Raw genomic sequence first — 70811 nt, 5'->3', positions numbered from 1 at the left:
TGCCATACTGCCCTCGACTCATCCTTCATCTCTGACCCCTTTCACCACATGGGAAGATGCCGGCTTTGCCTACATCTCTGGACTGCTGGAAGGGTCTGGAGGACCAGTGGGCTAAAAGATGAATGTAAACAGCCTGTGGCTCCCTCTGCATAGCCCAGAGAGGACGATGAGTCTCAGGCCTCTTGGCAGGGCAGGATTTTTTTTTGCGGGGGGAGGTGCGGGGGGGGGGAGAGGGTCTCTCCATCCAGGCTCCAGGGTCCCTAGCCCTGGCTGGCTGCTCCAATTAAGATGCAGAACACAGGCACAGGCATGCCCGTTTCATCTCTGTCAGTCACAAGACAGCGCCTTCCCCAGGGGTGCAGCCGTCTTCCCTGTATCTTTAAACTTCCTCAATTCAGTTCTCTGGTAAAGATGTGAATCAGAGGTCTGGATTGACCACCCCCACCCCCACCCAATTCCCCCAGCTGCCTCTTCTCTCCAACGTAACTTTGACGCAAGAACATTAACCCTGAGGCTCGCAGAGGTGGCTGCAGTACATGCCTGGCCAGCCTTCTGCTCTGGAGCCAGAGCCATTGATAGATCATAAGGAAAATCTCCAAGGAGGGTCAAGAGAGCCAAACAGGCCTGTATGCCATTCCCAGATGAGACACCCGAGACCAAACTGGCTCCTTATTCTCACTGACCAAGCCAAAGATGAGCAAACCATCTCTGAAACAGGCCATGATACAGAGTGCTTAGTAATCCCTGTATGGGACCACACTGCCCAGGGGATAAAGTGCTTTGACTCCATCCTTTGGGGGACAGTCCACTGAGTGGTGGAACATGCACAATGTCCCTCTTCATAAAAAACGTGACTACTGAAACTCGAAGTGGTTAAATGGTTTGCCTGGACTTACCAAGCTCTATGTATTTTGGTGCTATCCATTTGATGGTAGTAGCATTTGAATGCTGGTCTTATGATAAATACAGGGAGCTTTTTTTCTGGTGGTATAGATAGTTCTTGTGTTGAGTCAGAATACTCCTTTGAAAGAGAACATTTTGCGGGGGGGAAGTCTGAGAATCTAGTTAAAAGGTTAAGTAGAGCTGTGAGAATCTTGGGCAATGTAGACATGGATGATATCCTGGTCTCGATACTGAGGTACTTGAGTATTTTCCAGAGACAAAGCCTTTTCTCAGATCATCGTGTGTGTGTGTGTGTGTGTGTGTGTGTGTGTGTGTGTGTGTGTGTGTGTGCGTGCGCACACGCGCGCGCGCACATCCACTGGGAGGGAGGCCAGTCAAGTGTTGGGATGCATGATAAATAAATGGAAATTAGTGGCTCACTTCTTAGGAATTTCTTCCAGGAAAGAGGCAACAGGTTAGATGATAGGGTGACTGGTTATTGAAGGTGCTGGAATTCCCAGCCTGCTTGATCACTTGCTATCAGTTTGATTTGGCCTTTTTTCCCCACTGAACGTTTCCAGCCATCAGTATTTCTCAGTGATTAAAGGCTGTTGCTTTGGAAGGTAGCAATGAAGCATTAAATAGGTCCATGAAAACCAAATGCCTAGACCTGTGTGCCATGTGGTACCCGGCCCATCAACCACTTTGACTATAAGACCTAAGGACAAGTCAGGCTGAATATTTCAGACAAGCATTCACATCTGAAAGGAGAATGCCTCCCTCGTTTGCTCCCTCTCCCCCATACACACGCACACCCAGGCCAGAAATAAATTGCCACATGGAGTGCGTGCGAGTGACAGAGCCCAGCCGCAGCCTGCCAGAGCCAGCGGCTAGTGAATGAGCTGCAGCATGAATGAGAGGAGGAGCGAGTGGCTGAGGCTGTAGACAGGCTGCGTGGTGCCTAATGCTACCATGGCAGGCAACAGTCTCAGCCTTGATCAACAGCAAGAGTGACTGCAGGCCAGAAGACAAGCCTGTGGGGGGATCAGGTTTCCTGAGCATCCAACCTGTGTCACAGGAAGGAAGGGTGGTAACTGAGCTTCTCAGTGTCTGGTCCCAATTTGGCCTGGCTGCCCTCTCTGCATCCTCGGCATTGTCTTGCCCACTGCAAGATCTTCACTCTTCCCTTCAGCAGAATGCCAGGCTTGGATGGTTAATAGTAAGGCACCACAGACCTGTTCAGAAGAGCCAACCTTTGTGTGACAATCCCACCTAACAGAAGTGGCTTGCAGTGTTACTCCTAACAGCTCCTTAGAAAAGCAGCCACATGGAGAAGCCCACACAGGCATTTTCTCCTGGGTTTGTGAGAGTCACTCCCTGAGGATGGGGTGACATGATTGGCTTGCACTTGGGGCCACGTGTATGGAAAGAATACCTCTTTCTCTCAAGACATTAGAATCTCAGTGGGATGAAGAGGGAGAGGGGCTGAGGCCAGCTGAGGAATCACAGATTCATCTCTCTGGTTGTACGGGCTCCTGTTTACATCATTCTCATGGGGTAATCTCAGCTACTTGGGAGGAGAATGGAGAGTTCAAGGTTAGCCCAGGCAAAGTTAGCACAGTGCTATCTCTAAAAAAAAAAAAGAGAGAGATGAAGATGTAGCTCAAGAAGCAGAGCACGTGCCTAGCAACCATGAGGCACTGGACCCAATTCCCTGTATAGAAATAACCCACTGAATCAATCACCCAATACATCATTATCTTCTTCCCTCATTCTTTCTGCAGTGCTTGGTGATTAGTTCGTGTAGAACCAAGGAAATGCTTCCTCGTGTTTCCATGCCTCAGAGCTTAAAGGGGAATAGAGCAGGCAGTATTATCCCCATCTGGCAGATGAAGAAACCGAGGTCTGATATGGCTAAGAATAAGTAGCCCTCTCCCTGCCTCTCCATTCTCTCCTACACATCCATCCTCCTCTCAACCATCAGAGAAGCTCCTAGTCTGCTTCTCAATTTGAAAGGATGAAGCAAAAATCCAAGATAGGCCAGAGTTTTGAAAATGATGTGGCCTGGGCAAGGAAATTTCCTGGCGTTAGCCTTTTATCCCTTGGTAAGCCAATAATATATATATATATATATAATAGGGAATTTATATAATATATATTTATATGGTTTTTTGTGCCCCCACTGGGAGGCAAAGAGCACAGTCTTATTAAAGATGATCCAGCTGATAACCTCGCTTACAGAGTCCACAGGCCTGACAGAGTCATGCTTCCAAAGAAGCATGGGCGAGTATAAAGACACAGCCTTCTCCAAGTCCACGACGCTGGCTCACTATGCTCGATTGAGTCAGATCTCCTTTGCTCAGTGGCAGCAAGTGAGAGAGCCAGAAAAAGATGTGGGGACTCCCAGGGGAAGAAATGAGAGTCATTATCTGTGATTTAGGGACTGCAGAGATGCGACTCAAAGGTTCCCTGCTCTGAGCTCCACTGATTGGATCAGGCCCAGTTTAGATATGCCACCATTCTTCCCACATTGTACATTCATATTAGATTAGACTCTGGGACATCTTAGTGGGAGGTTAGCGATGATTCCTTTAATAAGCACCTCAGAACAGGGACCTAAATGGCTGTGACTCAAAAATAGGGAAGTTTTAGAAGAGAATGCACCGAGCAAGAGAGACAGGAATGGAGGTTGAGTTAGAGGGTCCAGGAAATGGGAGGTGAGGAGGTAGAACCTGAGATTTGAAGGTTGTGTGCAGTTCACTGCGGACACTACTCAGTCTGGGACCACCGCTGCCGTAGGACCAAATGGAGTCTGGGAAGGAGGTAAGAGTAAAGTCATGTGAGGGCTGCCTGCCTCTTAGACTCTGGATCCAAACATCCCTCACCAGCGCCTCATTAGTAGCCAGGCTAGCTGCCACCAAAGATCGGAAAGCCTGCCTCTGCACAGAAAGGGCTGTACCCAGAGGTGGCATCTACTCCAAAGCCATACTGCCTGGCCCTGAGGGACACCCCCCCCCCGCCACTCTCCTCCCTTCAAAAGGCCAAGAAGACAGTGTAAAAAAAAAAAGACAGAATCTCCATCCATATGAGTTATTTTCGAGTAAGAATGTCACTAGACGTTAGCCTCCCTCAGAGTGATCTCAGTTGGCCAAGTGCATGACAGAGAAGTGGAAGAGTTTATCTCCGGAGAGAATAGCCAGACTTAGAATAGTCAGGCAGGGGTGTCCTACAGAAGTTCTGCTGACCAAGAGCTGAAGTTAGACCCCCACTCCAGGTCCTACATAGTCGATTCCCGGTGTGATGGCAACGGCAGGAAGCCAGAAGGACAACTTTACCTCCTCTAGCTACCCTCCCTCTCTGCTGCTCTACCAGGGACAGAACCTTACAATGGGGTTTCAGAGGAGCACACCAGAGCTCCATTCTTCTGCCTCCAGATTCACCTCCAGAGCAATTTTTTAAAATGTCCTCACCCACATTTCCATTCCCATCTTAAGTCCGGCTCTCTCGCAAAGCTATCCTCAACCATCTCCAGCTCCATCTTCCTCACTCACTGACTGGACTGTTAGTACATGCCGAGCAAGTAACAAGCAATAGAGACTCAAACCAAGTAGCACACAGTCTCTGCCCTTCAGGTGGATTTCCTGTAGTTTTATCTTAGGCGTTTCTTTCTTTCTACACTTACACTTGGATTTTCCAACTTGATGGACTGAAAAAACTTTTAGAGCCTGGCTTAGATATCACAGAAAAACCTATACTGAATTCATTGGATTTACAGGAAGTCCTTAATAAATGCTCATGGGTGGAGGGTTGCTACATCAGCAACTCAAAGATGGTCCCATATAGAGAGCCATTTTCTTTGCCATTGTTGCTAAGCTTCCTCAGGCATCCTGCTCCGTCCAGGAGGGAGGGCCCTGAGCAAGTCACAAATGAATACCAGGCTCTATGGTGTCTCCTGAGCCACCATGTCCAGTCAACCCTAAATCTCAGAGACTTCTTTAGTGGTGGCTGCCTGCTCCTGGGCTCTGAAACCCAATGGAAGTTGTCACCGGAAATAGAGGGAGGCAGGGAGTGCTTTGAAAGCAGATGAGAGCAGTATTGGAGCTTGTAGCTTCTCAGAATTTGTTTTTCTTTTCCTCTGAAAGGATCTAGATTGCGAGATCCAAACAAGTTGGGTGGGGTGGGGTGGGGGCTATAAAAGAAAGCAGTGGGATACAATGACTGAACATTGGGCATCTCCTTTCTGAGCTGGCACACTTGCCCACCCTTGAGCAGCAGTGGGGCAGGGAGTGGGGGGGCTTAAGGAGGGGGAAGACTCTCTGAGGTCTAGGACAAGTAGGAATAAAGAGTCACTGGAAGGTGTGGTGGACTTCCCAGTCTCTCACATTGCACTGCGGATGAAACTAAATTGTTAGGATTCAGTGTATGGGAGGAAAGGTGGGCGGGAAAGATGTTTTCTATGGCCTTGCCTGGGCTAAGAATACTATGTTTTCTTTTTTAAAAACCTATTTAAGAGAGATGGGAAAGAAGGAACAGTGAGTTCTGATCTGCTAATGAGGTGGTGGTGCCGCCCCCAGAAGAGCAGACACAAGGGGGAGTGAGGAGCTTGGCTGGAGGCCTTTGGGCTGGGTAGGCTCTTGACTGGCAGGGTGGCAACCAGTCCTGTTCTGTAGAGCAGAGACAGGGAGACACACAAACCCAACTCTGTCCATCTCCACTTCCCTCAATGGCTAACCCTTTGCCTCCATCCCTGCATTCAAGACTGAAGAGCAGCCATTAGACATGAGTTCCTACATGTGGGGGGTAGGATTCAAACTGGGGCTTGAACTCAGGGCGTAGGCACTCTCCCTGGGCTTTTTTACTTAAGACTGGTGCTCTACTGCTTGAGTCACAGCTCCTTTGTCAGTATTTTCTGCTTACGTGAAGATAAAAGTCTCACAGACCTGTTTTTGTGGCTCAAGCTGTCTCTGAACTGTGATCCTCAGATCTCAACCCCCTGAGTAGCTAGCATTACAGGTGTGAGACACAGACTCAGGTTCAAGGAGTGTGGAGGAGAAGGTGGTGGAAGACACTGTCTCACCCATCATTCCTGATACCCACTACGTTTTGCTGTCATAGCTGGCAACTAGAGCAGAGAACCCAAAGGATGGAAATCGCCCCCACCCAGCCCACTGACAAGCATATTTCCCTCCAGTCTCCCTGACTTTAATAATGACCTCTCATCCCACACACCCATGCCACAAAACGTGGCGATCATTCCAATCCCCTTCTCTTCCCCCACACAGTGGCCTAGATGGCTAGACTCCCAGAACACACCCCAGATCCACCCATTTTCCCCTCCAGAAACTCAGTGGCTAGGCCTCCATCACCTGTCTTTTACAGTTCCACCCTTCACACAGTTTCCACGCAGCAATTCTTGGCCCTCCACCTCTTTTCCACAGAGCAGTCACAGGAAGCTCTTTCCAACATGAATGGTACAATTCAACTCCCCTGCGACATGTCCTCCACGTCCTCCTGTTCAGAAGAAAATAAAGATCTCTCGCATAATCTACAGCCTTGTGTGGTTGGCACTGCCACCTTCTGCTTTCCCGCTTAACATACCTACAGAATGCAGAGTTGTGACTGCTCCAGCCCCACTGTGCCTCTGTGTCTGAAGCAGTCTGTGCTCTTCCTCGTTCTATTACTTCTGCTCTGGCTTTGTGTACTGTGCTGGATTGTTGCTTCCACAAACTTCCAGTCTCATCCTCAATAGAACCTTCTCAGGATGCCTTCCCAGACTTTATGTAAAGGCATCCCTTGTTTGCTTCTGTTGCATACCCCAGTTCTCTCTCTCACCCACCCCCACACTTTGTAACTGTGCCCATGGGGGTTGGTGGCCCAAGGAAAGAAGGCAAGAGCCTTATCTATGTTGTCTCTAATTACATAGCCAGACCCTGGCACATCACAGGTGCTAAGTAAAAACATTTAGTGACAACTAACAGTTGGATACAATGCAATTCAGGTGTAAGTATTTTCCTAACACCAGGATAACAGTTGTGAGTGTATCAGGGAAAATGCACTGCTCCTTCATGAAAGCCATACAGGTAGGAGTAAAAATTGACAGAGGAGGTTACCAGGCTATGAGGGGGGAAAGGAGCCAGGCAGGCTTTAGTGGCTGAATAAACATCTTGGAGATCATTTGAGTAACTCAGGAAGTGCCGCAGCTCTGCTCTCTTCACCTCTTAAGGATTTCCACGTGAATCCACAAACATGTTCATCGTGGCATAATCAGTTCCTATTCTGATTCTAAACTCTTGGAGTATGAAGAAAGCATGGTGCACCTGTAGCAAATATCCAATGAATTTGTTATGCTGAGTTTAGTGACCATTCCTGTCATTCTAGCTATCTGGGAGGCAGAGTTGGGGAGGAATGGTGTTCTAGACTAGCCCAGGTGAAAAGGTTCTTTGGGCCAGGTAGGTGGCTCACGCCTATAATCCTAGCTACTCAGGAGACTGAGATCTGAAGATCAAGGTTCAAAGCCAGCCCTGGCACAAAAGGGCCTGAGGCCCTTATCTCCAATTAGCCCCTAGAAAATGGGAGGTGAGACTTGGCTCAAGGGTAGGGTGGTAGCCTTGTGCTGAAAAGCTCAGGGGTAGGGCAGTGGCCTTGAGCTGAAGAGCTCAGGGATAGCAGTAAGACCCTATTTGAAAAATAACAAAAGCAGAAGGGTTAAGGGCATGGCTCAAGTAGCAGAATGCCTGCCTGCCTATCATGAGCAGCATCTTGAGATCAAACCTCAATACCTCCAAAAATGAATGAATGAATGAATGAATGAACACACCTGTTTTTATCTATATCTGGTTTCACTCTTCTTTCTTTTGCAACCTGTTTTCATCTTCGCTGAGCAATTTATCGAATCATACCCGTCCTTCTCCTCTTCCTCCTTCATCTCTTCCCTCCAACAAAGCGTCCCCAGAAGCTTCAACTCTGGAGGAGATGGGTCGAAAGGAGGAAGAGGATGATTGTAGTTCTTGGAAGAAGCAGACCACCAACATCCGGAAAACCTTCATCTTCATGGAAGTGCTGGGATCGTAAGTCCTGGGCCTGGGGGTTGTAGTTATGGCTGCCTGCTCTACTGGGGCTGAGACTTACTCTAAAGAACCTGGGGGAGAATATTATGAGGAGAGATATGGGGAGAAAGTAGCCTTGGGTAAGACTGGGGATGATTTAATGTGCTGAAGCCCTCAGGGAATCCAATTCCCTCCCCCCAGGTTCCAGGTAGTGGAACGTACCATACTTTTAAATCAAACAGGGAGTGCATCTAGACATTCAGTGATGCTAACACTTTCCTGGGCTTCCTCATCTGACTCCCCCCCCCAAAAAAAATCCTCATTGTCTGCTGTAAGTGGAAAAGAAGGGATTTCTGAGGCTCAGAGCAAGAGTGGGCTATACCCTAATTGGCTCTACCCACAATGCCTTCTTTGCTCCATATTTCAGTGCTCTGTGCTATGGTCTAGACTCTCACCAGCCTGCAGTGTGTGAGTATGTGTGTGTGTCTTCCCCCTTAGCAGTGATTACACGGCTGGCAGACCTGAGACAGGCTGTCTGGAGCTGAGTCTCCACTTAGTCCTGTCTCTCCCCCAGGACGCCACTGTGGATGACGCAGGCCAACAAGAGCTCCCCGCCACCCTCCCATCAGAGCCCCAGCTGGCAAGGCTAATTAGTTGGGGCTAATTGTTCTTGGGCAGTGAGAAGTGGACAGTAGGCTGGACACTCCAGCATGCTCTCCCTCTGGCGAAGTATTGCTCCCCTCCGCTCTGGCCAGGAAGAGCAGTAACCTTAAGCAACAACAGATGTGTACACTCTTGGTGTATACGGAAAGGCTCCAGGTGTGGCTGAGAGGAGACTTCAGGCCCCTCCTGGCACAGGCAGGTTCTGAAGCTCTGAGCCCACAAGAGAAGCAGAGAAGCAGTGTTTGGTCATCAGAGCACTGGCATTCCATCAAGGGCTTTTGCCAACATGGAGGTGGCTAGATAAAGGACATTTGGAAGGAGAGAAACAAGGCTCATGAGTGAATCAGAAATGACTTTGTAAGCATTCCTAACAAGAGAAGTGGGGGGAAGAAAACCCAGGTTGACAGTGTCTGCTAGACGGGAGTATAGCCAGAAGGAAGTCTACTGCAGAGGCAACTTAATCTGAGAGGGACATCAGAGCCGCCAAGAGCTTACTCTTCCAGCTGTTGACTGTGGGGATTTTCAAACACAAGAAAAAGTTAAACCAATAGTCTAATGAACCCAGTTCACCCACCACTTGGATCTAACAATTGCTAACGCTTTACCCCACCACTGCAGATACAACCAGTGGAGGCTCAAAACACTGGAGGACATTGTGTCTGTACTGAGCATGTGAAAACTGTTTCTGGTCCTTATACTCTAAACAACACGTGGCAACAACTGACTTTGTAGTAGGAATTAGAAATGATCTGGAGATGACTTAAACAAGCAACAGGATATATGTAGATTATAGACCAAAATTGCATCATTTTATTGACAGAGCTTAAGCGCTCACCAATTTTTATAACCAGTGGAATCTTGGAACCCTTTCTCCCATGGATGTCTAGGGACAAGTAAATTTGTTTTACACACACACACACACACACACACACACACACACACCATTCCCACTGAACTATTTATAAACAAGTTATAAACACTGTGAGCCATCCCCCTACCCCACATAAACCTTTTACAGTAAAGGGATTTTAAAAGTTAACCACAAACTCTCATTGTGATAGTCAAGAAAATGAGGAACTAGTATGGTGGTCCTTACCTTTAACCCAGCATATAGGAGGCTGGGGAGGAAGGATTGCAAGCTCCTGGGCTACATACTGAAGCCCTGACAAGGAAGGGAGGGAGGGAGGAGGGAAGGAAGGCATCACTAGTTCTAGTCTAAAATTCCCATCCATCCAGTCATCCCTTAAACAATTATTCATATAGCACTTTCCATAGGTACCCAGGCTTAGGACCCAGTTTCCATACACACTTATTTCCTGCTATGCCTAATCTCACCCTGACTGGGCCATACCTACCTGCTGACCCATTCCTGTTTCTCACACTTTCTCCCAACTCCCACCTAACCTAAAATGTGTCCATTTCATTTGCTCCTTAGAGCTGAGATGATGGTGTTCTGAAGTCAAGGCACCACCTGTTATGGTCTCCTCAACGATCCAAAGTCATCTCTTAGTTCAGATTAGGACAACGTTTCCCTTTTCTCTAGCATTCTGTCTGCCATTAGGGTAATAGTTACAGGATGGACATGTATACTGACTCCAAGGTAAATGTCACCTGTTGAAATTATACAGTGCACAATTTCCCCAATAGCCCCAGTGGACATTATAGTAAGTGTCCATTTTATTTATTTTTATTGTCGGGATAATGTATAGAGGGGTTACAGTTACATTCGTCAGGTAGTAGGTGCATTACTTCTCACACATTGATACCTTCTCATGTTTTTATTCCCATTTCCCTTCCCTCCCAATCATCTTGTTTCCCCCCTTCCCTTTCCTATTTCAAATAAACAAATAAACATATATACAATATACTAGTATCCATTTTATATGCCCATTCTTATCTGTATGTCTGTCTTCACACTAGAGGCTTGGCTAGGTGAACACAGCCCACTGCCTGAACAAAGAGGTTCCGCCAGTTCAGCAAGTATTCATTAAAATTCCTGACCGCCTTTTCCAAAGCTGATACGACTTGCTTCTTTTCTTCAACCCTCACTAATCTGCAGGCTTTTTCAGAACAGAAAGTTTTCCTCACCTGCTCATCTCCAGTGTTTAAGACTAGGGGAGGCTCTCAAATTGCTCCTGGTGGAAGGGATGAGTGGATGAATGGATGAATGGAGGAAGCTCTGTGGCTCTGATTAGTTCAGTTCCAAGTACACAGCTGGGGAAACAGGAAACGCCGAGTATTTTTTAATGCATATTTTTTTAAAGCCCATTATAAAAGTGTGACGGCATCAGCCTTCCTTCGAGAATACACAGATGGCAGAGGAGCGGATGGCTCAGCTGTTTCTTCCTTTCGTTTCTGTTTCCTCTGTGTAACCAGGTATTCTCTCTGGTGCTTTTCAATCATGCTAATAACCATAACTAGTATACATGGTTTAAATGGAAGGCAAAAAACCCTTTCAGTAGCAGCTGACAAATGTCAATTCATTTAATCTTCTATAAAATAAAACAAATTGTAAACATTATTGCTGTTCCCAGGTTTCGATGGGAAAGCTAGGTATACACAAGTCAAGTAAATCATTACCTAGAAAACAGAGCTTCTTCAGGTGCCATCCATCCCTAGCTTACCTGCTGTTTTGATGGCCTGATCTCCGGCAGACACCTGCAAAAGAGAACACTATTATTTGAGATTGTGCCCTGTTTTCCCATTGGGTTCCATCTATTCTGTCACAGCAAACCTGCTTCCAAAGCTTCTCCCTTTCACCCTTGCAAAAGCTCCCAGAATGAATGAGAAGATGGCCAGCCCCTCTTGTGCTCTGAAAATTACTTGAGCTGATTATCATCAAAGTGATAATGGCACATCTGTGATCCGGCCAGTTTGGAGATTGAGGCAGGAGGATTCCAGAGGTTTGAGAAACATGCCAACGCTCTGTGCTTAAATAAAAAACAAACTTAAAACTGATACACAAGACTTTTCTCTCCTGATCCTGCTGGATCTGAGTCTGATTCCCAGAACTAGAGCCACTGCCACACCAGTGGACCATTCTGCACCATACTAGATGGGGGAAAATTGGCTCTATAGAGAGGCCTTTCTTCAATGGGTTTGCTAAGTAAAGAAATCTTCAGCTGGAAGCAGTGGCTCAGGCCTGTAATCCTAGCTACTCAGGAGGCTGAGATCTAAGGATCACGGTTCAAAGCCAGCCCAGGCATTAAAGTCCGTGAGACTCTTACTTCCAATTAACCACCAGAAAACCAGAAGTGGTGCTGTGGCTCAAGGGGTAGGACAATAGCCTTGAGCTGAAGAGCTCAGGGATAATGCCGGGCCCAGAGTTCAAATCCCACAATCAACAAAAGATAAAAAGAAATCTCCATAGCTGATGCATAGTCTCTGGAAGTTGTTCCAAATTATAGAAGCAAGAAATGTACCGGCCTGGTGTCCAAGGTCTTTTCCACCCTATATGATCTATGAAGGAGAGAACGTGCTTGCATGTCTTATAGGCCCTGTCATCAATACAATGCATGTGGCAATAGAACTGTATTATCTGCACCCCTCCTTCCTTATACTTTCACTTGCCACCAGAATGTTCTCTAGAGAGCCAGAACTAAATTTCGTGTTTTTCCATCTTCCCTGCAGAGGAGCCTTTTCAGAAGTGTTCCTTGTGAAACAGAGGGTGACCGGGAAGCTCTTTGCTCTGAAGTGCATCAAGAAGTCACCTGCCTTCCGGGACAGCAGCCTGGAGAATGAGATCGCTGTGTTAAAAAGGTCAGTGCAGCTGTGGAATCACTTGTCCTTCACAAATGACCTTCAAGAAAAACAATAATTAGGATTTCCACTTCTTTTGAATGAATGATGGGTTAGCCAGTCACCGAAGTTTAGTCAGACAGACACTTAACTGAACTTTCTTTCCCAGAATATTGACTAGTGAACCCACTGGTGGCAGAACTGATTTGTACACGTAAACCAGAGAGCAGTTAGCTGAAAGGAGCAGATGTCAATTGATGGCCAACCTCAAGAAGAATCAATGATTAAGGAAATAGCACCAGACTTGGAAATTAGCCTAAGTTGACCCAAAGCTTTCGTATGTTCAACACCAATGATGGGGACTACATTAACAAACCATAAAATGTTTACTGTGACATCTCCTATGATGAACCACAAGAATTTTAGGCACACTAACACAGAATTAGGATCATAAACCTAAGGCAAAATTCCTTACCCTCTTGAGCAACCATAGCAAACTCTAATCCCCTCAGACATAAGATACAGTAGCTAAAGGTACAGTTCGGAGGCAACCGGGATTCATTTCATCTATGTGTATCTCATGAATATGGATTATCTGACACATTTTTCAGAGAAGAAAAACCTTAACGAATGAGTAGAATTTTATGGAGGAAAGAAGGACAACCCAGAGAGAGAATTCAGACCATAAATAACAAACTATCATGTAGAACCATGGAAGAACACGGAAGGACAAAGAGAGGAGTATTAGAAATTCCTGCACTTGAAGTGAGAAGCTTCAAGAGTCAGCATCTTCCATGCCACACTAAAGAATATTGGCTTTATTGGGTAGGCAAAGAGAAGCCATCCATGTTAAATAAGGAGTCATGTGATCAGAGGAGCATTTTAAGTATGGTGAAGTATGGGTGCAAGCTTTTCATAATATAGGCATGGGTGAGGAAGCAGATCTTATGGGGACTAGAAGACTGTATACAAAAGGGAGAAAAATCATTAAGCTTTGTATTAACTAACCAGAGTATAGAAAATATCACTGGACACAAACCTGAGAATGAACAAATAAATGTCCATTAAGTACAAAAACAGTCTTGATGTTGGACGTAGCTCAATGATAGAGCACTTGCCTAGTATATGCAAGAGCCTAGGTTCAATCTCCAATGAGAGAGGAGAGAGAGAGAGAGAGAGAGAGAGAGAGAGAGAGAGAGAGAGAGAGAGAGAGAGAGAACCAAATAATGCCATCACTTGAGATAGAAACTTGGATGATTAGATTATACAGAATGTAGGCTATTTTTATGTAGAGTTATCTAGTAGGATGATGGGGAAAATAAATCTAGGCACCAGGAAGGTTAGGGCAGAGGAAGGGGCTAAACTGATGGAGTGCAAAGACTCGAGTTGTTTTTGTTATCTTCATCTGTATCAACAGCATAGTTACTCAGCAAGGATTTGTTCAATGAGTGTTCAACAAGTTAACATTAATTGGTATTGTCAGCTGATGAGTACAGTTCATCAAGCAACCATTGCAACAGATCTTTATTTTTTAATATTTCTAGACTTGATAGACAGTAGTCTAATCATATACAAGAATGATTCAGTGTTTGCTATCCCTCCAGGTACTATACCACGTACTTTCTCTTTCAATCCTGCTATAACCCTGTGTGAGAGCAAAGTCTTTTCTGGACAAGGCAAGTGAGGCTTAGAAGATTTGAGAAAGCCAGCTAAAGATAGTAAACACCTGAGCCAGATCTAAACTCAGGCCCAACTGACTCAGAATCTAAGGTCTTTTGTTCCACAGCATGCGTACAAGAGATCTCCTCTGCAGGCATGTGAGAACTGCTGCCCGGAAAACCAAGCCCTTTGCCTAATCTTCTGCCTGACTCAGTCTCTAGTGATCACAGACAAAGGAAACCTAGGGCAAAGTTTCTCGACCACAAAACACTACTGACATTTTGGACCAGAAAAATAAGCAAAACAAAACAACAAAAACAAATGTCTCTAGCAGCAATTTTTGAGTAAGTCTACATCCTGGACTGGACCACAGAGCCCTAACTATGTCTCTTACCTTTTCTCCCAGGATCAAACATGAAAACATCGTGACCCTGGAAGACATTTACGAGAGTACCACTCACTATTACCTGGTCATGCAGCTGTAAGTGAAGGAGGACCTACCTCTTCCACTCAGGTTTGAGGAGGGGAGGCCTGAGGGGCTCAGAGGCTTAGAGAACATTGGTTAGTGGCAAGGAAAGGGTGGTGATTTAAAGCTGGAGACAGTGGCTTAGACCGGTCGTCCTTTCCTTGCAAATTGGGAGGCTGAGATAGAGAGGACTGAACAACCACAATGTAAAGTTCACAAAGACTCATTTCAACTAATAAAAAGCTCCAGCACAATGGCACATGCCTGTCATTCCAGGCTTGAGATCCAGGCCAGCTCAAAAAATAACCAAAGACAAAAATGGCTGAGGACATGGATGACATGATAGAGTGCCTATCTAGCAAGCATAAAGTCCTAAGTTTAATCTCCAATGCTTTTCCACCCCTCAATGAGAATTAATTTGGGCTAGGAGCATAGCCTAGTGACAGAGTGCTGGCCTAGCATGCACAAAACCCTAGGTTCAATTCCTCAGTACCACATACAGAGAAAAAACTGGAAGTAGTGCTGTGGCTCAAGTGACAGAGCGCTAGCCTTGAACAAAGTGTCCAAGGACAGTGCCCAGGCTCTGGGTTCAAGTCTGACTGGCAAAAAAAAAAAAGTTTGGGGTGGATAACCACTGGCACCTGGCACATCCATTCTTTTATTAGGATTTCCTGTGTCCTAGGCCAGAAAGAAAAACAGCTTTATTAAAAAAAAAAAAAAAAGCTGGGCACCAATGGCTCACATCTATAATCCTAGCTACTCATGAGGCTGAGATCCAAAGATCGTGGTTCAAAGCCAGGAAAGTAGGTGAGCCTCTTATCTCCAGTCAAACACCAAAAGTGGTGCTGTGATTTAAAATAGTCAAGCCCTAGGACTGTACCCAGGCTCTGAGTTCAAGCCCCACAACCAACGACAACAGCAACAAAAGTGTCCACAGTAAAGGATTATTGATTCCTTGGGTAAACCCAGCCAGAGATATTTGCATTTTAAAGTAATTGACTTCTAGAGAGAAGTCAATGCTTTGCTCAAGGAAACATCATTACCATGATGATATCATTTCAGGCACCCAAAGGAAGTGTTCTAAGTCAGAAATTGGTCTCCCTGCACCCTTTGAAGTTTATGGGCATCTGTCTGTTCCAGTACACCCGTATTTCACATGGCTACAAAGGCAGACACATTTGTATTCCTTTGACCTGAAAGAAGAGCTGGATTCTTATTCTTGCCCCTGTGCCCACAGCGTTTCTGGCGGGGAGCTCTTTGACCGGATCCTGGAACGAGGTGTCTACACAGAGAAGGATGCTAGCCTGGTGATCCAGCAGGTCTTGTCAGCAGTGAAATACCTTCATGAGAATGGCATCGTCCACAGAGACCTAAAGGTGCCAGGCTGGGAGTGCTCAGTGGGAATCAAAGACTCTTTAGGAAGCTAAGTGGGTCACAGGAAATTCAACTTCTACAAAACAAGAAGACTTGGAGAGTTGGACTTCCAAGTCCTCTTCATCTCTTAATTTCTTAAATAAACCATAGGCGGTGAAATAATAACTGTTGACTTAAACTTCAGTCTTTTCCTGAACCTTTCACTATCAATGCGATATCACAATACACATTACTCCAAGTATACATTAGCCAAAATCAAGTTCAACAGATATTTATCAAGGATCTGTAGGGTCCCCTGCCTTACAGTAGGCTTTGGTGAGATCAAAGACAATTGGCCCATAGCTGATTCCACTAAATCCCCTAGGGAAGTTGAGAAGGAAGGGATAAGAGGTTATATGATGGAGCAAAGTCCATAAACAAGATGGAGTTTCTGAGGTGATGGAGTAAAGGCACAGAAAAGAGCAAGAAGGAAAGGAAAGAGGGAGGGAAGGAGAGAGGGAGGATGGGATGCAAAAGATGAACTTGGACTTGGAGTTAGTAGCCTAGGACTCAGCTTCCTAAGAAATTATACATCAATAGAAAAAGTTCTGTGTTTCAGGCGTTCAAGTCTTTTACTCTATTTTCCTTCTCCAACAGCCTGAGAATCTTCTGTACCTCACCCCGGAAGAGAATTCAAAGATCATGATCACAGACTTTGGCCTGTCAAAGATGGAGCAGAGTGGTGTCATGTCCACAGCTTGTGGGACTCCTGGCTATGTGGGTAAGTCTGGGAGTGATGGGGAGGTTGACCGGTAGACTGTGTTCAATTCCATGGTTGGAATTCAAGAGAGGGGTGATTGTATAGAGATAAGGTTCAATTTCAGGAGCTATGCAAAAGTGAAGCATTTATTTAGAAGATCACAGCAGCTAATTCATCTATCACTGGAACTATCCCTACTGCTCTGAAATCTTCCTATATCTTAAAAACAAGCTACTCCTTGTCTCCAGACATTCTTTCGCTATCATTTCTGAAGACTTACTTCCTGCCAGAGACAAGATCACACCGCCAGAAATCAGTAGAGAGCAAAAAGGTTGAACACTAGCTCCCTCTCCTTCATCCTACTGTAGAAGAAACCTTTTAGGCAAGTACATGTACAAGGTGTTGAGTTTATGCCTAAGAAACCCAGATGCGGGCCCCAAATATATACCTAGGAAGCAATCTGGGAACTGGCAAAGATGGAGTATCCTGCCTGAACAGCCCTATGGCCTTCCAGGATTCCTAAAAAAGTGAGACAAGAGAGGAGACTAGTGAAAGCAACCCAAGGATTTATGTGAAAGGCAGTTGTCCTCCACATAATCACCTATTTGGAGTCAGGAAGTAGGAAGCAGAGCCCTAACTTAGAAAGGGACTCTACACTTTCTAGACAGGAAAAGACAATCGCTCTCCAGAAGACACATTGTACCACTGGATAAAAAGCCATGTATCTGGCATCAACAACAGGTCATTCCCAGGAGTCCCAGTCAGAGGATGACATGGTACCTGGCCTCATACAGCTCTCACTCCAATAGGTGCAGACTAAGCATCTGCCTTCACCAAGGACCCATAGTCTGATGGCAAAGTTACTGCCTACTCTCTGGAGAAAGAGATAATGAGAGCCCACCTTGCAGCTTGTTCTTGTGAAGGAACATGAAGCTTTTATCCTACCCTCCCCACTGGAGTGAAGGAGATACAAGCTCTGTTTTCAGAGAGTATTAAGTCTGATGGGGAAATTTCCAGTCTAATGCAGAAGCAATATAGACCTTGACATAGCAGTTTGATGGAGAAATCATCTCTCCACACAAAAAGACATAGTCATACAGGTGTAACTCAGTCCATCTTGAGGGTTTCAGTCTCACAGAAACTCCACCATCCCCTGGGCTACCTTTGTCCATCTCTCTAAACTTCTTATTGGCCTTCAGCCCCACCCCATAGCCCTCTTCTCTTGCCCCCAGCCTTGACTCTGCCATTGGTTTGCTGCAGCTCCGGAAGTGCTGGCCCAGAAACCCTACAGTAAGGCTGTGGATTGCTGGTCCATTGGCGTCATCACCTACATATTGTGAGTAAAAACTACCATCAGCTCAGTCCCTGAGAAGTCTCAGGGCCTGCTTGCCCTTTCTTTTTCTCTGTCCTGTGTCAAATACTCCTAACTGGCACAAATGCAGGCATGCATGCACATACATGAGCTTTTTCAGACCAACAACTCCAACAAGTGCTAAATATATATATATACATGTATACATGTATATATATATATATATATATATATAAACACACACACACAACCCAGCATGTACCAACCAACTGATTTGGCACCTACTTTCCCACCTCTGCACCATATGTAAATGTACCAAGTCCCATTGAATGAGACCAGCAGGAAAAAGAAAGAGGACAAGCTATGCTTGGACCACAGGTAGATCCAGTTCTCCTCAACTGCAGCCTTCTCCTGTGGCACCCAACTATGGCCTGCAGGAAACTGGTCAGTTCCTCTCCTTTTTACTCTCCCATACTTTCTTGAACTCTGCCTTTCCTCACCTGTTTATCACCTCTTCTCTACTGTCCTTCCTCACCTGCAAATAACTTTACTACTAGATATTAATATTAGATATTACTTGAATATTAGATATGAATCCTTCAGTGTAGATTCAATTCTCTTCCATTTCTGCTAAATAATTACTCTCATTCATTCCTTTACTCAACAATCCTTGGGCTAGTAGAGCACTGAGCAAAAGAACAGAGCCAAAATATATCTCTTGTAAACTTTACATTCAGGTAGACATTTACTGCACATTCTGAAAGGCATTTTGTACACAGCATGGAAGAGTCTGAGGAAGGACAGAGAGAAGTGACAAGGGCTTGGGGGGGAAAATAAACAAGAGCCCTCTGGGAATGCTGTTCAGGCCTTGGCTCCTGCACATACTCTTGGAAGTTTTTGTATTGTTCTTGTAATTTTTTAAGTTTAATTTGTATTATCTTTAAGTAGTTATACAAAGGGGTTTCAATTCGATATGTCAGTTTAGACGTACAATGCATCTTGGTCCGTGTCACCTCTTCCATCGTGCTCCCTTATCTCTCCCAACACCATCTCTTCCTGTTACTTGGTTCCATTTTCACATACATGCACTGAATATTGTGACCATTTTCACCCACCTTCCTCCCTCCTCTCGTCTTCCCCCTTTCCCTTGCACCCCTCTCCCAACAAAACATGCTTTGGTTTCCTGGTATTCATTTTACTAAATTATAAGTTAGTTGTTCACAGGAGCTACACTATTAGAATTCTCCCCTAAATATAGCATATCTCAGCTAGTTTCTTCATGCATGTATTTAGATCACCCTGTGTATTTTGTTCACGTACATATTCATGAACTAAATCTAACTTCCACACGAGAGAAGACCTGGGCCATTTGTCTCTCTGACCATGACTTATTTTACCTAACATAATTTCTTCCAGGTCCATCCATTTCCCTGAAAATGACATAATGTTATTCTTCCTGTTAGATGAGTAAAATTCACCACATAGAGATCACCTTTTCTTTACTCACTCATCCATGAATCCATTGTAGGGCATCTGGGCTGCTTCCACAACTTAGCTATGGTCAATAGTGCAGTGATGAATGTGCGTGTCCTGCTCATACTCGTTATGGGACCTCAACCATTCCTGAATCAGATCCAATGCCCTGGTCACATTGTGCGTTCACTGTTCTGTGTTTGCATTGGGATGCTGTGGGAAGAAAAGAAACCTTCCCAGCAGCATGCCTCCTCTGTCCTCCTGCAGGCTATGTGGGTACCCTCCTTTCTATGAAGAAACCGAGTCTAAACTCTTTGAGAAGATCAAAGAAGGCTACTATGAGTTTGAGTCTCCATTCTGGGATGACATTTCTGAGTCAGGTAAGGCCAATGGATGTGAAGGTCAAGGTCACAGGTTCAAAGCAGAGGCTGCCAAGAGAAAAATTTTCATAGTGAAGGATCACAGTCTTGACTCTTTGAAGTCCCTGGGAATTTTAACAGGGCAAGCTGCCAGAAGTAGAGAAATATTCATCTAGTTCAAAAGCCAGGGAAAATATTTGGATGCTTTTGTTTTTCTAGAGGCAGAACCACGCTAGGACTGGGGACAGAGGAGAGAAATGGGGAGTAGCTTAGATGAGAGTTCACGTAAGCAGAGTTTGGTGGAAAGGAGGGTTCCAGGCAGGGTGGCAAAACCAGGGGCTTAGCTGACAGGACAGCACAATGTCAGTGTGAAGGAAATCATACTTGCTTCCTAGGCTTTCCACCTAGAGATTAAGGCCAACACTCACATGCGAGCACACATGCCAATACTGGCCCATATATCCACACAAATACACACATAAGGGTGTGTAGGCATACTGGTGCCTCGTGACTCCTGCGATTTCCACAGCGCTGTGTGGGTGAGGCTGTGCACAGCCTCTCTTCTTGGGTGGCTCATGGTGGGTTGCTGTAAGGTGGTTTGGCGTTCTTTTTTCTCTCTTTCTCTAAGACTCTTAAAATTACCTCCTTGGAAGATTAGCTAAAGATGTATTCACAGCCACCCCCCAGCCCGGAAGTGAATTTCCATCAGTCATGAAATGTGGTCCTTAGTTGTCATGTCTTTGATTGCTCTCCTCAGCTAAAGATTTTATTTGCCACTTGCTGGAAAAGGACCCAAATGAGCGGTATACCTGTGAGAAGGCCTTGAGGCACCCCTGGTGAGTGAAAAATGGGGGTGGGTCCTATGCTCGCAACCTGGGTCCCCAGAACCACTCTGACTCACCAAAGCTATTCCCCACAACTGCTTGTCCTGAGCCAGTAACTACTGTGACATTCAAGGGAGTCACAATTGTTCCTCAGAGCCATGTGGAAATGCAGACATATCCAGAACTGAGGCCAGAGGACCTGACACAGGGTGGCTGCTGAGAGGGCCAGTCAGTTCCAGGGACTGATGCTTCAGGGAGCTGTCATCAGAACTGTGTGTCATGGTGTTACACGGAAACTAGTTACTCAACAGGCGCCTTCTTCTGTCCTTAGGAACCTCGTGTTACTAAGATGAAAACGTATTCTGCGTGAAGGGATTTAAAACAGCCACAATCAGCCAATTAGTCCAAGAGGCAAATAGGTTTTGATACGCTTTTTCATGGGACTCCCTTACCTGAAAATCTTTTCACCTCAGCAACCTTGGATTCCTTTCTCTCTCTAGGTTTTCCCTAATCTGTTCAGGCCCTTTAACTCCAGCTTTATTTCCAAGGATGTTCAACATACTTTCTACATTCTGGGTAGATCAAAGGGCTACATTTCTATGTCCTCCATCCCATAAACCAAACTCTTTCCTAACTATCCTGTGAACCCCTGAGAGGTCCTGTCTCTAAGTTCTATGTCAGTTCCTTAGGACCCGGATCCCTTCCCCGGAGTCCCAGACTCCTACAGTCCATGCCAACCTTCCCATCGCTCTATGAATCACCGGATTACTGTCCATCTCCCTAGCCCATACTGTGAAACTCCACATCCCCACATTGGGATACATAGCCATCAGGGCCCAGGGCTCTCATTTCTAGTTAGTTGTTCCAGTACTGTAGACATGGCATGTGTCTGAGGAATACTCAGTGGCTGGTAACTAAGAGGCAAAGGGAAGGGAAAGCAGAGCAGCTATATCACATGGCCCCACAGAGAAGACTCCAGGAGACGCTAGCTTCCATGGAAGGTCTTGAACCAAAGTGAGATATAACACAATGCCTGGTGGTGCAGGGCTCTGTACACCTCTCCTGTAAAGGTTCCCATAGTAATTAGTTGAGGTTTTGCTGGCCATGCCAGGACTGAGTTATAACCTCAGACCTGAGGTTATAACTCAGCCCTGCTGAGTAGCACAAAAGGCAGCCTAACCTCTAAGTAAATGCCCAGGAGGCATCCTGGTGAAGTATTATTTATTAAGGTAGACAGTGGGGTTGGGGCCGGGGGTATAGCTCAAGTGATAGAGCACTTGTCTAGCAATATAAGGCCCTGGCTTCCATCTCCATTAAGCAGACAATAGGCAGATATGCTTCCTAGGCTACAAGTTTTTCATTTTGTTATTTTGTTATTTGTTTCTTTGTTTTTGTCTTGGGGCTTGAACTGGGCACTGTCCCTGAGCTCTTCAGCTCGAGGCGGGGGCAGGGGGAGACCCATTCTCCACCTGGGGGTGGGCACCAGGCTGTGCAGTTTCAGGTAGAGCTTCCTCATGTATGTACTATGGCTGCAGCCACAGTGCCACTTCCTGTTTTCTGGTGGTTAATTGGAGATAAGAGTCTCAAGAACTTTCATGCCCAGGCTGGCTTTGAACCTCCATCCTCAGATCTCAGCCTCCTGTGCAGCTAAGATTAGCAGTATTAGCCACCAACGTCTGGCTGAAAGTACTTTTATGAGCACATACACCCTCTTAGAATATGCCCAGGGAAGGATATGGAGCATTACCTTTTCCAGATCTCTCCTATTACAAGGAATAGAACCTTTAAGCTTGGACATGGACCTATCTGCCCAGATCCCTGTCCACATTCTGAGTGTCCACAGCCATTCAAAAGCCAGGGTGCCTTTGCTGACAGGATCGATGGGAACACAGCCCTCCATCGGGACATCTACCCATCCGTCAGTCTCCAGATCCAAAAGAACTTCGCCAAGAGCAAGTGGAGGGTGAGTTATGCTTTCCTGGGCTGGGCAGGGCAGGCTATTCTGGGTCCTCAGAGAGGCAGGACTATGGCAGGTCTGGTGGAGAGACTTCCCTGGGACCCCCTACCCCAGACTCCTGGGCCCTCTTACCTTGGGCTTGGGCTTTTTTCTCAAGGCTAGGGCTCTGCGACTTGAGCCACAGCACCACTTCTGACTTTTCTATGTATGTGGTACCGAGGGATTGAACCCAGGTCTTCGTGCATGCTAGGTAAGCACTCTACCACTAGGCCAAACTCCCGGCCCTGCTTTGTGTCTTTAGCAAGCCTTCAACGCTGCAGCCGTAGTGCATCACATGAGGAAGCTCCACATGAGTCTGCACAGCCCGGGCGCCCGCCCCGAGGTGGAGAACAGGCCTCCCGCTGCCCCAGCATCCCAAGACTCCAGAGCCAGCTCCCCTGAGATCACCATCATGGAAGCCCCCATCCTGGACCCCAGTGTGTCCCTCTCTGCATTACCCAGAATGCCCTGCCAGAAAGGCTCTCAGCCTGCAGCCTCGGGCGGCAGGTCCCTCAACTGCTTGGTCAATGGCTCCCTGCGTATCAGCAGCAGTCTGGTACCCATGCACCAGGGGCCCCTGCCCACAGGGCCCTGCGGCTGCTGTTCCAGCTGCCTGAACATCGGGAACAAAGGGAAATCCTCCTATTGCTCTGAGCCCTCCCTCCTCAAAAAGGCCAACAAAAAACAGTACGTATTTTCTGACAAAGTCAAAGCCCTGTCCCTACTCTACCTGATCTGAAGGAACTCAGGCAAGAGACTGAGAGAATTTTCACACACAGACACGTGCATGTGCACACACACACACACACACACACACACACACACACACACACACACACACACACACACACACACACACGGCCTCTCTCTGGCTGGTCAAAGGATGCAAAGAGGTCTAGACTGGGGGCAAGAAAAAGACCCTGTCCCTCACACCTGCTAACCCAAGACAAGTCTGAGAATGTCTCTGCTCCTGCTTTAGCCATCTGTAAAATGGGCCGATGAGAGCTTACGGTCCCACTCAGTCCAGCTCACACAAGAGCTACTCTAAAAGTTTAGTGAAACAACAGAGATTATAAAAATTCCTCAGAAAACTGGGGGCATATGAATGGCAAGCATTAGACCTGAGTTTCTAAGTCTTCCCTATTCGTGGGAGGTAAAGAATTGGGGACCCTAGCTGTTTCTGTAGGAGCTTGTACTTTCTGACTGACAGGAAAAGTGGGTGGACGTCACTGATATAGAAAGCATTGCCCTCCCCCACTCCCACCCACCCCATCCCCACAGCTTTCCTTTCTTCCTCAGATTTGTTAAGATGATTGGTCTCCTTTCTAGGAACTTCAAATCAGAGGTCATGGTGCCAGTGAAAGCTGGAGGCAGCTCCCACTGCCGGGCAGGACAGACTGGGGTCTGTCTCATTATGTGATCGCTGGAGCTGGTGCCTGTGTCACTGCAGTTTTTCAGGTGAGGAAGACTAAAGAGCGGAAGACCAGGGCACTGGGCTCAGAGGAGCTTCCATCCCAGAATAAAAGTCTCAGCCCTGGTCTACATGATGGGATTAAAGAGCCTGAGATAGAAACCCCACCATCACCTGGACCACTTTCCTTCGTAGGTGTGTCCGACTCTTCTCTGCCCTTCCAACCCTGGCATCTACCCTGAAGAGGGAGGAGGGGAGCCAGGGAGCAGGGCTTGGCAGGAGCCGGTTCTGGTCAGAAGCAGCAGCCTGACGTCACCTGGGGCAGATGTTCACAGAGGCCCAGGAGGAAGCCCTGCGGTCTGGAGCCTCCTTGAAGCCGTGAGCAGGAGGAGAGGCATTGGCTGGCTTCCAGGTCTCCCTGACCTGCCTGTTCTATGCCCCTGCACCCTGTCATGGCTCCACACAGTGTCTGTAGATAGTGCTCACCTGGGTCTGTGTTTTGGTTGTGAAAAGCTGGCCAGACTGCACCACCTTCTCCAAGCAAAGCCATATGGAGACCTCAACTCAGACTCCCCGCTCTGCACACTCACTCCTGCCTCTCTGGCCTCTTGGCCAGACTGAACTCACTATTGTAGTTTTCTGTCCATCTGCATGAATGCCAGGCAGCTTCTGGGATCTGCCTGGGAAAGCTCAAAGCTCTAATCCTTCCCTCCAGGATTCGCTCCCAACTGCACCAAGACCCAGCCAGCCCATTTCCAGAACACCCCAGCTCCCTCCTCCCTGCTGCAACCCAAAAGCAGTGTCACATCCTCCAAGGTGGAGACAGAAAGAAATCTATAACTAGGGACCATAAGGACTTCTCATTCTGCCCACACGCCCTCCATCCTCAGCCCCTACTAAAGTACACTAGAGGCTATTTTCATTCCAGCCAGAAATTCTGCTCCTGCCTCTGTCTCCTTTCCCCCATCCCACTGAAGGTCAAGTGCATTGTGCTTGTCCTTCCCTGTATTCTTGCTCTCACCCTTTCTGGCTTCCTGCTCAGTGTTGTGCTCAATAAAATGGACATATTTTTCTCTACTTTGCTTCATTTGGTTCTTTCAGAGTCAGAAGAAACTTAGAGGCTTCTCAAGGACAGCCTAAGATCAGCCAGAATGAGCAACTGTCGCTGACTGGCATGTGTCTGGATGCATGTATGCTAGACAATGTGCTGGGCACTTAGAGCTGGGCGTTATCTAATTCATAGCCCTCTGCAGTAGGTTCTGTGGAGCCCAGCCATCTAACTCCAGTGTCCATTCTCTTCATGACTGTCTTAGAAACCCAGGGCTTCAAGGCTGGCTCTGCCCTCACTTGCCACCTCTGTGATCTTGGGCAAGTGCTTTCTTCATCTGTCCAATAGGAACACAGTTCCCCCTGTAACATGGGATATTGCAGGTCTATATCTAACACTGTGCTCAATAAATAATGACTAATAACAATTAATGTAAGTTGAAAGCACCAGCTACATCTGTCACCCCAACACTCAGGAGGTGAAGGCAAGAGGAATTCAAGGTCAGCCTGGACTACCTAATGAGACCCTATCTCAAATAACAACAAGAACAAGAAGAGCAATGTGGATGTAGAAAGAATATCTAGCCCGTTGCTGTTATGTGCATATTTGCACACCTACACAAACACATTCATTTACAACTTCTCTTTGAGAGCCCAAGAGATTAAGATCCTACTCTTGGTCCAGTGCATAAGACAGATAAAATGACCTAATCCTGCCCAACACTATTTGGTTAAGAGTAGATTTTGTGTAGATCTTGTCTTGAGTCGAGGATCACTAGTCAAGCAGCTCCTCTTTTGTAGCTGGCCAGACTGCGACCGTGGCAGCCTGGCTGCTTTCTACTTTCCACGAATACCTTGAAGAAGCTACGCTGCCAACATAGGTGCTTACTACCAAAGCACAGATCCCTCCTTCCATGGTAATCAGAAACCAGCATCCTGGTCTTGCCAGCCCACAAAAACAGGCTTCATTCCAGGGGTCTTTCTTTACTTACTTTAGATTTTTGTCAGTAGTAGAGCAGGCTGAGCTGGCAACACAAAGAAGGGGTGGCTGAAGTAACGGTAGCAGCAAAAGTGCAGTTTAAGAGTTTCTGTTCCCCATGGAGAAGACGTGAAGGCAACAAGGAACAACAGAAGTAGAAAGGGATAAGAAAGTGTGGAGAAAGCCACGCACAATGCCTGTAATCCTAGCTACTCAGGAGGCTGAGATCTGAGGATCTGGGTGCAAAGCCAGCCTGGGCACTAAGATCCGTGATACTTTTATCTCCAATTAACTACCAGAAAACCAGAAGTGGAACTGTGGCTCAAGGGTAGGGCAGTAGCTAAAGAGCTCATGGATAGTGCCCAGGTCCAGAGTTCAAGTCCCACAACCGACAAAAAAAAACTGTAGAAAGCAAAGGCTGATGAAAAGTAGAAGGCTCTACAAAGCAACAGAGTTCTAGGGATTTCCCAGACATTAAGGGCCAATAACCCTGGCCCAAGAAATAATGTAGTAGCTGCTGACTAGTAGGTAGAAGGCGTTATAGATCCCTAGACCCGATGCCTGAACTAGAAAGTGCTTGCTGCTGGTGGTGCCTGCTGCTGCACTCACTGGGGCTAGAAGCCCAGGATGAAAGCAGCTGGCAAATGACGACAAAAGCACAGAACAAGCCTAAAACCCATGTTTGAGCCATCTCTTGCTTAAGCAAGGAGCAATGTGTCCTTAATTCTCCACGTTTAGAGCTATAAACTTCTGGGCCTGCCAGTCCAAATTCTAGGCCTTGGAAATGCCAATTAGAAGAGCTTCACCCGGCCTAGCATGATAACTTGCCTAACTGTCACGATCACCAGATAGACAGAAGAACAAAATGATCCAACCAGCTGACTGGCAACACCTTCGGGATCTCTATAAGTCTGAATACATTATTTCCTTCTTTGAATTTCCATTTCCTCCTCTGTAAATGAGAAGCTGGATTGTTGTTCAAAAGGGAAAACTGCTCCTCTGGTTTCCCAAGAAAGAAGGAATCCAACAGAGGGGGTTGGACCACATGAATAGGGCAACCTAAGGGCTTGAGCTCATAGGAACTCTACATGGGAGGCAGATATAGTGAGAAGGGTTCCCTTGATAAGGAAACCCTCTTTCTTTGATCTTCCAAGTTCCTTTCTAAAGATTTTTTTTATTGTATTTTCCATTTGCGCAGCACTTTTGGTTAAGTCATTGTGTTGTTCCTAGATTTGGTCATGTTGGAGGACAAAGGGTGGGGACATTGGCCAGTTCAGTTGTCCTGGCTGGAAAACTCCCAGCCATAATGTCACCCCCCCTCCCAGCATCTCTGTTCCCTTGAATGCAGTGGTCCTGTCAGCGCAGCCAGGTATTGGTAAGCCAATGGCAGCACATCCAGGCTAGTCCAGGCCATGCTGGTAGGTGGCATCTGAATCTCCTGGAGCCAAACCCGGCCCTCAGAAGCAATGAGGGGTAGATGAGTGGGGTCAGAGGATGCTGGAGAATCACTTGCAGGTGGCATAATAGAGGACACGCCCATTGATGTGGTCACGGATCTGCTCCACACGTTTCTCCAGCCCCGTCAGGTGTGCAGAGTGCAGCAGGATAGCCTGGCTCCCACGCAGCAGCTCGGACTCCATGTCTGAGACAGAAGGAACAGGGAGGAAAGGAGTCAAGGGTGACCTCTAAAGATTCCCAGCCCTTCTGGCCAGCCTCCTCCCCCGGGCACCTCCTGCAGCAGAGTCTCTTTGAAAGGAGCATGCTCAGAAGGTAGGAGCCTCTCCAACTGCCTCCCAGCCTCTATCTCTTTCTTGGGGGACCCAGAAGCTCTCACTCCTAATATTTTCCTGTCCTCGGCCCTAGGCAGTCTTAGTTATACCAGGCATGTATTATAACTTCCTTCTCACCACCTTTGATTTGCTTTTCTTTTTGTGTTTGTTTGTTTTAAATTTTGGGGGTGTACTGGAGTTTGACATCGGTACATACCAAACAGGCACTCTACCACTCGAGCCATACACCCCAGTCCATTTTCCTTTCCTCATTTTCCCAAATAGTCTTACATGTTTGCTCAGAAACAGCCTGAGCCATGATCCTCCTATTACCACATGTGCTTAGCCTGGATGACAGGCAAGCAAGCGCCTCCCCCAACTTTACTGGAGTCTCATAAACTTTTGCCGCAGGCTGACTTGGAACTGTGATACCCCAATGTCCACAGTAGTATGAGGCATTGTGCTAGCGTTGTCTTGATGGCATGACGTTCTTCTTCTTCCTTGGGGCAGTAATCTTTCTGAACACTACCTTAACTGAATTTCTCCTCAGAACCCTTAGAGCTCTTATTATTCATCTTATGTTGTTAAGTACAGTCAGTCTCATGAATCTTGCAGGTGACAGGAAAAAAAAAATGTCCACGCCTGGAGGTAAGTTTCTTCCGCTGCCTCACGTGGAGATCCACGTGTCCCGGCCTAACCCACATTACATCGCCTATGTGCTCACTAAGTCCCATTTGATCTCATGCCCCTTAGCCCAGCTGTGTTCAACAAGAATGGGGCCTTGGGAGCACTGGGTGGCAACCAGCCTTTGGGGACATCCAATAGTCCCCAGCGCAACTGCCCTTCACCTTTCATCTTGTCCATCATCTCCATGGTCTCTCCAAACAGCTCTTCTGCCTCTGTCTTGACGCTCAGGATTCGGCTGCCCTGCTCACCCAGCATAGGACTCCGACCCAGCCGGTCCTTCAGCTCCCCATACTTTTGCTTTATTCTCTCAAATCCCTGGGGAAAGTAGACTGGTCTCAGTGTCACCACCACCACCATCATCCAAAGTCTCCAAGTCAGCAACTAAAGTGCTTGATATCACTCCAGCAGGCACCCGTGATGGGCTGGGTACGTCTTATGATTCCCCCAGTGGGTTGGGTCTGCCAGGAAAACCCCTAAGCTCCAGATGACGTTAAATTCTGAACAATCTCTAGACTTCTTTCCTTTCATCTCTAACTACTATCATTCCCCACTTCACTCCAAGCATAGTCTCAGGTACAAAATAGTAGGCTAATATTAAAGATGTTACTTAGGAGTGTAGTTACTAGAACAGGATTGCATGCGCCAGTGTCCCTGGCCCTGGAAAAACAGATGGTACTCACAGGGCATTGAGAATGATTCTTGGAACTTCTCTGATCTAATTCTGATAGTGATGGAGCCTAGAGTAGCTACCTAAGCGGAGAGCGTCTGGCCAGGCTGGGGATGGAAAAGACAAACCCCACTCTGGACATTAGAAGTCTGCTCTGTAGATGAGCTCTGGGTCCAGGAACAAGTCATCACCTTGGCTGTAAAATGGGTGTGTCCTTAGCTAGATCAGTGCCCTGAACTAGCTTTGCTTCACTTTGCTTTCCTGACTCATTGTTAGGAGAGCAAAGATCAAGGCAGCCAGAGGTGGAATTCAGCCCCGGAAAAGTCTGAGTTCCTCGGGAGTCCTTCTGGTTCTGTTATTCTATGTGCCCTTGAGTCCATGGTCTCAAAATGTACAGTTCTATCCTGCTCAGGACCCCTGCCTTGGCTATGCACCACCGAGATAATAACTCTGCTCTCACTCCCTTGGTACCTCCTGGGCACTCAGTGCCCACTTGTCAGTGCCCTCTGCGAGCTGTTGGGCCTGGGCCACCTGGGCCCGCTGCCGCTGGGCCTGGCGACGGAGCTCTTCCACCCGAGTGTGGAAGCCGCCCAGCTGTTCTGTCATGCTCATCACCAGCCTCTCTGCGGGCACCAGGACCTGCTGAACCTTGGTGGAAAGAGGGAAGAATCTGGGCTTGTGGTGGGGTCTCACGAGTGAGCAAGACTACTTTTCGTCCGCACCCCCCCCCCGCCCCGTCTTTTCTCCCACCCAATCAGGACATCATGACGGCTTCTGCCAAAGCTGTTCACTGACATCCAAGACTCCTCATCCTCCCACTTGGCCCTGCCATAGCTCAGTGCCCACCCCAGGCTTCCTGCATTTCTGTAAGACGAGAAGAACCCGAGGCTCTCTAAATCAGGCTGAGGCTTGTAATCCACCTTCTCTATGACCCCACTTCAGCTTCCAACTGGATCACTTCCTAGAATCTTCTATGCTTAAATGTGTGCATTCCCAAAGACAGGGAGGAGAAGCCGTCATGTCTCACCTCAGCAACCCTCTCCTGGATAAGCCCCAGGGAGCGGCCTGTGCCTCGCATGGTGTCCTGAGCCTCCTGCAGCGCTGTTGTGCCTTGCCTCAGGTTCCCAACCACCTCCTCTACCTGACCTTCCACGGCATGGGCCCGGCTCCTGAGGGAGGGAAGGGAAAGCAGGGGGAGCAGCGGGAATGAGGGAACAGCAAATGAACCAATGCACGCTTGATCTCACACACTTGTCTAGGAGCCTGCCCTTCCCAGCTAAGACATGAGCTCAGTAACTCTTACTTCTGGGGACCCACCAACCCCGAGGGGATAACATGAGAGTGAGTGATGCCTCTGGGCACAATGGCCTACATGGAAGATAGGGTCATGTGAGTGAGGCGCACCGCAGACTCTAGATCACATGGCAGCCCTTGCTGTGACCAGCACTGATCCATGGGCTCCACCCTCTGATCCTCATTCTCCTAACAATGGGGCTGGAAAGAAAAGCACCCTCTCCAGCCTGGTCAACCCATGGCCTTACCTGGCCTGCTCAGCCTCAGCCTGGAGCCTGCGGGCCCGGGCAATGTCTTGTTTGGTCCGGGATAGCACCAGGTCCACATTGGGGAGCCTGGCTGCGATGGCCTGGATCTCATTCATCTTCCGCAGGACGGTGGCGGAGTCTGTGGGCAGCCACAGAGCCAGCACTGCCTCGCTCACCTCCTGGATGGTGGTGGCATCTGTTTCGGGGTCTGTAAGACAGTAGTCATCCATGTATCAGCTTGGGGGGACACGCCCCTTGGCCAGGGATCAACTCCACTGAGCCCAGCTCACGGGAGGATGCCTGCTTCTCAGGAGGAGACTGCCATGCTGTGAGGAGGAGGAGTGTCAGCACAGCTGTGGCAGCAAAGTGTCTGGTGTCACAGGAAGCTGTGGGCCCAGAGGAGGAGGTGGTGGCACCAGGCAGCTGGTACTGAACAATGCCTGCCACACACACATAATCAACCCCAAATCGGAGGGAGCAGCCAGAAACTGGAGCTGCTTCCTTGGTAATAAGACCCCTTCCCTACACCCTGCTTAGGCCAGAGAGCTCACGTTTGCCAAAAGCAGACAAAGATTACCATTCTTTGCTGGGATGTCACTTTCTCAAAGATGCCATCCCCACCCATCAATTCTAGAACTATAACCTCTGTGCATCCCACACCAGGCCTCCTCGGTCTCTTTCCCTGTCTATCTTTCTCTCCAACACTTAGCATCACCCATAAGGGAATCATGACTTGACCTTGTTTATCTCCCCCCCCATAAAATAAAATTCCTTAAATACAGGGTATGGGGTTGCTCATAACTACAATCAAAGATCCAAACCCAGTGCCTAATACCTAGGCTCTGTCTTGGTCTCCTTTACTATTCAGACAACCTAGGATTAAATGGCTTCTCTCTCCTCCCTTCCTGCATTCCTTCCTCCCTTCCTGCATTCCTTCTGTCCTTCCTTCCTTTTATCCTTTCCTTCCTTCTTCCTTTCCTTTTTGTGAACTCAAGACCTGGGCACTGTCCTTGAGCTTTTTTTGTTCAATGCTAGCACTATTACTTGAGCCACCGCTCCACTTCTGGCTTTTTGGTTAACTGGAGGTAACAGGGACTTGACTGCCTGTGCTGGACTCAGCCTCTTGTGGAGCTAGGATTATAGGCAGCATCACATAGGGGAGCCCAAGACTGGGAGAATTTAACTAAGAGGATTCATCCCCTCTGCCCACCTGAACTTCAGCGTCTCTTCTAACCAAGGGTCCTGCTTTCCAAACAGTTTAACACACATCTGCTCCCCAAATTGCCTCCTGCTGAAGAGTATAGCCCCACCTAGCTTCCATATTTCCTGTATTCTGCCAAACTTCAGCTGCAGGAAAGGGCTGAATTCTCTGTCTCCCTAGGGTAAGAAGGGCCTTAGTAAATATTTACTGCTCTACACAAGGACTCAGTTAGGCTCAGTCCTTGCCCTTGCAGAGCTCAAATATCTAATGGTAGAGACCGTTTTGTAAACAAGAAAGTACAATACTGAGTGACTGAAAAAAATGGGGTCAACACAGGTACTAGAATAGAAGCAGAGAGGTGCATCCCCAAGCCTACAGGTCCAGAGGTCCATCTGGGGAATGGGTTGCCCGGATAGCTTCTTAGAGACTATGGGGGAATTTTCCAGGTTTGGGAGGTAGGAGACAAGGAAGAATCTAGTGAAAGGAAAAGCACTAGCAATGTACACACACACACACACACACACACACACACACACACACACACACACACACACACACACACACACGTACGTGCGTGCTCTCCTATGCATGTCTCCATCCAATGAAAGGTACAACTATAATGTAGCTTGTAGATGAGGGAGCCCAATGAGTCTAAATCCTAGGGACACCATTTATAAATGCTCTAAGGTGTTACTTCATCCTTCTATGCTGAGATTCCCTATATACAAAGTGGAAGCAGTAATAGTGGTTAGCTCATGTAGTCAGAATTAAATAATGCAATACTTAAAGCACTTAGAAGTGGTCAGCATCTAAGAAGGTCTTAAACCATAGCTATCTATTTCATAAATTCTATGTGAAGGATTATTAAAGAGGATGCCCCCTCCTTCATCCATAGACATGCCACTGGTCCTGACTCTCTTGTCCACAGCAACCAGCAGGGCTAGCATCTCTAGCATCAGATCTCCCAGAATCCATAGAGGACTGGACCCAAAAGATGACATGATTGACAGGACAAGGGGAGCCCAGCCACTCCCTGCTTGCTCCTGAGAGCCTGGCTTCCCCTAGAAGAGAAAAAAAACTTAAATCTTCTCCCACCACCAAGGCCCTAAGCACTAGATAGGTTAAAGGAGGACAAATGGTCATCTGGTGTCCCTGGGCTTAACTCAAGAGCAAGCTGCCTTTATCTTTGAATCAGAGCCCCAAACTTTGCCCGCTTTGTCCTTGTGTTCTGGACTTCATCTCCCTGTATCCCAGTAACAATTTTCCCCAGCAGTGCCTCATGGCCTTAAGCAAATCATGGGGCCTCTGTGTATCCTTCAAGCCTCTGTCTGACCTGCCATCTGCACTCAGGAGAGAGCTTTGGCCTATATGGGGCCAAACAGCAATAGGAGCAAGAAGGCCCACTGTTACATGAAGCTTTCAGCCACATTAACTGGGCTCCCAGCCAAGTAAATGCCTGGCAGGGAACGGAAATCTTATAATATCAACTCACATTCTGAAGGCACCTATAATTTTTCAAAGCATGTTTTATGCCAGATATTTGTTCCTCAGAAGAAACTTATGAAATACTATCATCCCTGTGCACAAAAGGAAGATGAGGCAAAGAGAAAAGGCAAGCTTCCCAAAGCCACAAAACTCTCCCAAGTCCTGTTTCACTTTCTAGGGCAGCAAGGGAAGGGACTGGACTCTTCCTTTCATCCCACCACGGTGGATATTTTTTGGATCTGGCCCCAGACTAGGTGCTCCTATAGAAGTCATAAATAGAACAGGCAGTCATCTCTGCCCTCTTGGAGTTTACAGTCTGGTAGGGAGACACATAGTGTATTCACAGATGATCTCAACCCCCACAGAGTCTGTACAGTGTGATAAAGTTAAGACATCTAAAGAGAAATAGGAAGGACAGAGATGACCAGAGATAAGGAAGGCAGGAAAGGCCTCCACTTATTTAAAGATAACGTTTAAACAAAACCTGGAGGGAAAGAAGAAGCAAGGTAATAAAGAGAATCCCAGACAGCCAAAGAAAAAACAAAATCTCCTATAGCAAGCAAGGGCCTGACGTGTTCAAGGACATCTGGTAAGTGAAAGAAAGAGGTGTACAAGGTCACATCCAGGAGAGGGACAGGGGCCAGACTGCAAGCCAAGAAGGAGCTGGGAGCTTATCCAAGAACAAGGTGAAGCCACTGAAGGGTATTAAACAAGACTGTGATGTGATCTGACTTGGATATATTTTTTAAGAGATGCTTCAGGCTGTTCCACGGAGAATGGAATCACAGGGAGCAGGCAGGGAAGTAGAAGCAAGAACAGGAAGACATGGCTGTGAGCCAAATGAGGAATGAGGCCCTGGGTCATGAAAAGCATGGAGACAGGGACAGCAGGTGGCAGGCTGTGGACCGGACATGGGGCTGAGGGACAGGCAGGGACATCAACTCACCGGAGAGGAAGTCCCGCACTTGCTGGATGAGTTGCCGAATTCGCCGGATGTCATCTTCCATCTGAGAGCGGCTGGTACTCACCTGGGTCTCCAGACGCTGTGCATCTGATTGGACCCGGGAGGCAGCTTCTTCAGCTGTTCTAATCTGGTGACACAGGCTATGGGTCAGAGCTTCCCAGTCACCCCCAAGGATCACATAGGGAACCTTCCACCCCCCCAGACCTACCCACCCAACCCAGTTTGACCTTAGAAAAAGTGACGCGGCTGTTGGGTTAAACGAAACACCTGACATCAACCCCAAACTATCTTGTACTTGTTTCAAAAGCCTTAACAAGTCACTTAGGCTCTCTGGGCTCTAGCTTCTAGACTACAGAGTAATAGTCCCAAACTGCCTGACTGGTCCTACCCACTCTGCCTTACCTGGGTCCACCCCACCTCCACCATACCTACCATCTGCCTGGTCTGCTGGAGCTGGAGGTTAAAGCCCCGTAGTTGTTCAGCCACCTGCCCCGCCATGTGGAAGGCCCCTCCGGCCCGAGGAAGGGCACCCCTACAGTGGGGGCCACACGTCGTGTGGTTATCTTGGGAACACAGCTCACCAGGGCATGCTCCTGGGGTGCAGGCCATCTGCCTGGAGCCACCACAGAGCTGTTGAAAGATAGGGGTGTCAAAGAGGCTCTTCAGCAACCATTCCCAGGAAATAAACAGCCAGACATCTCCATGACAACCAGGCCCTGAAACCAGGTTTCCTTGGTAACCTCTAAGCACATGGTGAGGGGGCAAAAGGGTCAAGATGATGAGTCAGGTAGATTCTCACTGTCTTTGTGTGGGGCTAGCTGAGCAGGGGCTCCCCAGGAAGTAAGACTCCCATACCCCCAAATCACCTTGTTAATGGTGGGTGTCAGGTCAGGCAAGGAAGCTATCTCCAGCCGGAGGGCCTCGAGCTGGGGACTGCCCGCACCTCCTCCAGCTCCCACCTGCCTCTCCATATCTTCTGCTTCTCTACGGCTGCCCCTGAGCTGCTGCAGCAAGTGGGAGCTGTCAGACACCCGCTGAGCCGCCTGGGCTGAACGTTCGTAGGCTGCTGTTAGCATCCGGAAGGCTCCTGAGGAAAGAGGAGAGGACACAGAGATGACACGGACTCTGGAAGCCTGGAAGGGCCAGCAGAAGGGGAGGGTGAAGAAGGAAGGAAAGGAACTAGACGGAACCATCTGTGCTCTTGCTCCTCACCTGAGGGGTCAGAACTGCTTATTTTCTCAAACTGCTCCCTCTTGCTCTGATACAGAATGAGAAGGCGATTGAAGCTTCTGTCTAGGGTCTCCAGATCTCCTGGGAGGGTCGCCATCTCTTCTTCTAGGGGTAGGTCCAGCTGCAGGCCCTGAAGAGCCCGCCTGAGATGGGAGAAGACCATTCACTACAATACAGGCAGGGGGGCTTTACTTCCCCTTGAGTCCAGGAAAAAACAGGTCCTCGGGGAAGGGACTTGGGTAAAAGAAGCAGGGAGGAGTGACAAGCCACAGATGTGCTGCCTGGTATGGGTTGGGGACACACTGGAGCAGGGGGTATGGCCTCCATCAGTCCCCAAGCCAGCATGGAACCTTCTTCCTTGGTTTCTGTGAGCCTGACATTTTTCAGTCTGCCCCTGCTCTTGCTCCCACCAGGAGCCTCCCTTGCCTTGCCCTGCTCCTCCAAGCAGACACCTGCCTCCACATCTGTTCAGCGGTGACTCTCAAACCCTTTCTGCAGCACCATTTCCCCACTGTGCTCTGGTCTCCATCACCTGCCTGCAGGTCATCCCACCTCAGGGTCTAGCTATTGACAAGAGAATCCTCTTTTCCCATGCCCTCTGCTGCTCTACCAGCCTGGACCCATCCCTAGGCCCTGGCATTCTCTACATGGAGGCTTTGCTCGGGCATGGAACACCTTCCATTGGCCTACCACTCCATGCAGGCATTCCCACCCAACTGTCCACTCGCATTTGTGGATGGATGGAACTGCCCAGTTCTGAGATTAGGCAGTGCCATCCCTGTGAAGCCTGCCGAGACCATCCACCCTTCTGTGGGAGTTTCAGCTCTTCTAGCATGGTCGTCATTACCACGCCATTCACATGACTACCTGAGCCTCTGGATAGTAATTTTACTACCCCCAGTACCTTGCATACTGCTTGAATTCCATTAGATGCTTTAAAACCCATGCAGAATGAACAAACAAATGAAAACTTCCCAATACACTCTATCTCAACACACTTAGCTTTCCCCCTAAAGAAGCCCTACCACCCACCCCACATAAATGATGGAACCTCAATCTTTATTCACAAACTGTCTTTGCCCTGATGCCAATTACACATCTGGACTGCTCTGAGCCTGGAGTTGGCCAGTGCTGCAGAAAGGAAAACTAATAATAGAAACTTCCCGAAACTAATCTCACTCAGAAGGCACCTCTGCTGGCGTGAGGGGGTGTGGTGGGGCAGTTTCCATTCCAAAGGCAAGCTGGGGACTAATTTTAGCACACCCGCTTGTCAGATGCCCTCTGTCAGGGGTTATTCTTTCCTCCAGGCAGCACAGAGCACTTGAAAGAGCACTAGGCATGGGCTCCTGGCCCTGGTGGTGGCACAGCAAGGTCTCGTCCCTTTGATCTGGGTCTGTTTCACCTTCAAGATGGAAATAATAGCCAGGCGCAGATGGCTCAGACCTGCAATCCTAGCTACCCAAGAGGCTGAGATCTAAGGATCACAATTAGAAGCCAGCTCAGGCAGAAGTCCATGAGACATTTATCCCCAATTAATCACAAAAAGCCAGAAATAGAGTTGTGGCTCAAGAGGTAGAGCACTAGCCTTGAGCAAAAGGCCCAGAGTTCAAGTCCCAGTATGGGTACCAAAACAATTAAAAATCAGAAGTAGTATCGGCCCCCATTCCAGCCTTCTGGGACTGGTGCAGTAGTTACAAAAGACAGCAGCTGGAACAATGCCATCTGAAGTAGAATGGGCCACACAAATGAATGTAAAGATGGCCCCATGTGAATACAAATGGCATAATTCCCCCATGGGCCCGGCAGAGAAAAGGTTTACCTGAGGGAAAAGATGGCGTTGGCCACCTGGGCCACATCTTCCTCTGTGACGGAGGTGCCACTCAGGATTCCTTCAATCTGCTGGATCTTGCTCTTGGCGTCCAGCATGCGGGAGGCCAGGCCGATGTCCCCCAGGCCTGCCCCTGACCACAGCCCCGCTGTGGCATTACGAAGGCTGCCCAGACGTCGAGCCTTTTCCCGGAGGTCTGCATCGTAGGACTGGAAGCAGGAGTGGCAGGCCACACACACTGGGTAGCGGTCACAGTAGCCTCGCTGGCACTGGTCACAGCGGAGCCCCGTGAAGCCAGGACGGCAGAGGCAGCGGCCCGAGGCCTTGTCACAACCTGGACCCTCTGTTCCCCGGAAGTCACAGTCACAGGCTGTACGGCCAGGAGAAATGGCAGTCAGGGAACAGGGTGGTGGAGAGAGATTGGAACAGAAAGGACCTCACACTTGCTAGGCAGGCACTCTATCACTTGAACCAAAACTTTAGTCCTTTTGCTGGCAGTTGTTTTCTGTTTTGTTTTTCACATAGGGTCTTGTGCTTTTGGATGGTTTGGCCCTTCTCCCATCTCCAACTCCTGATCGCTCTAGCCATTCTTCACCTGTTATATAAGTCTTTCCACAATGGGAAAGGAGGCCACTGAGACACAGAGAGCTAGTTCAATGTGTCTTCTCTCTCAGAGGATGAGTCTAGAAGGGGGAAGTGGCTGGCTTAGTCACCGGGAAGGCAGCGCTGAGATCCAGGCAGGGTCTGCCTGCCAATTCTAAGCCGTGTGTTCCTGTCACTATCAAACTGACTCTCTGGAAAAATGATATGCTTTTGCCCCTGAGAGGCCACATCCTCCCTTACTGCCACTGCTTCTGGGAAATGCTCCTGAGATTGGCCTGACCTGGAGGAGGGAAAGCCAGGGAGTGTGAGGACATGAGTACTCAGCAACCCTCATAGCAATACAGAATGTGTTACCAGCCACAGACACCAGTGCCACCACATGCCTACAGCTTGCCCTACCCATGCACTCACTCCCCGTCATGGAACACGCTCACCTCGGCATCCGGTAGTCACATCTCCGTGGGTCCGGTCAGGACACTGGCGGATGGCTGCAGCGCTGCAGGTCAGGCCACCGAATCCTTCCCGACAGGGACACTGCCCTGTGAACTGTGCAGAGGAAAAGCCTGGTCAGGGGACACTTTCTCCCAGGCTCTGCCTTGGTCCTGGCGTCTTGAGGGAGGGGGTGTTTCATGTCCCATTCACACCTTACTCCACAGACAGAATCTAAGGCTCACTGATTGTCCACAGTACTGGTGGACACCCACCTCCCACCCAAACATGGTCTCCCAGCCAGAAGTCAAAAGCCCAAAGGTACTCTGCGTAAGGTGTGGTACATAAGCAATGCCCAAGGCTGAAGTTCTCTCCCACAGCAGATGGAGACAGATGTGGCCCTGCCTGTCTGTCATCGGGCCCAGAGGTCAGCATACAGCCAGAGACAGAGGTGCCAAAGGAGGGCCCCTCTGTGGCTGAGGGGTTCCCCAGCTCATACCTGGTTGCACTGGGGGCTGAGGGAGTTGTGTGGGTCACAGGCACAGGGCTCGCAGCCCCGGCCACTGGCCAGCTTCCAGTGGGCAGGAGCGCACTGGTCACACTTGGGGCCCACCACATTGGGCAGACACAGGCAGTGCCCACTCTCCTCATCACAGGGCATGTCCGACCGGGCCCCTAGGACGCTGCAGTCACAGCCTGAAAGACGGAGGGATGCTGGTCGCAGGCAGGCACCCCTCAGAATGCTCAGCCCCAGGGAGGCACACACATCCACAGAAGGCGAATCAGCCTTGGGGGAGGAGGGGGACCACTGGGCAGGGCCTGTGGATAACATGGCTGACTCATGGCCACTGGGTCTTTCTAACCACCCTGGCAGCTTGGCAGCTCTCCTGCCCACCCTTGCTTGCTCTAGCTGACTCAGACCCAATTCAACCCAGGCATGTGCTGCCACCTGCTGGATAGTCCTGACACAGCACCCAGGGCTGGAGAAGACAAGAATCAGACTCGCAGACAAATGAATGCCTGGCACATCCCCTTGTGCCCTGCAGCGGGGTTCCAGCTGAAGCAAGCACAATGAGCAGCCCCACACAACCTCTCCCACACCACCCAGGTCCCAGGACCCCGACTCACGGTGGCACCCCTGTGGGTTGGTGTAGGTAAGCCCTGTGAAGCCCGGTTTGCACAGGTCACAGCGTTCTCCCTGCACATGCTCCTTGCACACGCACTGGCCAGTCTTCGGGTCACAGGGAGCCCCTGGCACTGCCCCATCTGGGTCACATTCACAAGCTGAGAGCAGAAAGCAGCCACCGGGGTAGGAATTAAAAGAAATAGTTCAGAGACGATATGTTTGTTGGTGGTGGTGGTCATGGGTCTGGGCCTTGTCCCTGAGCTCTTCAGCTCAAGACTACCGCCCCACCCCTTGAGCCACTTCCTATTTTCTGGTGGTTAATTGGAGATAAGAGACTTTAGTGCCCAGGCTGTCTTTGAACCTCGATCCTCAGACCTCAGCCTCCTGAGTAGCTAGGATTACAGGCCTGAGCCACCGCATCTAGCTCAGAGATGATTTTTAAGAGCCAAGTCTACCTGGTTTTGTTTCCAACCTCTACAAAACACATTCTCTCTCTGTGCCTCTGTTTCATTGCTTTCCATGTGGAAAAACAACACAGCCCTCACAGGACTCTTATGACGAATAAATGAGCAAACATACAGCAGGTGGACAGCTGCTGGTACATGTTAAATACTATTGATGTACTTTTGTTGCCCTTATTTACTGGGCAGCTACTATGAGCCAGGCACCCTCACACATTGCCTTACACAATCCTCATGATTCCCTGAAAAGGTGAAAGTTCTTGCACAGATGAGAATGATGCTCGGTGATGCAATAGAACTTATTGGAGAGCAATAAGTAAGCTCTGGGAACATGGGGTCAAACTCATGTCTACCTCATGCTTCCCATTAACCAAGAATAAGAGCAGTAAGTCATCTGGCTCTACCCCTCCCCCACAACTCCTACCCTTTTTGTGACTCTTTTTTTTTTTTTGCCAGTCCTGGGCTTGAGCTCAGGGTCTGAGCATTGTGCTTGGGTTTTCTCAAGGCTAGAACTCTACCACTTGAGCCACAACACCACTTCTGGCTTTTTTCTATGTATGTGGTACTGAGAAATTGAACCCGGGTCTTTGTGCATGCAAGGCAAACACTCTACCACTAGGCCAAACTCCAGATCCTCCTGGAGTTTGTGACTCTTAAAACACCAGACTTCTTCATCCTGAAAGTCTTTTCCTGATGAAATCTGCCTGGGTCAGCTTGCTTCTCTCTACCGTGCATACTCCTGTACCTACTCTGGTATAGCCAGTGAGAATATTGGACACCCCAGCTCTTTCCATTCCACTCCATGGATATGCTCATTCAGTACCATTCCTTGAGTATCAATGATTTGTCAGAATGATTTGTGTTAGGACCAGAGGATGCCATGGAAGAGTTCTCAATGTTGAGGGAAATAAAAAATAAATAAATTGCTGTAACTAGGCCCATTACAGCATGGTAAAAGCTGCAGTTTCTAGTCTTCTGTTTCATTTTGTATCCTATTGCTCTATAGCATGAGAACTCTCTGAGGATGGGGATTATGTGTTAGTTTTACACTTTTCCCACACCCCTAACAACGGTTGTATATTGACTGATCAGCTCATTGTCTGATAGCCCAAATAAATGACTCCCTTCATCACTAACTGAACACAGCTAAATTAAAACAACTCCCTCCAGTTCCAAGCCAAAACAAAGTCTTCGTCCTTTCATGATGGCTTTGGGTCTCCCAAGGACATAGGTCCTGGACAGATGTCACACTGGGCCCCTGGAACCCCTACTCACGGATGCAGGTCTCCTGAGGGGGAGCACCAGGTCTGCGGTTCCGAAAATAATGCAGCTGACACCGCTCACAGTTTCTGCCTTCTGTGTGGTGGCGGCAGTTGTCACACACACCTCCATGTGTCCCCTGGCTGGCAGCAAACACAGCTGGGTCGAAGTGACAGGTCTCGGAGTGCCCATTGCAGTCACACCCTGGGGAGGGAGAGTCCTGATGCTCATCTCTCCCCACAGCCACTGCCATCTGTACGTACCGAGAGAGCATGCGCTCATCTCTAACAACTCTTCCAGATGCCCAGGAAGGAGACATGGGGAAACTGAGACCAAGAGAAGGCTATACAAGCCATGCCAAGCTACAGAAGGACGCAGAGTGAGGGGATGGGAATCAGGCCTCTGACTCCCCATGATCTAAATCAGAGCAGGGAAATGGGAAGGGCCACCAGAAGGCTCTGCCAAGGAGCATCAGCAAAGACCTAACCTTGGTCCCTCCAGAGCTGGCTAAATAGGAGGAAGAGGCAGTGGGGGAAGGATGTCACCCACTCAGCCACCTCTATCCCCTACCATAAGCATAACTAGTAGGCCTGACACTTGATTCTCATTTAAATAACCCACAGCAGATCCTTCCCAGGTTCCTGGCAAGGTTAGTTAAGACACAGAAAGATGAGCCCCAGATCCAGTCACTCTGGGGGAAGGGATGACCCCCAGGCCCCTACTTTGGCATTCGTGGGGGTCCTGGCCCTCTGCAGGTCTCCAGGGCCGGTTGTTGTAGAAGGGTGCACAGCGCTCGCAGTTGGGGCCAGCGGTGTTGTGCTGGCAGACGCAGACATCATGTACCTGGGAGAAGGGGCGTGGCCGCCAGGATAATTAACACAGGAAACCAGCAAGGCAGACCCACCCACTCCCCTCTTACTTTCCTGCCCATGACTCAAGGCCAGACTTCAGCCCTTCCAGCTGTCCCTGGACTCTTTAGACTCATCCATATAGCTCCAGTGACTTTGGCCTGCCCTCTTGCCATGTTCTTGGTGTATATGAGCACACAATCCTGTGTGTGTGTGTGTGTGTGTGTGCGCGTGCGCGCACGTGCGTGTGTGTGCGTGTGTGTGTGTGTGTGTGTGTGTGTGTGTGTGTGTGTGTGTGCATGCGCCAAATTGCTCCTAGAAAGGATTTTTCAAGCTCATTGCTTTTACTTGAGCACCCCAAGATGACTGGTCTAAGGTGTCGCTGGATGTTCACATCTTTGCTAGTGAGATTCTAGAGGTTTCTGGGTGTTCTCTGCAGAGTTATTTCCCAGCAATCCAGGACTAAGTTGTTTGGTGGATGGGAATCATAGGATGAATTGCTACTAGACTCATGAAGGCATTAAAAATAGAAGAGCTATTGTGTGTTAATTGCCTTCCAAATTAAGCTCAACACCCTCAGCTTGGCATTCAAGGTCTGTACCGTGTTCGCTCAGTTCTCATCCCCCACTCCCTGCAGAGTTTTCAGGTGCTCCTTCTACAAGCCCTACTTCCCCACCCTGGCCCTTCCTGGTTCTTTTCCTTCTGTCTAGAATTCTGTTATTTTTACATTCACCAGCAAAATCCTACCCAGTAACTCCAACTAGAATACCATCTCCTTTCAACCTGGTGGAACTTTACAAGTATCCAGGAAGTGTTTTTATTTTTATTTTATTTTTTCAAAACAGCAATGGCCAGACAAAATTCAACCAGAACTTCGAGAGTCAGGTCTGGGCACCAGTGACTCTACTAGGGAGTCATATTTGAGACCCACCAGGGCTGGATAGCTCACTACCTCCTTCACATTCCCCACACACAACCCAGCCATCCTACTTATCCTAGGTTCTTGTGCATCCTTTCACAGGCCCTAAAAGAGCACTTGTCCCCTGAACTCACATTCCTCTTGGCTCCTCTGTAGTCTAGGAAAGGACACAGGCCACAAATAGAAGGAACAGAATCAACTGCTACTTATTTTTCTCTACTTCCCTCCCAGGCCATTTTGTGTGTGTGTGTGTTTTCTTGTGTTTCTCTTTCATTAGGATCCCTATGGAGCATCCATGTTTGCCAGGAGAATTGAAATCCTAGAAAAAGGCCAGGGAACGGTCCTTGTGATTCTTCTTTTTTGTACTATAGGCTCTGTCTCCTGAGCCTAAGGCCCACCTCTGGATTCACAGAGAGATTCCCCAGGGAACTGAAATGCAGCTTCTCTACTTCTCCCTCTGCAGAACCCAATTCAGCTAGCCGAGGTCAACTTCCTGTGTCCATTAATAGCTATCCCTCTAAGTGCAGAGTTGAGCCTTTAGAATTCCTAGATCAGTGATGTCAACCTTGGTGGAAAAGGAAAAAATAACTTGGAGCTTGAGAAATCAGTTACAAAGACAGAATATCTCAAAGTAGAAGCCTGGGCTAGTTTTGGTTTGGTTTTTTGTTTTTGGTTTTGCTTTTGTTTTTTTTTTGTTGTTTTTTTGTAAGTCCTGGGGCTTGAACTCAGGGTCTGAGCACTGTCCTTAGGCTTTCTCAAGCTGAGCACCCTAACACTTGAGAAATGGCACCACTTTTGGCTTTTTCAATGTTTGTGGTGCCAAGGAATCATGCTAGGCAAGCACTCTACCACTAGGCCAAACTCCTGACCCCTGTTGTGTTTTTGTTCTTAAGCTCCCAATTGCAACTATAATTTATAGTAATGTTTTCCTATTTACATACTAATATGATAAGTAACAACTGGCATATTATAATTGCCATGTGTGGCCCAGGTTGGAAAGCTTCACCTTAAGCTCCCCACCAAGGCCTGCACATTTGCTCCACACAACTGAAAGTTAAAGCCATGCCCATCCACTCACAAAGGAAGCCTGCAGAAGTAAGATAATTCTGATCACCGAAACAGTGCTCGCCTTAGGTTTATTCTCATTCTGGCTGGAGTATTAAGTATCCATATCTTCAATGAGTGGCCTTCCTGCCTCACAGGAGCCTAAGCACAAGCTGGGTCCATGCAGGTCCTCCTGCTTCCCCTCCACCCTCCTCACTCTGGTCTATTACCTTCACAGCAGTGGAGGGCTCCACAGGGGCTCCAGGCTGGGGGGCACAGTGGTCAGCGTGGCCATGACAGAAGCAGCTGCCCTGCAAACGTAGCTGGGACACCGCGAAGTAGGCACTGGGAGGATGGAAGCCCCTCTGGGGCACAGGGGCCAGTTGGGTAAAGTTGACTCTCAAGTTTGTGATGTCTCCCAACTCTAAGAGGGCAACAGTAAAGAGTGAAGGACAATGAGGTGAAGAGTAGAGGGAACAAAAAGAAAGGAAGTTAAGAGGTGAATAGAGCCTCAGCCCCAGACTGCACAGATCAGAGGAAAGGCAGCTCCCGGGATGGGTGTTCCATTAGGACAAGGAAAGGAATTCTCATCTCACCACCCCTCCTAGATGCCCCTACCAGCCTTCAACCTGCTCGAGCTTCACACATATAACATCCCTCCCTACAGGGTCAATAGGGCAAGTACTGGATCCCAACCAAGCTAGAAAAACAGCAGGGAATAGGAAACTTCCATGACTTTGGTCTCAATGAGTTGCATTCCCCAACCACAGTTCCACCAGAAAAGAATATAGTCAAACTGACCTTGAATTTTTTGACCTCGAGAGGCTGAAATCCCAGATGCTAAGTCCATAATGTTAAGTTGGACCTATGTAGAGAGAGAAATGGGGAAAGTTATATAAGACATAGACTCCACCTCAAGCACAGAAGAAGCCTGCTCTTTCATTCCCATTCCTTTCATATCTACCCTCCTTACGCTCTGACATCATTCTCACTTGGAACAACATGGAAAAGACCATGGATGGGAGGTCTGCTACCTGTCCTGGGCCAGCAGGTAATAACTAGGCGCTAATTGAGAGAGAGAGAGAGAGAGAGAGAGAGAGAGAGAGAGAGAGAGGGGGGGGGGGGGAGGGAGGGGGAGAGGGAGGGAGAGAGGGAGGGAAAGAGGGAGGGAGAGGGGGAGGGAGGGAGGGAGGGAGGGGGAGAGGGAGAGGGAGAGGGAGGGAGAGGGGGAGGGGGAGAGAGAGAGAGAGCGTGCATCTGTCTGTCTGTCTGTCTGTCTGTGTGTCTCTGTCTGTGTGTGTCTGTGTGTGTCTGCGTGTCTATGTGCGTCTGTATCTGTGTATGCATGTATATACAAGATCTTTTTCTCCAGTAGAAAATATAAAAATTTCCTGATTTTCTTGGGTCAAAAATCATGGTGAGAGACATTATCTACAACTGAAGGTACAGGGGAGAGTAATTTTCCAATGATCAAGGAGGAATGTGAAGATGTAATATCCAGGGATGTATGGCTACCCTATCTAGAAAACGCTGGAAACCTCAATGCTTACTATGTTTCATATTTGTAATAAAAACCACTCATTAAAAATGAGTTCCCTTGAAATGAGTTCGTTTCAACCCTCTACACATTCGGAACATTCCTGTGCTCTGATCTGGGGTCTGAGCACAGGTATAGCATTATACGGAGAAGAGTACAAGAAAGAGGAGCTACTAGGCCACAAAGAGAACACACTCTAACCCTTGGTCTCCAGAGAGCAGCTCTGCAGTGCCACTTTAGCCAAGGAGAGCAGGCAGAGTCTGAGCCCATATTACTATATTAATGGGGAGGCAGGGAAGAAGTAGGTAGGATGTCTCACCATGTCTCCTTTTTTAAGGTTCCTTCTACCTACCTTCCCCCCATTTTGATGCCCATTCGGCCTCTGAGGCATAGGCTGGCACCGAGCATCCTGCCAGTTCCGAGACTGGCCCTGACGGATCCGGGGGAAAGCAGATGCACAGTCAGAAGCCAGGTACTGGTACACCTTCCAGGTCCTGCCAAAGTCTGAAGAGCGTTCAATCAGCATGCCTGCAGGCATGGGACCCTGTAGAGACAAAGACAGAGCAAGGCTGTGAGTGACTGAAGGGAAGGATGATGTGCGTCCTGGAATACAACCACAGAAAGAAGCTCCTTGAGGGGAAGGGGATAAAAAGCCAGTAGCAACATGTAGGCTCAGGAACAGCTATTCAATTCTCCTGGCAAACCATAGGCCAGAGAAGTCCATCCCCAGAGGATCTGTGGAAGATTAATAGCAACCATCTCTGTATTCCAGAGGACTGGTCCGTAGCCCAGGCTTCCCAAGCCAAAGGTCACACTAAACTTGAATCATTGCCACATCCTGGAAATTCTGTGCAGCTTCTGTTCTGATCCTCTAAACTATGCCCCACTTCACCAGAAAGAACTTCTAAATGATTCTCTGATGGTGACACCTGCTCTCAATCTACACAGGCCTAAAGATGAAATGTAAGCCACTTGTTTGACTGTGACCCTGTTCCAAAGCAATTTCCAGTGACTTCCCAGCATGCATCCCTTCCTTTTACTACAGTTTCATAAACTCAGTCTCCATACAGATCCTGAGGAAGGCCCATCTCCAGCTTCAGTGCCACCTTTCTCCCATGCTTTCCTAGGAGCTCTGTCTGATTTCCCCCTGGTTCATGCTTACCTGAGTCACACCTGTCACCATAAAGAACCTTCTTGATAAAATATATGGTATGTATCACTCCAACCCATTGTATCCTACAGCCAGCAATCCTAGCTACATAGGAGGCTGAGATCTGGAGGAGCACAGTTTAAAGCTGGCATCAGAAAGAAAAGTTTGTGAGTTTCCATGTTAAAAATAATCAGTAAAGATAGAGATATAACTAGGAACATAGCTGAAGTAGTCAAGCACCATGCAAGGCGGCAAGCTGAGAAAGCTCAAGACCCTGAGTTTAAACCCTGGTACCAAGAAGTGGGGGGGGGGAGGAAGTATCCAATTGAACATTGCCCTTCAAATCTGTCACCTTTAGAGACTGGGCATATGTTCAAATGATGCTGGTATTTCTCAAAATACTTTTGACCTTTCTGTAGGGCATGGATCTTAGAGCCAATTTCCTCAGTCACATAAGAAATCAGCTTCTGATACCTTTTACTTCAAGCTCATTTTTAACTCCTAAAAATAATACTGACTTTTCTGATCATCCAATCCTGTTAACTAAACTTGATCCTTTACTAACTCTAAATAAAGAATAAAACCAAATCACTGAAGGAACAAAAGAAAAAGACCCATAACAAGTGAATGAAAATAGTTTCTCTGAAAGGAATATTTCTGAAGGCTGGTCACAGAGAAGATGAGAATGCACTCTGGGAAGTGAAGGCACTAGCTGATTGATTTGGCTATGGAGAGAGCTGTTCCATGGATGCATACTTCATATGGATGGCTACTGATTAAAACCTCATCTGCAAAGTTTCTGAAACAGAACACACCAAGAATAAACAACTGTGCAACCAACAACTGTGTTAGTCAGGCTTTTCATCACTGTGACAAAAATACTTAAGAAAAACAAGTTAAAGGAGTAAAGATTTACTGTGGCAAATGGCATCAGAGGTTTCAGTCCATATTCAACTGGCTGAACCACTATGGGCCAGCGGTGACAAGATCCTGTGGAAACAAGTGATAGGACAAGGTGGCTAGGCTCACCTCATAGTAGGGATGAGGCAGAGGCTTCTGGGGCAAGACACAAACTCCAAGGACATGTTCCCAGAGACCTACTTCCTTCAACTAGTCCTAACCTTGAAAGTTTCCATCACCTCCCAATAATGCAATGACGTTATGAATCCATCCGTGGATCAAGCCATCATTTATCAGAGCCTCCATGACCCAAAAAAAACCTCTTGATGACTGACTCTACCAGCTGGGGACAAATCTTCAACATAACAACCTTTTTATGTGAGGGGAGAGGGGGGAGGAGGGGACTCTTGGTATCAAAACCATAACAGCAACCAAGCTCAATAGAATCAGCACTTAGCACAGCTGAACTGATTGGACAGGTTAGAAATGTGGGTACAGAAGGCATGGGAATTTCTCAGGAGTACCACTATTCTCCCAGTCCTCATGCTATCACTGTAATGTAGGCCCCACCGTGATGAGGGGAGCCCACCCTGCATGTGATGCTATTATCCCACTTCAAGGAGACCAGAACGATGTGCTTCTTCATGGCTTGAGTTCAAGTGCCCCAGGTTCCCTTTCCTATCTACTGCTATTCCCCCAAAACACACCTTAAAATCCATCATGATGTCCTGAAGCTGAAATCTCCTATCCAGGTCCAGCTGCAGAGAGACAGGGCTCACATCTGGAAAGAGAAAAAATAGGAACTTGGGGCCAGAGATTTCATACTTTCACAACCCCACCAATGAGCCTGGCCTAGCAAGTCTAGTCTAGACTAGACTCTCTGATTTAACTCCGGGGGAGAATAGACCAATACAATGCTATTTAGGTGACCCCTTCAAGATCTTATCTGCTCTTGCCAAATTCCCTCCCACCATCACCTGCTGTCCCTAATGCCTTAATGGTGTTCAACTTGTCTGCTCAACATACTTCCTACCATGTGCACAGCTGTGGAGACTGTGTAGCATGCAGTAAAGGCAGCCTTCTGATCACACACTCTCAATCTCAACAAACTTGTCTCCAGGCTCCACCCAACCATGCCTACACCCTCCCATTCTCATCCCAGCCCATGCAACTTCTACAAGTTTAGTCCCCAGTAGATGGCAGATCCTTACCATTCTGTGACTGCCACCAGCGCACAGGGCCAGAAGACGAAGCCACATTCTCCACTCGGTGGCTGTTGTAATTGTGAGGCAGCCTGGAGTCACACTTGCAGCATTTCATCTGCCACTGTGGGAGGAGAGATGGCCAAGGTTAGAGGTGGGGGTACTCAGTCCTTCAGATCCCAACACAGGCCACCCATGGAAAGAAAGCCTCTCCTCGGATCTACACATTACTTATACACTTAGCAGGAGGAATTTCTTGCTTTTTTTTTTTTTGCTAGTCCTGGGGCTTGAACTCAGGGCCTGAGCACTGTCCTTCGGCTTCCTCAAGGCTAGAACTCTACCACTTGAGTCACAGCACCACTTCCAGCTTTTTTCTATGTAGGCAGTACAAAAGAATGAAACTTAGATCTTGATGCATGCTAGGCAAGCACTCTACTACTAGGCCAAACTGCCACCCATGAGGATGATTCTTTTTTAATATATTGTCAGGGTAATATATAGAGAGGTTACAGTTACATTCATCAGGTAGTAGGTGCATTATTTGTCAAACATTGATGTCCCTTCTCATGCTTTTGTCCACCTTCCCCCCTACCCCCTCCTAATCATCTTGTTTCTCCCCTTCCCTTCCCTATTTCAAATAAACAAACATATATACAATACCCCAGGTAACAAAGTCAGATACAATAACCACATGAGATTAACCATAAGGGGAAAAAGAGAAAAGAAATAACTGCACATTGAGAACAACAATCACAAAGATAAACCTCTTGTTTCCATAGAGGATGAATTTCTTAAAATGCTATTGGTCATCTTTTTCATTCAATTCTTCAATGCCCTTCCTAATATACAGCAAAGGAATAGTAAATAGATGTTGTATCTGGGAAGAGTTTTAAGATAGTGGAAAAAATACATCACCTTAAAGAAAAAAATGTAAAAAGAACACTGCGAGGAGAGAAAGGGGGTTGGGGGTTTGGAGAGAAATTCACATTCGTTTAGCACTTATGTTCTAGATACCTAAGCCTGATCTCATTTTATTGTGGAAGCCTAGAGAAGGCTGGGGTTTAAGGGACATAAACCAAGCAAATAAAAATACAAAGAGGTTTGGGATTTTAATGCTATCTCTTTAATCCCATTTCATAGGCTCAGTTTTCTCCTCCAATTGAGCTGGACTAGAGTAATCCATTCAGCTGACCAATATTGAACACACATGTTCTCTCTCTCTCTCTCTCTCTCTCTCTCTCTCTCTCTCTCTCTCTCTCTCTCTCTCTCTCTCACACACACACACACACACACACACTCTCACACACACACACACACACACACGCACGTGCGAGCGCACACACACACAAAATACAGATATAGCTGACTTGGTCCCAACTCTTTCATGTTATTCATCAAAAATCTTTCTCCTCTGAATAACCACTGGGCTTAGCTCTGAGAGCCCTACCCAAGGAGGAGCTGTACATTCACTCAACAGAAGCCAGACCTGCTAGACTTTCTGTGCTGGGACAACTGAACCTACATACACACCAAGCCTCCATTTTCTCCTAAACTTCCTTCCATTAGAACCAAAAGGGACTTGTAGCAGAGACGCTGAAGCCTTCTAGCTCTCTGTATTCTGCCATGACCAAAGGTCATATCCTGATGAGACAAAGTCTCAGCATAGGTACGAGCTGCTGAACTAGATTTTTAACCCAATAGCTCAGCACCAAAGAGATGAAGTAAGTGTGGTAAGCCTGTCCCTTGAGATATAGAAACATCTTGACTAGCATCATCTTCCATCTGCCCACTGACATTCTAGGCCCCACAGGAAACACAGAACACAAGCCAAGGATCATGGTCTCTGAGCCTCTGATCCCTATCCATCTACAGCTTCTACCTCCAACCTACAAGGGAAGAGAACTGTCACCCTTCCTGATGCTTGGAGGCATGGACTGTCCATTTACCTGTTGATTATCTGACTCTCTTTGATGCTTTAGTCCCAGTACAGGCCCACACTGTGTACTCAATGAATAAATAATGAATGGGTGAATGAATAAATAGTAAATGCTCAATGAATGTGGGCTATTCTTAATAACATATTGACAAACACATCCTTCCTGTACTCAAGAAGTTTAAAACTGTGGCACAGAGTAAGGAAGTATTCACAACATCAATATTAAGTGATGGACTTGTAATCCCAGTTATTCAGGAGCTCACCCAAAAGGCTGGCTTGAACCCAAGGGTAAGGGACAGGCCTGAGCATATAATGAGACCCTGTTCTTTGCAGAAAAATATCATGTGTCAAGATAATTTCAATATATGAATTTATTGAGTTCTACAATAACCCTATATGTCAAGTAGTATCTCACTTTATAGATAAGATTTTCCATTGATCACCAATGTCTGCACAAGAGAAGACCCCACACTGGCTGCCTGGCTGTGTGCCTGTCTGTCTGTCTGATCCTCCCTCTCCCCCATCTTCTATCCCTGGAATCCTCTCATTTCCATAAAAAAAAAAAAAAGCTTGAGTGGCAGACCCTATGGGAAGCATGGTAAAGCCTGGTCATTTCTGCCCCTCCCAATGGGTTCTAAAAAGGGCTTTGCTGGCCCTCAAGATAACCTTGGGAAGCCTGTGGCAGAGGCAGTCCAGCAAATTCAGGATCCAATCCAGCAGCTCCAGCTAACCCAGCTCAGTTACCAGAGACCAGAGCTTTGTCCCTGGCTGAAGTACCTGGGCATTTAGCATAATCCTTTCTGGGCAAAAGAAGGCGCTAACTGAAGTCAGACTCCACTTAAGACCCTATTTTGGTCTCTGGACCTGAACATGTCCTTCTCCATACTCTCTGTTCAGACTGGGGGCAAACTTTTCCACTCCTCATCTAGTCTTCACTCAGCACATGTGCTGAGGATGGACAAAGGCCAGCGCCTTCTGGCACCAGTGCCTGTCACCACAGCTCCCTGCCTCTGGCACCAGTGCCCTGTTACCACAGCTCCCTGCCTCTGGTGCTGCTGGGAGCTGATCTCAGCCCTGCCTAGCCAGGAGAGTGCCTGACAAAAAGGGCCCTTTCTTTCTCTGAGTTCTGAGACAAGGAAATAGAGGCCGCAGAAATGCCCTTGACACTCCCAAATGATGGACTATTATGTAACTATTTAAAAGTTTAGAAAAAAAAAGAAAACATTTACTTGCATGGAGAAGTGATTATATTCAGTAATGAAAAAAAGTTTGGCATAAATTTACATACACATTATGACCTCAAATATATATTTTTCAAGGAAGAGAGAATGTCTAGAAGGAAATAGAGCAGAACCTCAGGTGAAATCTTATGAAGTTTCTGAGCTTTGTCCTTTTGGGACCTACAAACATTATACCTATATATTCCATTGCCAGTTCAACCTATCATCTCTGTGTGGTAAGCTCATAGATGATTTCACCCTTCCTTTTTATTTATTTTAATATATTTAAACATTTATATCTTGAAGTATACTAACTTTTATACTCAGGAAAGTAAGTAGCATTATAAATACTAAATAAGCTAAAATGTCAGGGTATGCATCCGGAGTTTCTGTTGCCTGCCTGTCTCTACAGAACAAGCTGGGGGCCTCCACGCCTCCCCCGTGCTCCCATCCACGTGCACAGCTACTGACAGAGCGATAAGTTGCCCTCATGGCCTTACAAGCCAGGTGATGCTTATCTTAGTAACATAGCTAAAGAAGGGATTTCAACTAGCCCTGAGAGACAAGACAAGCCGCAGGCTTCAAACAGGTATGTTAAGTATCTCTGCTTGTCAACGGGTTAGCAGGATGAAGGCCTGAAATAGAGCAGCTGTGGCAGAACTCCATGTAAGACGAGCTGTGTGTCTCCTCTTTTTCTCTGGGCCCCAGTTTCCCTTTCCATTTTCTGATTGTGTGCATATCTGTAGCATGTGTATACATGGAAGGATGTATGCATGTGTATGAGTCTGCCTGTAAGGCTCTCCTTCTCACATGTTACATGCCTATGTCTCTCACAGAGATGGCAGCTCTCGCTGCAGCTTCCTCCAGCTCTGGGGTCAGTTGGCCACCATTTTCCTGGCTGTGCTACTTCAGAGCTGCAGCCCTATTATCAATTCAGCCTGTCAGACCTCTGGCCAATTTGGATCCTGCTTTCTTTCCAGCTGGAAAAGCTCAGCCTTCTCTTGGAGCTTTCTAGAAGCTCAGCAAATGTGGCCGAAGACAACCCCTTCCAGAGTGCTGGGTGAGGGCAAAGGAGTGAGAAAAGAACCAACAGGGGCCTGACACACAGTGAAAAGGGATGGAAAAGGGAGATGCAAGCAAATGAAGGCTTTGTGCCTGTGCAGAACGGGGGTGGGGGATAGGAAAAAACACCTCAGGTTATTACCTGGCACAATTTTCTTCTGTAAGTGAGACAGAAGGCTGCCTGAGTCCACCTAAGAAGCCACAGAAAAGGTCATAGCCACCAGGTAGGGCCAAAAGAAGGAAGCCAGACCAAAACAAAGCCAAATAGATTTTTTTTAATCTATATATATTTTCCCTTCAAAAATGACTCCTTCCTATAATGGCATTCGCAGGGAAATGGATGAATCTAGAGCGAATCGTGTTGAGTGAGACAAGTCAAGACCTAAGAAACAAAAGGCGCATGGTATCCTTAATATGTGGCTATTAAATACAAAGAGTACAAGAGCGAGGACTCAATATTTGTATACCCAATGCTATGGACATGGTAATGGAAATATAAACATAACTATATAGACATTAAAAACCTATGACTCTATAGACATGTTTTATTTGATAAATTAATACATTTCTATGACATACAAACCCTTAGCCTAATTTGGATTAAGTTCTAAAAACTAAGTCCCAGTGATTGTATATAGAGATTCCCTTCTTGAACACTTGTTTGTTAAACTTGTCATTTGAAATATGATGTAAAAATCAATGTTAATAAATTCTTTAATAAAAAAAGCTCAGACCTCATCCAGACCCTGAGTTCAATACCTAGGACTAGCAAAATAAATAAATACAATTATGAAAAAAAATGACTCCTTCTTGATCTTACCTTCTCAGGACCCTTTGCAAAGTCACAGCTAAGATTTTGATAAATGAACCTTGCCTTCATTTAAAACAAGGAATTCAATGGTACTTAACCCAAACAGTAAACCCTCATGGGTAGGAACCTTAGAAGTTTTAGCACTTCTCAGAGCTTTTGGAAAATACGAAAGGGATAGGGATCAATATGCTAAGACAAACATATCTGTCTAAAATATTAGCTTTTATGAAAGTCAAAAAAGCAGACACGTGCAAAACAAAGAAAAGCAGAGGCTGTTGATGTGTGCACAGGTGGGTATATTGGTTCCCTGCATGCATGTGTACATGTGTACACTGTAGAAGAGAAGACCTCCACCCAGATACTACCTCTACCTTCTGTGCAAGAGATTACAAATGAGGCCAGGGGGACAGGAGTGTGGCCTAGTGGGAGAATGCTTGCTTTGCATGCATGAAGCCCTGGGTTCGATTCCTCAGTACCACATACACAGAAAAATCTGTAAGTGGTGCTGTGGCTCAAACAGTAGAGGCTAGCCTTGAGAAAGCTCAAGGACAGTGCCTAGGCCCTGAATTTAAGCCCCAGGAATGGCAAAAAAAAATGAGGCCAGGCTCATGATAGTAATTCTAATTACCCAAGAGGCTGACATCTGAGGACCACAGTTTAAAGCCAGCCCTGGAAGGAAAGTCTGTTAGACTTTAACTACCAAAAATCTGGAAATGGCTCTGTGGCTCAAGGAAGAGATCTCTAGCATCAGACACAAAACCTCAAAGACAACACCCAAGTCCTGAGTTCAAGCCCCTGGGCTGGCACCTAAAAAAAAGGGAGATAAAAATGACAGCTGCTTGGTTTATATAGCTAATTAAACTTGAGGAATGTGTTGTGTACGAAAATTAAGGCAAGTAATAATCAAGTTTTCCCCAGAAATGGAGGGAATGGGGGATAAACAGAAGGTTTGGGGGAACAGACACACCAGTGGAGACATTGTTGGGAGCAGAAACCAGGGCTGGAAAACCTCAAGACAAGATATTTTGATTCCTGTAAAAAGCAAACAAACAAACGAACAATCCAGAAAGGACTACACCACGGGCACTGAGAGACAGTGTGTGGATGTCAGCATTGCATACATTGCCAGGTGTCTGTAAGAAGCAGGCAAAGAGATAAGCAAATGGTAAAGGTTGAGTAACCAAACCCCATACCTTCCTAAATGGGAGATAGAGGTGGAAACAAGAATCATGGCTAAGTGTCAGAACCAAAACCAGAACTAGACAGTCTTCACCCCCAATCTGGAGCACTGACCATGACTGTACCAGGATAAGATGATTTCAGTGAGTGCTTCTCCTGATCAAGAAAGAAGTGCTCGGGAGTCTGAGAGGCAGATGAGGACACTTCTGTAAGCAGACACAGCTACCAGGAGGCCAGGAGGGAGAAGGGGGCTTAGGGAAGAATGAGCATGTTAGCAGGACCATGCATTCACTTTGCACATTCTGGTACACAATCTTCAGACAAGCCCTTGGAGTGAATGCTAGCTTGCTTCCATTCTGCAAATGAGCTTACAGCAGGCAGTCACCACACATGTTTTCACCCTTGCCTTGAGACAGAAGGAGTAATGATGCAGTGGGTTATCAATGAACTAGAAGGAAGAAGGCTAGGATGGCTGGGACTGCAACCTCAGGCCTTTTCAACGAAGAACAGGAGAGGTCCAGGCCCAGACAATTAATGGGTCACCAAGGCAAGTAGACGCAGAATGGCAAAGTTGGGGGGCGGGGCACATGTAAGAGGTGCCATAAAGTAAAGTTGATCAAATCCAGTGTCCACTACAAGGGTTGCAAATGGATCCCAACAAAGAAGCAATCCCTTGAGGCCAATGAAATTAATCACTGAGACAGTATTGGGCAAAGGAGGTAACTTGCAAAGAGGCTAAAACTGGCTTGCCAAAATAAGAGGCACTTCTAGAGGTCAGGACCTAGGAGAGACAACTTGGGGATTGGACAGTGTCCCCAGAACTCTTGCAATTCCTATTCTGCCAAGTCTGGCTCAGGTTGAGGGTAAGAGTTAGAATAAGTGAGATAGAAATAACCAAGGGTCATAAATCCCCACTACACTTGGCATTTATGCCATGTCAGCAGTAGGCAGAAGGGACTAGGTGATTCTGTACTGGGCTCAGGGCTGCTATGTCACCCCTGCATGAGAACAGAACAGAAGCACTAGCCAGAGTCCTTGGAGGTAACTCTGTCTCAGGCCACCCGAATTCTCAGCCATGACTATCCCATGGACCTCCCTGTCCTCTACTTAGAAAATTCAACACCTGAGTATTTCCATCTGAACTTTGACATCCCAGCACACACCTAAAACCTTCCTATCATTCACAGGAATAACAAGAACCACCTCATTAGACACTGTGACAATTCATTAGAACATTTTATAAGCAATTCTTAGCATGCTGCCTTTGATGCATAATATGTGCCTAATAAATAAGTGATCCATGCTATTACTATTATTTAAAGAGAAAATAAACTTAAACATGGAAACCAGAACTCAACATAGTTAAAATCTGAATTCTTAGTATTTATTGTGCAGCCACTACTGCCCGAGAAAGAGTCTGGGGTACATCTGTATAGAGGATTTGAATCATTCTCTGTGCCTCCATGTCTTCATTATTGGAAGCCCAGACACTCAGAAGGGTGGGTGTGGAAGGGAGAAGGAATGGAACAAGGCAGAGAGATGAAAGGCAAGGGAGAAATTCTGGTTGTTAGTATTCATGTCAGTCCCAAAGAGTACAGGTACATAAAGAGTATAGGAGAGTCTGTAGGTTCCCTAAAGACTATTTCATCTAACACTCATAGAACAGGAGAAATTTAAGAGGGGTGATTTCTTAACCAAGATCAAACCATATGTTAGTGGCAGACTTGAATTGATAACACCACTCTCAAGAAACCCTCATTCCCTCTTTTCTGAAGACTTCCTAGATTTGCTTCTCTTGCAAAAAAAAAAAAACAAGAAAATTTCTCAGTTTTCATAGCAGAAAAATAACTAAGATTTATCCATTCCCAGGGTTGCAAAAGTCTAGACTTCCCTTTTGCAAGCATCCTGTTTTGGTCTCAAGAGGCTACTGAAGAGCAGAGAAGGCAGTTGGCTGCTGGGACTAGCTGAGAGAGGCAAAAGACAGGCCTAGGGTAATCCAAAGGTCCAGGCCTAGCAAGAGAGGCTGTCCAAACATGGCTGGGAGCAAGGGCACATGTCAGCATGAGGCTGATCCTTCCTTGTTTCCACCTTCCAGAAGATGAGTCAGTCTGAGAAAGAGAGCCAGCAGAAGCTCATCTTCCTGGAACCTCCAGACACAAGCTTGACGGCCCATAATATTGGGGGTAGGCGGTGGAGTGTGAGGAGGGGAATGGCTACAATGACTCTGTTGCCTAGAAAGCTCAATACTGCCAGGTCCCCTGATGTTGTGGAGTAATCTGGGTCCATAGGGAGTAAGTCTGTGCTTTACCCAATCTTGTCAGATGGGCTTTTCCAAATCCAAGTGGGTGAGATGCAGAACCATGCCATCTCTGCTCAGCAACTCCAAAATCACTACCTAGTACTACCAGTGTTTAAAAATAGCCAAGAGAACATTGGGAACTGGGAGGACAGGGAAACGTAGAGGCCAGATCGGATACCACCTTCTAGGTCCTGAGGACAAGGACAGCCTGGAAAGGGGAAACAAGAAAACATCCAGTAATGTAAATTTGGTAAAGAAAGAACATCGGCTAGCTGAGGAGTTAGAGCAAAGGAAAACAAAGTTCCTACAAAAATAATAATAATACAACTCATAGGCACTATGGAAGAAAAGACAAGCTGGGTGCAGTGGCCCATGCCTGTAATCCTAGCTACTCAGGAAGCTGAGATCTGGGGATCAAGGTTCAAAGCCAGCCCGGGCACTAAGGACCAAGAGACTCTTATTTCCAATTAACCACCAGAAAACTAGAAGTAGTGCTGTGGCTCAAGAGGTAGAGCAGTAGCCTGGAGCTGAAGAGCTCAGGGACAGTACCCAGGCCTAGAGGTCAAGCCCTATGACTGATAAAAAATTGAAAGAAAAGACAGGATGTCTCTATGCAAAAGGCAATCATTTTAATGGACTTTGTCCAAAGCTGTTAGAGACTCAATGTTTTTTTTAGCTCCTTTTCAAATCAATGGGCTGAAAAATGACCCTTCCTGGTAACCCCAAATCACTTCTTTACTTATCTCCCTGATCAGATCCTACCTTGCTTACATTGAGTGAACCCGGGATCACCAAGGCTGATGAATGACTAAGTTGCTGTTTACATATGACAGTAGCAAAACAGAGATGGAAGGTGGAATATAGCTTTAAAAAGATGGTAGTGCAGGGCGTGGTGGCTCACGCCCATAATCCTAGCTACTCAGGATGTTGAGATCTGAGGATCGTAGTTCAAAGCCAGCCCAGGAACTAAAGAACATGATACTCTTATCTACAATTAACCACTAGAAAATGGAAAGTGGGGCTGTGATTCAAAGGCTGTGATTCAGCCTTGAAGCTGAAGAGCTCAGGGACAATGCCCAGGCCCAAGAGTGCAAGCCCCATGACACACACACACACACACACACACACACACACACACACACACGGTGGTAGCTCAGAGTCAAGAGAGAGAGAGAGACAGACAGACAGACGGTGGCACAACTTCCATACTATGGCAAGAAAGCCAGTCAGTGCACATAGCCTAGAACCCTTGTCTGTAGTCTATAAATAAATAAATATAAAAATTTTAACAAAAGCACATTTAGACACTAGAAGCCTAACAGATGGATATTTGTCCATTTGCTCATTTACAAGACTTGAAAAATGATTCTTTGGATAAGGCATGATGGTTCATGTCTATCATCCCAGAATAAAACAAGGTGAAGATTGTGGCACAGGCCTATAATCCCAGCTATATATAATCCAAGGGCCAGAGACACCAGAGGATGGTGGTCCCAGGCCTTCTCCAGGCAAAAAAAAAGGGTCCCTACCTGAAAAATAAAATCAAAATGGGCTAGAGGCATGACTCAAGTGGTAGAATGCTTGCCTAGCAAGCCAACAGCCTTGAATTCAAATCCTAGGCCTGATGCTTCCCCACAGAAAATGAAGAGAGGAAGAAATAAAGACTACTATTCACCCAAGCTTATGCCCAAAGGCTCAGTTAATTCTGAGAACTGTTTTGTCTTGGCCAATCAGATCAAGGCAGTGATCTGAGCTTATATTTTTTTCTTGGACTTACCCACTCCCCATAACACATGGGGCTCGACCTGTACCAAGTACACTCGAGGCATCCAGTGAACACATGGCTGGCTCAATGGCCCCAGCCCATCCTGCCTCTCTTTAATCCTAGAGGCCGTGGAAGTGGAGCCTTACCTCTCCATGCCGGGTACAGTAAGTCTCAGGTTTGGTCAATCCACAGGTAGATGAAGCACGGAGAAACTTGGTCCGCCCAATGAGCAAGTCCCCAACTGGTGGATAGCAGGCCCCACGGGAGCAAGCTTGTTGGTCACACAGGAGGCTGGGCAAAGCTGAAATCACACAGAGAAGTCTGGGAATACAAACCAAAGAGAGGAGGTCCCAGCCGGCTATCCTCAATATCCCTCAGGAGAGCTGATGTGTACAAAACAAGCCCCTCACCTCACGTGTGCCCACACTCTCAGCTGCTGGCCATGAGTCTAATTTCATACCTTGTCAGCCCAGACTTGAAAAGGAAAGGAGGAGAAATACAAGTGACCCTGAAATGGGACATCTATATGTGGCTTCTTGAATCAAGCTGGAGATGCATACTTGGCTACCAGAACAGATCTACACTCTTTTGCCTATCAGCAGCCCAGAAGGCTCACAAACTGAGTCATCTGGAGACCAGTGAGAAAGATCTGTGTCATTTCTACTCCTTTGTCTGAAAAGGTGGCCCCACTAATTTTATGAATGTCCCGTTATAATTTACTGGTAAATTAAGACCTCTAGAACAGCTTGGGAGGGAGAAGATAGGAACTAAGCTGCACGAAACATTCCAGAAGATAAGAAGACACTGGGGTGCCTTTTCAAGAAAGACTACATAACAGGTTCTGGTGGGTGGGATATGACACTCACCAAAATACAGGAGAAGGAGCCGTCTCATCATCAGCCAATGGGATCCTCAGAGAGGATTTTACCTAGGACAGAGCAAAGCAACCTGGGTAAAATAGCACCAGCCCCTTTCCTTCTTTCTGAACTCCTGTTTCTCTCAGCACTCTCCAGTAAGGGTCATGACTGAGGACATTTCCTTGAGGTACATTGGTAGCCAAAGGCATAGAAAATGCCAGAGCTCTAGACCTTGAGCCCAGCTGAGTTGAGGTTGATAATGACCACAGTTCTGGGCTAACTAGGCAAGGAAGAGTTGAGTGAGCCTGATAGTTTCAAGGGGAGTGTAGAGGATTTCATCTGAACTGAAAGCAACTCAAAATATCTCTCATTATGGGCAGGGACTCTGAAGGTAGCTGGAAATAGAGATTAAAAGAGAAGCTGGGGATTCTGAGAGGTGGCCTGCCCCAGGAAGCATGCTCCATCAAAGCTCTGGCCCAGTCTTCTTGTGCTTTGTATTAGATGCTGCTCTGTTCCAATGTTGTCAGCTCTGTTAACTGAGGTGGAGCTGAGTGGTCAGCTAGTTAGGGACAGAAGAGGAGCTGGGGTGAGGCACGGGGGAGAGGGTAGCATTCTTTGTATCTTTCTATCTTTAAATCCCACTGTTTCAAAGCTCATCCCCCTCCAATCCCCTCCCAGGAGAAAAAGGATCCAAGGTTAGGTACAGTGGGCTTGATGTAGGCCATCAGAGAGAAAGCATTCCTGATTTTGATCCAGTGCTTCCTTCACTCTCATCCCTAGCTAGAAATCCCACAGGGCTAGAGCAACGCTGCACTGGGCCACCTCCCTTCCTACTTTTCTTCTGTGCTCACCTCAGACCTGAGTCTGCTTTCTTCTAAGTTTAGTAAGGGTGCTTGAGTGAAAAACAGCAGACATTTTAACCAAGCATTCAGAGGAATAAATCAGGCTTTGAAATCAGGCACCCAGAGATAAATATTGTCTTTTCCTCTCCCCACCCCAACCCACTTCACAGGGCAGGAAAAGACAGGTGACTTACCTGTTCCGTGCTGCCCTCGTTTCTCCAGATTGCCCTTCCGAGAGCTCCCCTGAAATGTAGGGGTCTCCTCTCCTGGCCCCGGGGTTTTAAACAAGAGCCTCTGGAGACTCCCTGGCTGGGCGTAGCCCCACAGCAGGGCGGCCTCAGGAATCTGGCAGCTGCCACGCCCATCTGACATCATTTCTCCCTTACCCTGAGGACAAGACTGGGCAAGTGGGTCTGTCCTAGGCACCTGGAAGCAAGCCCCACAATGCCCACCTGCCTGTGGGTGCCTAGAGGAGCTGGATGGGACAACCACTACTGATCCTTCTTAGGTGAGGAAGGGCTCTCACTTTGGTACCCCAGCATTGTGCTTACCATTCCCCAAAACCAATACTGGGGTTCAGCTGGCCCTTGTGTCCAGATTGCTATTGATAGGCCAGGCAGACACAAAGGATATACCCTATATGTACTGCTAAAGCCCCAGACATTTCATTGTGCTGGAAGATCAGAAGACCCAAATATCCAGGACCCTGGAAAGCACCAGATCCCTCCCAAGAAGGAAAAGTGGAAAATCCCAGCTTCCTGGGGAATTTAGTGGTACCTTCAAAGAATGGGGAAGCTCAACTCACCCAAGGGAAGTTTAAGAGACATGAACAGAGAAAGGCTCCCTGCCTGGCCTTGGGCTTCCTCAGCAGGGTTGGCAAGAAGCCCAGGTACAGGTAACTACTTGTGAGTCACTGCCCCAACACAAGGAGGGTTGGCCTCCAAGCCCCTCCCTCCTGCACAGGAATGTCCGCCCCGAGGGCCAGAAAACAAGACCTGACCATATAGGTGGTAGAAGGAAAGGCTGAGGCAGAGCTGCACTAGTATTGTAAAGTCAAGGCAGAATTTCCCTGGGACCCTGCCAGGCCAGAAAACACAGTAAATGTGTGGGATGGGCTCCTGCTTAGGGCTTCAAGCCACTATAAATGGTAGAAACAGGCTCAGACTGACAGGCTGCTCTAGCACCCTCCAGGTTTGGAAATGGCCTTAGAAAGCCTAAAGCAGCATGCTTTTTTTTTTTCTTTTTTTTTTGAACACTGTTAGTTCAAAGGCACAATTTAAAGGCACTTCTTGAATTCTCCACTCCAGTATCTAAGTAGCTCCTAAGTAAAAAGTTCTCTATCATTCGAGGGCTAATACAGAGAAACTGGTTTGAGAACACTTAGGGAGAAAATAGTATTCTGTGGTTCAAACTGGGCATGGTCTAATTCCCAGGTTCTAATTTAGCACAAGTTCAGGTTAGTGAGGGAAGACAGTAATTAGCAAATGGACGATAAGTTGTCTAGATGTGTAGTTGAGATTCCAATAAATGTTAGTCTCTTACTGTCTGTCAGCATTCCAGTGAAATCTTCCTTAACTCAGCAAAAGGGTGGAGGGGGAAGCAGCTTCCCCTTCATCAACCCCTGTAGAAACAGAAAGAGGAGAGACACCCCCCAACCTCCAGCAAGTATACTCCCCAGAGAAGGGTCACTTCTGATTCCTATGCATTTTGAACCCTTTCACCCAAGTCTCTTTCTCTCCATCCTTGCCCCCTATCTCCCCCTGCCCAACTCCCTGAATTTACAACTTTGGGAAATTTTTATCCTCTGCCCATCGCCAGAGGATGTGACAAAGAGCTCAATAATAATTAGCTGAGCCAAAGACGGCAGGTGTGGCAATCCCAGATCCTGGGTGTGTTGGGGGGGGGGCAGGTCTCACCTGAAGTGGGTGAGGTCCTTTAAATCCCTCCCTCCCCGTCCACTTTTTGAGGCCAGGAACTCAGGTAAATATGTCTGACATTTCACAAGCTGGGGCAGGTTCCAGCATGGTTTGACTCCACAGGAAAGAAGCTCTCAGTTACTCTTCTTGGGCCTTCTATGCACTCCTAAACAAACTTCTAGACCTCCAAGAGAAGTCCCACTCTTCAGAAACAGTATCCCTCCCCAGGTTCAAAACAAAACCCCTAAGAAGTAGGGCACAGGGTGCTAGCACAAGTCCAGTGACTTCAAAAATGAGCAGCCAGCAATGGAGCCCAAGGATCAGTTGGAACTAATGTGGAGGGATATGGGGACGTGGCCCAAGCACCGGTCTCCTCGCTGTGTACCTCTCTTTTTCCCCAGCTAGCCTCTTTCCTGCTTCAAAGTTCTCATCTCCCTTGAGCCTCCACTCCTTACTTAGGAATTAAGTCGTCATCCTCCACTCTTGTTTTTATTTCATCCATACCAACAAATTCTATTAGTTCATCTCCTTTCCAAAATAACCTGAATTCACTTCTAACCTCCTGGCTGAGCTGCTCCACCCTAAATTTCTGCCACAGCTTCCTCACTGGTCTTTAGACTAAACCAAACACAACAGTCTCCTCTCCTCTGATCAGAACCCTGCCTGAGCTCCCCGCCTTGCTCAGAGCTAAAGCCATGGTGTGACAGAGAATCTGGGAGGCCCAACATGGCCAGAAGCACACTGCATTGCTTCTCTTCCTCTACTGCTTATCCTCTTTGCTGTGCCCCAGAGACACCAGGCCTGCTTCTGCCTCAGGGACTTACTCTAGCTGACCCTTTAGCTTAGAATGCTCATGCTCTGGACATCTATCGCTCTCATACGGTTTTGTTTTGGTTTTCTGTTTTTGTTGGTCATGGAGCTTGAAGTTTGGGCCTGGATGCTGTCCCTGTGCTCTTCAGCTCAATGCTTTTGAACTGTGATCCTCAGATCTCAACCTCCCAAGTAGCTAGGATTACAGGTGCGAGCCACCAATGCCTGGCTCTCGCACAGTTTTTAAATCTTCTTCTACAAAGCCCACCCTGACCATTTTACTTAAAATTACAACCAGCTCCCCGGTCTCACGTTGGACATTCCCCTAGCATATCCAACCACCGCACCTATCCTACACTAAGTTTTAATTTGTTGGCAACAAAAAATTAAATATTATTTTCCTATTTATGGTGTTTATTCTCCATCTTCTCTGACTAGGATGAAAGGTACAAAGGGTCAGAGATTATTGTCCATTTTGTTTATTCTTATTTTCCAAGTGCCCAGCCCATAGGATGCACGCACTATTTGTGGAATGAGTGTACAATGGAGTGTACACAATGCATATCACTTAGGAGTCTCCTGTACCTTTTTGCTCAACTGTCTTCCTTAGAGAGGACAGCCAAGCTGGACTTTTGGTTGTCAAGATGGATTATTAACTAGTCAACTTCTATATCAGTGCATTACAATATAGAGTCTTTATTTTGAGGCAGCTTCCCCGATCACTGAAATATCACCATATGAATATAGGTATAGATTCTTTTTGCCTATTTATCAGTCACTCTTGGCACAGTCCCTACTAAGTGTGGGGGTGGCACTAGAAATGGTCTCCATTATCCATCTGTCAGGCTCAAACTAAGCAAGTTGCCAGAAAGATCAGCCAAGATCTGATCCATGAGTAATCAAGGGATAGAGAGTAAGGGAGACAGGAAGAGGAAAGGGAGAGAAGAGATTAAAAGAAGACAAGAGTCTGACCCAGGCTATGACACTCAGATATTAAAGGAAGGGGTGCCCAGTGATTCAGGTACAAGTACCACTGAACATAATGAGTCATGACTGAGTCCTTGTCTGTGGGACAAGGGTAGGTTCCAGCAGTGGCCCCAGGATATGTTCCCAGGGATTCGAAGCAGGCATGGCACTGTACCGTAGCCATCCAGACAATTGGTTACCTTTGCAGTGTCCCTCCCCAGGATCCAGAGAGAAAAGGCTGGCCTTCCCTAGGCAGTGTTGGGAGCCAGCCACAGGTAGGGGCTGGCAGTGGGCAGGGAAGAACCTGGGAAAGCTAATCATAGAATTCACAACCTTTTCTTTCCTCTTTAACCTACCCAACCTAACTGTCTGCCTAGCAGAAAACTGCACACACTAGCCTGGGCCTGGGGTCTTGGGGAAATTGGGTGGCTAGCCTAAAACAACTTCAGATGACATTTACCTTTTTGCCCAGGCATTGTTCTCAGCCCTTCCCGTGTATTAACTCATTTAACACCCACTAAATACACAGTACTTGGCTGTTCTGATTTCACAGATGAAGAAAATGAGGCCCATTTTCAATAACTTAGTCCTGATCCTGGTAAACGTCGACTTAGGCTGGATCTGTTGTTCTAGTACTCATGTCCTTAGCCGTACATAATGCCGGAGATGTGCTACATTTCTCTCCTAACCACCCGCCCTCCATTCTCATGACTCCTCGGCCAGAGTCCACTGCATGTCATACTCCATGTCTCCTAAGCCTAGTCAGTAGCTTAAAACACTTCTTTGTGCCCTTGTTCTAATTAATTTTTAATTGTATTTTATTGTCAGGATACTGTATAGAGAGGTTACAGTTACATTCATCAGGTGCATTCCTTCTCCAATCTCGATACCCCTTCTCATGTTTTTGTCCCCCTTTCCCTCCTCCCCTGTGCTCTAATTCTTGGAGTACTCATATTAGCTAGGGCTCCAGGGGGTCATAACTGGCTACAGAAACATCTAGAATACACACCATGAGGTCAATACCTTTTGGGTCTTCCATACTGACAAGTCCCCTGTGTGGACACACATGGACATGCTCTGAAGGTGCATCCCTTCAAAGGCTCAAATACTTGCTACATGGGTCCCTCCCTACCCAACACATCAACTAGGAGCTTCTCTGAATGAGGGCTAGGCAAGCCTCGGAGGTAAGCTGACAAGGTCAAACAGTGCCGTGATAAGAAGGTAAAGGTTGTTTGTATGGAAGAAGTGGTAGGGCACCAGCCAATGACTGAAAAGCAATCATCCATGTCCCAGTCTCAAACAAAAAAAATGAGAAGGTGACACATTTTGCCTTGACAAAGAATGGGAGCCCAGACTCTGAGCTCAGGGTCAGGCTCACTTTGGAACAACTACTCTTCCTGCTATGCATCCCCAAACGGCTCACCCCTTCTAAGAGGCATGGCCCAGTGGAGGCTGCAGCTTGGTAGAACTATATGCTGACCAGGGGTTGCTTGGCTCCTAGAGAAAGGGAAGACATGTATGGAAATCGCTGTAACCTCTTTCCCTCGCAGATTCCCAGCCTTCCTCCAGAAAACAGGCTCCTTCCTCCTGCTCTGCCCTTCCACCTCTACTCTAGTCAGCCACCAACCTCTGGGAATTAGTCTCTTGGGAACTAAGTGCAGACGGTGAACTTTGGTCATGAATTTGCCCTGTGGAGCTGGCTGTGTAGCCACCTGAAGAACCCTGTATACTCCTTTAAAAGAGCAACATGCAGCCACGCTGGCCATGCAGAATGGGGACAGAGTGAGATCTACCTCCCATGCTATCAGAGGATGCCCTTGGTACTTCAACACTCCCAAGTGTGATATTGAGAAGAGTCCACTAGGGAGACAAATGAAATCTCATAAAACTCAAATTGGCATATTTTTGTGGGAGGGGGCTCCGCATGGAAAAATAAGCACCTTGGGGTTCGAGAAGATAGCAAGGTGTGTCTGGCTACCCGTCTGGAATCAGCAGCATCTAAAAGCTTTTAATCAGCATATTGTACAGCAGCTGAAGCTATGCAGGAGTTTGTGTATGGGTATAACCTAACACCAGCTCTGTGGCTCAATAGAAGTATTAACTTTCAAGTTTGAGGCTGGGGGTTGTAGTTCAGCGGTAAAGTATATGCTTAGCATGTGTTTGTGCATACACACACACACACAACATACACAAAAGCTTTAAGCGAGCTCCCTCTGGGCTCACTTTCATCATCTGTAAATAAAGAGGATGGATTCTACTACTTCAACTACTAAGGCCAGACTAGGCCTCACCCAGAGATTATATGGTTTGCAAACAGGCAGGGACATGCTTGAATGGGAAACTCTGAAGCCCCTCCAGCTTCAGCATGCCCTACTCTTAGTTAAAAACCTAGAATTTAGGGTAAGAGACATGGTCTAAGTCCCAGCTCTGTACTCACAGCTGGGATAGCTTTGGACACTTCCTGTTCACTGCCTGTCTAGGTGGCTAAAGAGGGAGTCCCTCCATAGGAACCACACACACACACACACACACACACACACACACACACACAGGTGTTGGGAGATGGGGTCAGCAGTCTGGTTAACAAGAAGTCAATAGCAATTGTTTGCAGATGTTTCATAACTCATCTGTCTGCCAGGCAGTGAGTTGGGTTGGGCAGTTCCCCAAGGGCAGCCCTAGGCACTAAACTGAGGAGCTGTGCTTTGTGTATTCCACTCTATTCCTTAGAGGCCAGAACTTCACAGGAGCATGACTGGGCTGTACTCTAGGAGTATGGCTATGCTTCCACCTGCCTGAACAGGAAAGGACTGAGGGGAGGAATATTTACAAACACAGAGGATCAAAGGGCAAAGGAACACATGTAAAAGTGACAGACAATTTGTTTTATGGCTTTCAAGAGACAATACGAACAGCTGGGCATGGTGGCTCACACCTGTAATCGTAGCTACTCAGGAGGCTGAGATCTGAGGATTGCGGTTCAAAGGCAGCCTGGGCACTAAAGACCCTAAAGACCTGAGATTCTTATCTCCAATTAACCACTAAGAAACAGGAAGTGTATCTAGGTTTGCTCTATTGTAAATCTCTGCCAGGAGAGCCCAAGGTTTCTACTGATTATGACAAATGAGGGAAACCATTGAGCCTATGTTCCTTTGAGTCTGGCTTACTTCACTTAATAGGATTTTTTTCTAAGTCTTTCCATTTCCTTACAAACGGGTCGATGTCGTTCTTTCTGACAGCAGCATAGAATTCCATTGTGCATAAATACCACATCTTGTTGATCCAATCACCAACTGAGGGGCATCTGGGTTGGCTCCATATCTTTGCTATGGTGAATAGTGCTGCAGTGAACATCATCGTACTAGTAAATTTAGTATGTCCTTGTTTCTGGACGAGTGGGCCTTGGTTATCTCGTATTGTTACAGCATTTTACCTTGTTATCTGATATATTGTATATATGTTTATCTGGTTATTTGAAATAAGATAGGGAAGGGGGGAAAACAAGATGAGGAGTGGGGGTGAAGGGAGGGAAATGGGGACCAAAACATGAGAAAGGATATCAACGTTTGTGAAGTAATGCATTTTCTATCTGGTGAATATAATGTAACCCTTCTATCAATTACAATAAAAATTATATGGAAAAAAAGAAAACAGGAAGTGGAGCTGTGTCTCAAGGGATAGGGCTGTAGCCTTGAGGTGAAGAGCTCAGGGACAGTGCCCAGGCCCAGAGTCCAAGCCCCACAACTGCCAAAAGAAGAAAAAAAGAGATAGACAGTAAGAACAGCTACCAAGTGAGGTAACTTATGCCTGTAATCTCAGTTACTTAGGAGGATTATGGTTTGATGTCAGCCTGGGAAAAATGTATGACTCTTATCTGACAAATACTTAAAGCAAAAAGAGCTGAGGGTATGGCTCAAATAGCAGGCATCTGTCTAGCAAGTCAGTACTTGAGTTTAACTCTAGTACTGCTACAAAGAAGGCAGGGACAGAGAGAGAGAAAGAGAGAGAGAGAGAGACAGAGACAGAGACAAACAGAGAGAGACAGACAGAGAGCAAGACAGAGAGACAGAGAGAGAGAGAGAGAGAGAGAGAGAGAGAGAGAGAGAGAGAGAGAGAGAGAGAGAGAGAAAGAGAGAGAGAGGAACCAGAGTTCAATACTTTATAAGGATGGAGGCAAAACTAGATTATGTACAGTTTTCAGCTGAACTCACATTTGCCCACATTTTGGGCAACAAAATTACTACTTTCATCCAAAGTTGACTTTCTCCATGCAATTTTCTCAGGATACTGCCACCGGATTCTGGTTATGTGCCTTTTGCTCACTCAGAAAATTGTACCACTAGTAACTCACTTTGTTCATTTATAAATGTGTGTCTGTTTGTAGATGTGATGTTATACATCTCTATCTCACTATATGTACACTATTCCCAACACAAGACCAGAGCTCTCTCTAATTCATGTTGCCACATAAATTATAGGAATCCCCGTTAAAACTCAATCTCAGATAAACAGGAATACTGTGGTAGAATATTGTGGGCCCCAAATATTACATAGGACATATTTATACTAGATTACTATTCAATGATTATTTGAAATTCCAATTTTACTGGACTTCCTATCTTTTTCTTTGCTAAGTCTGTCAGCATTTCTTGTAGTAGCAAAGTTAGGGTTCTAGGCAATAACATGCTGTGGCAATAAATAAACCATAAAAATGTCAGCAGCTGACCACAACAACTTACTTGGGACAAACATACAAGACAATGGTGAAGGAAGGTTCTCCTGTTCCACTCTAGGAATTGTGTCATCTTACAGCTACACCAACCAAGATACAGAACCTTAGAAAGTCACAGCAGCAAAATGACAGAGGGCAGGAGGAACTATCCCCACTGATCCCATGTTTGAGCCCTGAAATGATAAAGGCTTACAGCCCACTGGCCACAACTGCTCCCAGACCCTGTGTACTGGTCCTCTGTCTTGAGAAGAACATTTAGCATTGTCTTTCACCACCAGCAAGTAGTGAAATTGGAATCCAATGGCAGATCCAAAAGCTTCCAAAGACTCTTTCCAGGGCATTTGGTCTCCCAAGATTGAAGCAATCTATTTCCCTGAGAGAATATGCAATATTGAAGAAATTGTAGAATGAGATGCCTTAAGGAAAATAGTAAGTTGGGCTGGGGATGTAGCTCAAGTGGTAAAACATCTGCAGAGCAAGTGCAAAGACATTAGGGCCCTCTACCATTACCTCTGCTACCACCATAACAAGGGCACTGGAAGGAAAAGTGGTTACAGAAAGTATTCTACACCTAGATTACTTCTTAGCCCTGAAAAGTCCTAAAAACAGAGACAATGAGACCTTTGCAAATCACAGCCAGAAAGAAAGTAGTCCTCTATGCCATTTCAGTTTCTAAAAGAAAAACTCTTGGAGGTAAATTTTCAGAGAAGATTATGATAAATTTGATTTGACCAAGACTTTAACTCTCCAAGTTCCATGTCCTAGGAAACCCTATTTAGTCACAGGCAAACTAGAACTGTTGGTCACTCTTAATTTTCCACCAGTATTTCCTCTTCTATAGCTCTTGAGAGAGTCACTTCTAGTGGCTCAGTAAACCCTGCATAAAGACACACTATCACTCAGAGTGGGCTTGAAGGGCTTTGTGCCTAAATACAGGATCTTGCTGCTCTACCAGAATTAGTTCACATTCTTACTGTAGGGGCAATGGGCTTTCCTTCTGTCAGATAACAGAACTCCAAAAATAATGAGCAGAAAGTGGAGTTGTGGCTCAAGTGGTATAGCACCAGGCTTGAGTAAAAAATCCAAGTGAGACTGTGAAGCCCTGAGTTCAAGCCCCAGTATTCACACACAAATGAAAAAAAGGGGGGGACATGAAGAAATTGAGCTACCATAAAGCTATATTAGGATAACAATTATTTAAAGAAACCCAGCAAGAAATATTTGATAAATGAATAGCCTTTACAACATTACTCTACATAATTCACTTCTTAAAATGTTTTGTCAACTTAGACTTTTATATATCAAATTGTATTAGATTAAAATGGCTGCCAGAAAGAACTATATATGAGTCAGAATAGATGAGCCAAAATCTTGCATACATGAGACTTGAAGCTAATTCAGAAGTCGTTCTAGTACCTTTTTGTGTTTTATACTGAAGGCTTCATATTGCAGTAAAAGGAATTTATAGTTCCTGGACATTATAATTCACTGGATAGAACATCTGTTTATGGGTCATTTGACTCTGACAAAAGTTTGCACAAATTGTCTTACGTATGCTTCTCTGTTACTTAAACAAAAGTAAGTGTTCAATCTGCTGTGG

At 47.0% G+C, this 70811-nt stretch overlaps 2 protein-coding genes across 3 annotated transcripts in view; one reads left to right on the top strand and one right to left on the bottom strand.

Annotated features, from left to right (window-relative positions):
• The window catches only part of Camk1g (calcium/calmodulin dependent protein kinase IG), a 24796-nt gene extending 571 nt beyond the window's left edge, over nt 1–24225 (top strand). The window contains exons 2-13 of one of the 2 annotated variants that reach the window (XM_090341278.1): nt 7826–7949; nt 12222–12350; nt 14395–14469; nt 15692–15830; nt 16465–16588; nt 17828–17903; nt 19620–19732; nt 20469–20547; nt 22411–22498; nt 22794–23218; nt 23861–23989; nt 24138–24225. In XM_090341278.1, the coding sequence (XP_090197404.1) occupies nt 7855–7949; nt 12222–12350; nt 14395–14469; nt 15692–15830; nt 16465–16588; nt 17828–17903; nt 19620–19732; nt 20469–20547; nt 22411–22498; nt 22794–23218; nt 23861–23951 (1434 nt within the window). In that variant the 5' untranslated portion in view covers nt 7826–7854 and the 3' untranslated portion in view covers nt 23952–23989; nt 24138–24225. The remainder of the gene's footprint in view (nt 1–7825; nt 7950–12221; nt 12351–14394; nt 14470–15691; nt 15831–16464; nt 16589–17827; nt 17904–19619; nt 19733–20468; nt 20548–22410; nt 22499–22793; nt 23219–23860; nt 23990–24137) is intronic. The other variant, XM_090341279.1, reaches the window with a different exon arrangement.
• A 2906-nt stretch (nt 24226–27131) lies between these two features.
• On the bottom strand, nt 27132–61058 carry Lamb3 (laminin subunit beta 3). The gene is made up of 23 exons (XM_090341277.1): nt 60985–61058; nt 59958–60019; nt 59238–59392; nt 48829–48943; nt 48325–48398; nt 45920–46111; nt 44832–44895; nt 44261–44454; nt 41942–42062; nt 41235–41423; nt 39501–39656; nt 38872–39068; nt 38378–38489; nt 37332–37710; nt 35495–35655; nt 35149–35369; nt 34715–34912; nt 34265–34409; nt 30633–30840; nt 30119–30260; nt 29563–29739; nt 28586–28739; nt 27132–27610 (listed from the first exon to the last, which is right to left on the bottom strand). The coding sequence occupies exons 2-23, from the start codon at nt 59986–59988 to the stop codon at nt 27474–27476; spliced, it is 3522 nt and encodes a 1173-aa protein (XP_090197403.1). The 5' UTR covers nt 59989–60019; nt 60985–61058; the 3' UTR covers nt 27132–27473.
• Nucleotides 61059–70811: the final 9753 nt, after the last annotated feature.

The sequence above is a fragment of the Megascapheus bottae genome, chromosome 10 (assembly GCF_031878675.1).
Source record: "Megascapheus bottae isolate mThoBot1 chromosome 10, mThoBot2.hap1, whole genome shotgun sequence".
NCBI lineage: Eukaryota > Metazoa > Chordata > Mammalia > Rodentia > Geomyidae > Megascapheus > Megascapheus bottae.
Note: the sequence above shows the minus strand (reverse complement) of the source record. Positions and strands in the feature narration are given on the sequence as shown.

Excerpts from the sequence above, each read along its gene's own strand:
- Lamb3 (XM_090341277.1), bottom strand. The coding sequence starts at position 59,988 with ATGATGAGACGGCTCCTTCTCCTGTATTTTG. Across the intron at positions 48,944-59,237 it reads ACTGTACCCGGCATGGAGAG|TGGCAGATGAAATGCTGCAA; the intron begins GTAAGGCTCCAC and ends CTCCTCCCACAG. Across the intron at positions 44,455-44,831 it reads TCGAGGTCAAAAAATTCAAG|AGTTGGGAGACATCACAAAC; the intron begins GTCAGTTTGACT and ends TTGCCCTCTTAG.